The sequence below is a fragment of the Camponotus vicinus genome, unplaced genomic scaffold (genome assembly GCF_025532165.1).
Source record: "Camponotus vicinus isolate PSW18456_S1 unplaced genomic scaffold, iyCamVici1.0 SCAF_10, whole genome shotgun sequence".
NCBI lineage: Eukaryota > Metazoa > Arthropoda > Insecta > Hymenoptera > Formicidae > Camponotus > Camponotus vicinus.
In genome coordinates this window covers 12,981,535-13,053,623 of record NW_028141946.1, presented here as the reverse complement: position 1 = coordinate 13,053,623, position 72,089 = coordinate 12,981,535, and the positions used below count along the sequence as shown (strand labels likewise).

The window sequence follows — 72,089 nt, the reverse complement described above, 5'->3', positions numbered from 1 at the left end:
AGCGCCTGTGGTACGGCAGCCCGTGCGTGCTGTACACGAACGGTAGCGCGAACGTTAGGGGATACCCCCGTGCTGAATCGCGGGACGGCCAACAGATGGCCCAGCAGCAAATCCTTTTCGCGTAAGCAAGAACATGCCAAGACGATATATAAGGCCGGGCGCAGCGACGAAAAGTCGAATCTCGATTCACCTCTGAGCTAGCAATAGCATAGAGAACGAATACGCAGATTTATTTTTGGACGAGCCTTGCTCCGAAAGGATTCCGTTGAGGCGCAGCCGGATTCCACGGCCGCTAATCTCGCCCCGATCACCCGGGCCAGCGAAGCAGCCGTGTGAGGACTACGAGCCTCCGAAGAAGCGAGTCACCTTCCAATTATTGCCGTGGCAGCTGATTCCACTGGAACTGGATCCGCCACGACTTACAAGGCCACCCAGGATATTGTTGGACACCTGGGACATCCAAGTGCGGCGCTACACCTCGCCTACCACCACCGGAAGCTATCCGGCCTTGCTCTCTTCATTGCCTCCATCACCCGTGGGCAAGAGAGAAGTCGGAGTCCAGACGGCACGCATCTCCGTGCATCGAGGGATCCAGGTCCAATCAGCGACCCGAGAGCAAGGCAGCCAATCAGACAGCGATTGGGAACCGAACCATACGTCCACCGCAACACAGACGGAGGATACGACGGCTGACCCGAACAATAATCACCTAGGATCTCTGCGGGTCACTAAGACCCTGCCGCCAATCACGTACCGGAAAAGAATAAGCTCCTAGGTTTATTCACAAACGGTCCTTTTCAGGACCACACAAAATTGACACCAACATACTTTACTGTACATAGACACATAGAATAAATTATTATTTTTGTACGAAGAAAAATCTATCTACGTCGTACCTACACTCAGCCTTATCCTCGGCGAACGAAACTGCGAACACATTACGAACACACGCGCATAATTACATAGAGCGGAAACTTAGCCGCCATATATATATATATATATATATATACATATATATATATATATATATATATTGTAACGTTGCCGTCCTGACGCGCGTCCATCCGCCCCGAAAATCTTGACGGGGCGCGAGCCGAGCGGCCGCGCCAGAAAAAGATTGCGAGAGACGTATCGAGATCTCCGGAGAGACGAGCTATTGTTGTATTTCGCGTCTTTAATTATTTTTTTTACATATATTATTTTATACATGGTGCAATCCGCCGGAGAATATCAGGAAGAGGATGAAGAGGAATCTCTCACGACAACCGGCACGGCGCTTTCCTATGTCCGAAATTACGGGGCCCGGGACGACACTAATCTCCGCGGACGGTAGCAAGAGGTCGGCTAAAGAAGACTGCCGATAAAAGGGTCGTCATAAATTAGGAGATTTAAATTATCGGGGCCACTATGACCCCCGATACGGCGTTGTCGCGGGGCGCAATAAATTCTCGTGTGTCGCGGCGCTATTGGCTGCGGATCCGCGCACCTCTGCGCGCAGGATTGACGCCGTTATCAACCCTGGATCGTGAGATCCAGGCAGACACTGTGCGGGCGCTCGTAGCGTGTGGTAGCTATTTGTTTTAGTCGTTGTCGTTGTCGAGAAAATGTTTTCGCTGCTGACGACCAGACCACACACTGCTTGCGCTCACCGATTGGAACCAAATTTCGAATTAGATAGGTTATAACTAGACATGATTCCTGGTAAAGCCGTTTTGATGCATAGGTCTTGGTTATCCCTAGCCAAAATCTCAATGTTGCGCTTTTAATATTGCTTGAATAGCTACGAAATTTTCTAAATACGTTACTGTACATTTTATTTCGACGCGAACATATTGATATGTAATTTTAACGTTAACATATTGAAAAAAACACAAATAATAATTTTTTATTTATTTATTTTTTTTTGTCTAAAATTTTTTTCTTTTTTTCCTTTAACAAAATTTTATTCATCAAACAAGTAATAATCTTTTTATTAAACAAAATTACAATAATTCACTAACACAAAATAATAAATTGTTTATTCAACAAAATTCTTGCAAGTAGCAAAATGAAATGTCATAAAAATAATGTTTGAAACAACTAATTCTTTTGCACCAACTACACCGAGTGAAGAAAACATTATTACAAGCAATTGTGTCACATTTTACATATTCTCTAAAATCAAATGAAAATTTTTGTGGGTTAATACAAATTTGTGGCTCATCAATGTCAAAACCGCACAAATACCATGCTCGGCGTAACCAAGATGAATAACGTGGCGAAGAAAACTGGTTATAAACAATCGAATGCAATTGAATGATTGTTTCGCGATGGTGAAGCTTATCTTTAAAATCTTCATCTCGGAGAGAATAATCCGAAACATATTTCACCATTGCTTTGTATATCCAGAAAAACTGTCTGTCTAGTGGTCGCCTTTCGTATGCAGTCTTGGGAGGAATATTTATTTTCGTAACAGTCTTGTGTGTTCCTTGTGGCGATGTAAAATTTTCATCTTTAGTGAACGGCGTCCAGCTGTCAATGTTGAGCAAGTTGTCCTCTTTGTCGGAAGCGTACGGCCAGAAACACTCGTTTAGATACTGGTGCAGCTCTTTGTTGCCCATCTTGCCCGAGGTGGTGCAGATCACCACCACGTTTCCCAGCGAAGTAATCAAATCATTAATCTTTCTGGCATAAGTTGGTGGGAACTGTCCTTTGAGTTCTTGGATAACGATGTATAACTTGGGTCCCAGTTCGCCAGAAAGTTTGATCAGCGGCATGATTGTATATGAGTGGGTCAAGGCGTTCAGATTGTGTACTTTTCCGTAAACTTTTTTGCTTCCTTTTATTTCCAACGTAATGTTGCGATGTGTCTCACTTTGAAAACCAGACTGATCGCAATTGAACACAAACTCGGGTTTGTAGCATGGTAATATCGAGTTCACTTGGTTGACGTAATCGATGCCTGCCTTCTGAATCTCATCAAGGCACATCAACTGACGATGTGTGTAAAAGTGCGTTATCTTTCTCTTCTTGATTCGATGTCGATTCTTAAACTTCACTAACCAGGACGGAGACGCTACAAACTTTTCTATAGGAATGGCCAACTCTTGTGCTATTTCGAGGCTTAACTAACGCAAATCGTGATCCCTAAGAAGAGCTCCGGCTTCACGCAGATCGCAGAATCGAGCAAATAGTCTTTCGTCCAAAATGCGATAGAGCTCGATGATAGATGATTTGGCATGTAGATGATTTTTATAATTTGAAATAGTCCTTTTGCTGACCTTAAGACGTTTTGCGAGCCATTCGAGATTACTGTTTGGGTATTGCTTGATGGTTTGAATGATTCGTTTCACTTTTTCCTCATTAAATTTTTCTGGCTTTGATTTTTTCTCTGGTGGGTGATAAGTTAGATCTGCTTCCTCATTGTCGACATTTTCCGCAATACACTCAATTTTGCAGTCAAAATAAACCGTATAATAATATTCTTTATCTTCTGATTTCTCGTTATAATCAGCAGGATCCTCTGGATCAAGTTCGAGGCAATCGATTTCATCGTTATCAAAGACATGATTCAAAAAAACATTGATTCGATCAAGAACTTGCTTTTCTTCAGGCGAGAGTTGACTACAGACATTCATGTCGAAAGACGATTGCAATGAATTGACTAGATCGCGCATAATCCGGTCCTTGCTGATTAGCATGGTGATTTTTGATGTTTGGAATTGATAAAGAAAGGAATAAAGAACTAGTACATCAATAAAAAAGAAATGATGATCAAGATAACAAATAATCAACACAATAAGATAGATTCTTACGTATTTCACACGTAACACGATTTGATTAAACCATGCCAAGTATCGAGATTGAAATAAAAAAAGAAATAAATGAAGTACCATCTAAAACAAGTGAATGTACCACCAAAAGAAAAGCGCTGTTTGTAAAACGTTTAATCAAATCGTGTTACGTGTGAAATACGTAAGAATCTATCTTATTGTGTTGATTATTTGTTATCTTGATCATCATTTCTTTTTTACTGATGTACTAGTTCTTTATTCCTTTCTTTATCAATTCCAAATATCAAAAATCAACATGTTAATCAGCAAGGACCGGATTATGCGCGATCTAGTCAATTCATTGCAATCGTCTTTCGACATGAATGTCTGTGATCAACTCTCGCCTGAAGAAAAGCAAGCTTTTGATCGAATCAATGTATTTTGAATCATGTCTTTGATAACGATGAAATCGATTGCCTCGAACTTGATCCAAAGGATCCTGCTGATTATAACGAGAAATCAGAAGATGAGGAATATTATTATCCGGTTTATTTTGACTGCAAAATTGAGTGTATTGCGGAAAATGTCGACAATGAGGAAGCAGATCTAACTTATCACCCACCAGAGAAAAAATCAAAGCCAGAAAAATTTAATGAGGAAAAAGTGAAACGAATCATTCAAACCATCAAGCAATACCCAAACAGTAATCTCGAATGGCTCGCAAAACGTCTTAAGGTCAGCAAAAGGACTACTTCAAATTATAAAAATCATCTACATGCCAAATCATCTATCATCGAGCTCTATCGCATTTTGGACGAAAGACTATTTGCTCGATTCTGCGATCTGCGTGAAGCCGGAGCTCTTCTTAGGGATCACGATTTGCGTCAGTTAAGCCTCGAAATAGCACAAGAGTTGGCTATTCCTATAGAAAAGTTTGTAGCGTCTCCGTCCTGGTTAGTGAAGTTTAAGAATCGACATCGAATCAAGAAGAGAAAGATAACGCACTTTTACACACATCGCCAGTTGATGTGCCTTGATGAGATTCAGAAGGCAGGCACCGATTACGTCAACCAAGTGAACTCGATATTACCATGCTACAAACCCGAGTTTGTGTTCAATTGCGATCAGTCTGGTTTTCAAAGTGAGACACATCGCAACATTACGTTGGAAATAAAAGGAAGCAAAAAAGTTTACGGAAAAGTACACAATCTGAACGCCTTGACCCACTCATATACAATCATGCCGCTGATCAAACTTTCTGGCGAACTGGGATCCAAGTTATACATCGTTATCCAAGAACTCAAAGGCCAGTTCCCACCAACTTATGCCAGAAAGATTAATGATTTGATTACTTCGCTGGGAAACGTGGTGGTGACCTGCACCACCTCGGGCAAGATGGGCAACAAAGAGCTGCACCAGTATCTAAACGAGTGTTTCTGGCCGTACGCTTCCGACGAAGAGGACAACTTGTTCAACATTGACAGCTGGACGCCGTTCACTAAAGATGAAAATTTTACATCGCCACAAGGAACACACAAGACTGTTACGAAAATAAATATTCCTCCCAAGACTACATACGAAAGGCAACCACTAGACAGACAGTTTTTCCGGTCATACAAAGCAATGGTGAAATATGTTTCGGATTATTCTCTCCGAGATGAAGATTTTAAAGATAAGCTTCACCATCGCGAAACAATCATTCAATTGCATTCGATTGTTTATAACCAGTTTTCTTCGCCACGTTATTCATCTTGGTTACGCCGAGCATAGTATTTGTGCGGTTTTGACATTGATGAGCCACAAATTTGTATTAACCCACAAAAATTTTCATTTGATTTTAGAGAATATGTAAAATGTGACACAATTGCTTGTAATAATGTTTTCTTCACCCGGTGTAGTTGGTGCAAAAGAATTAGTTGTTTCAAACATTATTTTTATGACATTTCATTTTGCTACTTGCAAGAATTTTGTTGAATAAACAATTTATTATTTTGTGTTAGTGAATTATTGTAATTTTGTTTAATAAAAAGATTATTACTTGTTTGATGAATAAAATTTTGTTAAAGGAAAAAAAGAAAAAAATTTTAGACAAAAAAAATAAATAAATAAAAAATTATTATTATTTGTGTTTTTTTCAATATGTTAACGTTAAAATTACATATCAATATGTTCGCGTCGAAATAAAATGTACAGTAACGTATTTAGAAAATTTCGTAGCTATTCAAGCAATATTAAAAGCGCAACATTGAGATTTTGGCTAGGGATAACCAAGACCTATGCATCAAAACGGCTTTACCAGGAATCATGTCTAGTTATAACCTATCTATATTCGAAATTTGGTTCCAATCGGTGAGCGCAAGCAGTGTGTGGTCTAGTCGTGAGATCAGAGGACGGAGTCGGCTCCGAGGATCATCCCCTGCCTACAGGAGCGAGTATCGGTGAGGTTGCCCATTTCTAAGTTGTGAGCCACGTACGCGATCCCGTCCGCTACCCGGCCGTTCTGTCGCCATCGCCATTTTCGTGTTTCGTTGTCACTCGGGCTTTGCCCTGAGCTTTCGATTTTCGTGCATTTCGAGCGACTTGAGACAAGCGACCGAGGCGTCGAGGACGAGCGTAACGTCGGCCTTAATTGATAGGGAATCGTTCTTCTCTCTCCGAGATTCGGGGTGTCGCGAAACGCGTAGCGACCGGCTCTCATATATCGACCACGTGCGCGGTAAATCGCGGGGCATGAGTTCGCTATATGTGCTGTCGAAAAGAGTTGTCGAAGCCGCGTAACATCCCCGCAATCGATCTTCGTGCGATTTTCGTGTGTTAATTAGCGTGTGTGTATGAATGTTGCGTGTCGTGAATTTGCGAGTATCGTTCCGTCTTTGTCTTAATTACGTTGTATGATCTGCGCTCATTTCGCGATATTTGTCGTAAGTGTGAGTGTGTAGCGGTGCGTAATAAATTATGACAAATTGGGAGATTGCCGAAATCTGAGAGATTCGCGTGGGTAAAAAGCATTACGCCGAAAAGTAAAGTACAAGCGGCGTAATCGGCGTCCGACGGCTATCGATAATCGATCGTAGGAACCGTGCTCGTCGCAAGCGAGGTCTATCGTTTTCGCAATTTAATTAATTATTCTCGCTTGATCATTAGGCATTCTTTCGAACCGTTTGCTGTCCATGAGAGTATCGAGATTAAAAATTAAAGCGAGTAAAAGTGCGTTTGCGGGAAAAGCCCCTAAAGTAAAGTAAGACGACGATTTGATTGTCGAATTATCGTTACATTTTTCGAAACGCCGTTCGACCGCGCGAGGTCTGGCCATAAAAACGGTCTAGAAGAAATACCAGGAATGTGTTATCGCTTTCTTAGATTCTCGATTTCGCGTGAATATTCGATCCTTCTGATTCACGTTTGGCGAATTTAGATAGATTATTATGTTATGTCCCTGGTTTGAGTCGCGGTCGAGTCTGTCTTGAAAGAGGAAGAAGATCTCGTTGTCAAGGATTTGTTGATGGAGCAGCCGTCATTTGAGTCTGGAGCCAGCTGTCAAACTGAGCGGACGCGTCTCGATTTCCCGTGTGATTATTATCGTTATATCTGTTACATTCTGTGTTCTCTGGTGTTATTAACGTTCCTGTGTTCTTGTTCAAACACGAGTGTTTATTTCCGTGTGCGCGAGCGTGTGCGCGAGTGCCGATCGTTGTGTCCATAGACTTATACTAATAGACTGCGCAACCCAACGGCCGCGCTGTCGTCGGGACCAGAGAGAGAGAGAGCATGAGCGGTCGGGGCTCTGTTCTTGTCTAACGGTGCGAGTGGTGGGGATGACGATATCTCCTCCGAGTGAGGGAAGACCTATGCTTCCCTCACTCGGAGGAGATATCGTCATCCCCACCACTCGCACCGTTAGACAAGGACAGAGCCCCGACCGCACATGCTCTCTCTCTCTCTGGTCCCGACGACAGCGCGGCCGTTGGGTTGCGCAGTCTATTAGTATAAGTCTATGGTTGTGTCACGCGATTCGAGATATATCGCTCCGCGGGCGCAACATTTTGGGGGCTCGTCCGGGATAGAACGGACAGCAGTGATATTGTGCGATGGCCTCTATAGCTGCAAAGAGGAGGAGGCGCGAGCAATCCGAGCCGCCGTCAGAACCGAGAGCGACGGAATCGAGAGCGTCGGAGTCGGCGGCGTCGGAGACGGCAGCGACGGAGTCGACGGCTCTGCAGACCATTCTGCTCGAGATGCGGCGTATGCGCGAGGAGCAGGCGCGTCGGGAAGAAGAAATCGCCGCAACGCTTCGCCGGCAAGATGAGGAGCTGCAGCTTCTGCGCGGGAGCCGGTCTCAGCCGTCGCTACAGCTAAGTCCTCCCAATAACAGAGCGCGAACCGAAAATTTAAATTCCGAGTTAGGCTTTAAATTGAAACACGATAATTATGACGGAAGTGTGCGCGAATTTATTACTCAATTCGATTTGATAGCGCAGGCTAATAATTGGAGCGATTCCTATAAAACGGTAGCTTTGGCAGCTTGCTTGAGGGGGAAGGCGCGTTCAGTTTTAGATGGAATATTCGAAATTGAGAATCTGAAATTTGAAGATTTGAAATCGAAATTAGAGTTGCGTTTCGGGGACGGGCATTTAGCCCAGACTTATTATATATAGTTCACGAATAGGAAACAAAGAAATTGAGAAGATTTAGCTTCATTGGGTGCGGATTTGGAAAGACTTTCGCGCCTAGCTTATCCCGAATGCTCTCATGAAGTGAGAGATAAAATTGGTTGTGCGCAGTTTATAGCCGCGCTATCAGACGGATTTCCTAAAAGAACTTTGCAATTAGAAAATATCACTTCTTTAAAAACCGCTGTAGAAAGAGCGATGGCTGTTAAAGTTATCCAGGAAAATAGTTTCTCGAAAAGTAAATTTGCTCAAAATGACAATAATAATAAATATAATAAATTTAACAAATTTTTAACAAATTTAACAAACAAAAGAATGAGGAAAATATTAAAAAAGAAGATGAAAGAAATTGAAAGAAATTTGCAAATGGTAAAAACAATAAATTTCAAAAGAATAAATTTAGTCAACAAAAGAAAGAATGTTGGCAGAGCGGCGCGGAGGGGCACTTCCGTTCGGAATGTTCGTCTTTGGCGGAAAACAAGGACTAGTCGAGCTTCGTGGGGCAGGTTCGACTATTATGGCCGAAGCCCCAGGAATTGTTAATCAATGTTTTAGAATAAGTAGAATTAAGAAAAGTTTCTTTTGTTACAAGGGTATTATTGACGGGAAAACTTGTTTGTTTAAAATTGATACGGGCTCCGATGTTTCAGTTGTGAATGAGAAATTGATTGGAGGGTCAAAGTCTCGTTTCGAAATAGAAAATTGTTTTCTTAGATATCCGACTGGAGAGACCATTTCAGTCAAATATAGAGTCATGTCGAGATCGAGTTAGGAAAGTATCTTTTGGAAATTCCAATGTTAGTTGCAGATATTTCCGATGATTGTATATTAGGGACTGATTTTCTTGAAAGAGTGAAATTAGACAAGATCTTCGAGTCAGAATTTGGAAAACCTGAAAAGGAAAGTGGAAATGAATTTTCTTGTTCCCGAATTTTAGAAGAAAAGGTACCTTACTTCTTGCAAACGTTTTTCGAAGAAAATTCTAAAAATCTGTCTTCTTCTCAGAGAGATATTTTTGCTGATTTTCTAATAGAATTTCAGGATGTTTTCTCAGAAAATTTAGTTGCAGGAAATTGTGAAGTTGTGAAGCATTCTATCAACGTGAAAGATTCCAAACCAATTAAACAAGCTCCTCGAAGAATCCCGTTACACCTTAGGGAAGAGGTTGAGCACATTATTCAGGAGATGAAGCAACGAGGTGTGATCGAGGAGTCTCGAAGCCCTTGGGTTTCACCTGTAGTTTTGGTGAAAAAGAAGGATGGTTCGCTTAGATTCTGTGTGGATTATAGGAAACTGAATGCAGTCACGGTAAAGGATTCATATCCGTTGCCTCGAATTGAAGATATTCTAGATCAGTTATCAGGGAATTCCTGGTTTACCACTCTGGACTTAAAGAGTGTGTATTGGCAGGTGAAGGTAAGCTCCGAAGACGAGGAAAAGACGGCATTTTCCGTAAGTAATGGATTGTGGCAATTTAAAGTCATGCCATTTGGCCTTTGCAATGCTCCGGCGACTTTTGAACGGTTAATGGAGAAGATTTTACAAGATATTCTATCAAAAGTTTGTTTGGTATATCTTGACGATGTCATTGTTTTCAGCAAGACATTTGAAGAAATGATGGCCAATCTTAGGAAGGTTTTTCTTCGTTTGCGTATAGCAAACTTGAAAATTAATCCCCAAAAATGTTCTCTGTTCGGAAAGGAGGTAAAATATTTGGGACATATTGTCTCCGAACGGGGCATCACTACGGATCCTGAGAAGATCTCCGCTGTGAAGAATTGGCCTGTTACCCAGAATAGAAAGCAGCTTCGAAGTTTCCTTGGATTTTGTTCCTATTACAGGAAGTTTATTAAAGGTTTCTCCTTAATAGCTAAACCTCTGTTTACGCTTACGGAGCATCAGGTAAAATTCGAATGGTTCTTCTTGTCAAAAAGCATTTCAGGAATTAAAACAGAAATTGATTTCTTCACTAATTTTATCCCTCCCCAAGGAACAGGGACAATTTGTTTTGGATACAGATGCTTCGAATCACGGAGTTGGAGCATTTTTGTCGCAGGTTCAGAATGGCACGGAAAAAGTTATCGCTTACTTCAGTCGAGTCTTAAATAAAGCAGAGAGGAATTATTGTATCACACGTCGGGAGTTATTAGCTATTGTGGCTTCATTAAAATCTTTCCACCATTATTTGTATGGAAGAAAATTCAAAATTCGGACGGATCATATTTCTCTTAAATGGTTAATGTCCTTCAAGGATTTGGAGGGGCAATTGGCCCGATGGTTAGAGAGATTACAGCAGTATGAATTTGAGATTATCCATCGAAAGGGACATCTACATCAGAATGCTGATGGAGTCAAGGCGCCCTTGTTCTGAATTAGGCTGTGCTTATTGTGCAAAAGTGGAACTAAAGGAGAGTTCTGTTGCCCGAATAATTTTGAGGGAAGATAATCTTGAAGAATGGCGTAAAAGGCAAATAGAAGATTCCACTATTTCAATGTTTTTGCGAGGAAAGGAGTTAGGAGAACGTCCCTGTTGGCAAGTAGTTAAACAAGATGTTTCTGCAAAGATTTATTGGTCTTATTGGGATGCATTAGTTTTAAAAGAAGGAGTCTTATTTAAGAAATGGGAATCTCCAAATTTTAAATCCGAAGTTTTTCAGATAATCGTTTCTAGGGATTCCATCAATCAAATAATGGAGGAAGCCCATGACTCTGTATCTGGTGGCCATTTTGGAGTGAACAAAACGTTAGAAAAGATTCGGAAACGTTTTTACTGGGCTACTTGTAAAAGCGACGTGGAAGAATGGTGTCGTTCCTGCAGAATCTGTGTGGCAAAGAAAGGTCCGTCAGAAAAGGGAAAATCTCCTTTGCAAATTTATGATTCAAGTTCTCCTTTCGAGAGGGTACAGATGGATATACTTGGTCCTCTTCCAATTACCTCAGCCGGAAATCGATATTTATTAGTAGTCATTGACTGTTTCACTAAATGGGTTGAGGCTTTCCCATTAAAGAATATTAAAGCGAATACGATAGCGGATGTATTTGTGAGACAGGTCATTTCTCGTCATGGAGTTCCATTAGAGATCCACACAGATCAGGGAAAGAATTTTGAATCGAGTATTTTTCAAGGAATAACACGTCTTCTAGGAATTAAGAAAACTAGAACGACTGCCCTACATCCGCAATCAGATGGTCAGGTTGAGCGTCATCATCAAACAATTCTGAATTATTTAGCTAAATTTATTTCGGAGGATCAAAAAGATTGGGATAATTGGGTTCCCATGTATTTATTAGCATATCGTTCTTCAAAACATGAGGCTACGGAGGCCTCTCCTGCGGAACTATATTTTGCTCGAGATTTAAGATTACCATTAGATTTATTGCGAGGAAGCCCTCCAGAGAGAGGGGAGGAGGATTCTTCCGAGAATCATGTTCAAAGATTAAGGAAAAAGTTAAATGATGTTCATAATGATGCTAGGCGGCATTTAAATCTTCAATCTCTTCGTTCTAAAATTCGGTACGATCAGAGAGCTAGAAAAATTAATTTTGATATTGGTCAAAATGTTTGGTTTTATAATCCTCGTAGAGAAAGAGGAAAATCTCCCAAATTACAAAGTAACTGGGAGGGACCCTATAAAATAGTTAAGAAATTTAGTGACGTTGTCTATGGAATTAGAAAATCGAATAAACATAAATGTAAAGTAGTTCATTCTGATAGGTTGGCCACTTTTCATGAGCGGCAAAGATTGTTTTGAGGGAGTTTTTCGGAGCCCGCTATTCATTTAGAATTATTTTTTTAAAAAAGTTTACATTTCTGCTGCATAATTCTTTTCAGGAAAATTTCATTTGAATTTGACGAGGGAAAAAGAAAGTTTAAGGCAGGAGAGAGAGAGACGACGATAACCAGAAGGGATAAAGGCTGCCTCACCCGTGGTTTTCCCGTGGGTCTTCGGGCGAATGCCGAGGCAGGGGCCTGAGGAGTTCTCTTGGGAGAACGGAGGGTCCACGGGAAGATACCCCCCCCCCCTCTGGCCTGAAGATTTTAATCTGTGGAGGAAATTTGTGGAATCACTGGAGTCGTTTGGTCCCAGGAAGGTGTGCAGTTCGGTAACCTGGAACAGCAGTTCAGGGAGAACATGGAAGCACATCGGGAACTATAATTCGACCAGATTCCTAAAGAAACTTGCCATTTTGTGCTTGTCGGGACGACAATCTTTCGAAGAGGAGGGCAAGTGTTACGTCCCTGGTTTGAGTCGCGGTCGAGTCTGTCTTGAAAGAGGAAGAAGATTTCGTTGTCAAGGATTTGTTGATGGAACAGCCGTCGTTTGAGTCTAGAGCCAGCTGTCAAACTGAGCGGACGCGTCTCGATTTCCTGTGTGATTATTATCGTTATATCTGTTACATTCTGTGTTCTCTGGTGTTATTAAAGTTCCTGTGTTCTTGTTCAAACACGAGTGTTTATTTCCGTGTGCGCGAGTGCCGATCGTTGTGTCGCGCGATTCGAGATATATCGCTCCGCGGGCGCAACAACTATTATCACCGCTGTCGAATGAATATCTGTTATATTTCGTTATTTCAAATTTTCTAATTTATGTTATTATTCTTTCTCTCTTTAATTTGTTATTTCTTTTATTTTGTTTTCTACTTTTTTTCTCTTAATAAATGTGTTATATTTTTCTACATTAAGTCCGCGTAATTTATTTGAGTGTTGGCCTTTCGTAAATGTGGATTCTGTCGTGTTTGTCGAACTTCTGAATTTCTAAAGCCTCATATAAAACAATTAACTTTTCCATAGACCTTGCCCCTCTACCGTTAGGCGAGCTAGTCGGCCCGTGGCGAGCGTCTTTCGCGTTATTTTGGCGTTTAGCGAACTGATACGAAAGACTTGGCGCCCAACTTCGAGATCTCGAGATCCCTTCGCTTCGCCGCGGCTCGCGCGAGAACACCCTCCATCTCTGTTCCTCTGAGCGCGAGCACTCTCTATTCGTCTTGTGTTTTTGACGACGTTTTCGCTCCCTTTCACCTCCTCTCTAACATCTGAGGAGGAGTATAAAAATAAACTAACGTCGCAATATATATATAGAGTAAGTTTTATTTCGTGTGCCAATCTTTTTATCATGCGGGATATTACCGACTGCATGATAAATTGATTGGTACATAAATGTCAATTATTTGAATCGACCGTATCAAAGGCCCGAATATAATGTGTAAAATTAAAGCAAATTAAAAGCTGAAATTATGTAGCATGGATTTATTATTATTAAAGCTACGTATTTATTATTATTATTATTATTATTATTATTATTATTATTATTATTATTAATATAATTATTGTACATTATATTCGGACCTTCGACAGGGTCGATCCAAATAATTGACATTTATGTACCGATCAATTTATTATGCAATCGGTATTCTCGCACGATAAAAAGATTGACACACGAAATAAAACTCATTCTGTATATATATATATATATATATATACAGGGTGTTTCATTTTAATCCGACCAGTCGAATATCTCGAAAACCAAGCCCGGGAGAGAAAAATATTTCAGACAAAAGTTGTTTGGTTTCGAGGGGGCCATAAGATGGTGACAATGATTTGACCTTGAACAGTCATTTGAAGGTCACATAAAGGTCACCTTAAATTTCTTAAATGGAATACCCTATATATTTTTGCACATTCTTGTAGCTGACATCGAGAGCTTTCCAAAACACTATAATTAAGTACCTTTTCGTTAAGTACTTTTTGAGTTATGAGGCTTGAAATAATTTCTTAATTCTACATAAACCGTAAAATATCTAGTAAAATATTCATTTTTCGATTATCTTACCTTAATACTTTTACGTACAAAATAATGAGAGGAATCAATTGGTGTAAAGAAAACACATAGTTGTTTTGAAGAAAAAATATGTAATTTGCAATTAACAATTCCATATTTTTTCTTAAAAACAACTATGTGTTTTTTTCACATTTTGAAGAAAAAATATGTAATTTGCAATTAACAATTCCATATTTTTTCTTAAAAACAACTGTGTTTTCTTTACACCAATTGATTCCACTCATTATTTTGTACATAAAAGTATTAAGGTAAGATAATCGAAAAGTGAATATTTTACAAGATATTTTACGGTTTATGTAAAATTAAGAAATTATTTCAACCCTCATAACTCAAAAAGTACTTAACGAAAAGGTACTTAATTATAGTGTTTTGGAAAGCTCTCGAGATAAGCTACAAGAGTGTGCAAAAATATATAGGGTGTTCCATTTAAAAAAATTGAAGTGACCTTCACGTGATCTTCAAAAGACTCTTCAAGGTCAAACCAATGATACCATCTTATGACCCCCTCGAAACCAAACAACTTTTGTCTGAAATATTTTTCTCTCCCGGGCTTGGTTTTCGAGATATTCGACTGGTCGGATTAAAATGAAACACCCTGTATATATATATATATATATGTGTGTGTGTGTGTGTGTGTGTGTGTGTGTGTGTGTGTGTGTGTGTATATGTATACACATATATATACAATATATACAGGGTGTCCCATTTTAACTTGGACAGTAAAATATCTCAAAAACTAAGCCCAGCAAACAAAAATGTTTCAGACAAAAGTTGTATGGTTTCGACGGGGCCATAAGATGGTACCATTGGTTTGACCTTGAAGGTCACATGAAGGTCACCTTCAATTTTTTAAATGGAACCTACTATTTGTCATTGCATATTCTAGTAGCTTATCTCGAGAGCTTTCCAATACACTATAATTAAGTACCTTTTCGTTAAGTACTTTTTGAGTTATGAGGCTTGAAATAATTTCTTAATTTTACATAAACCGTAAAATATCTTGTAAAATATTCATTTTTCGATTATCTTACCTTAATACTTTTACGTACAAAATAATGAGAGGAATCAATTGGTGTAAAGAAAACACATAGTTGTTTTGAAGAAAAAATATGTAATTTGCAATTAACAATTCCATATTTTTTCTTAAAAACAACTGTGTTTTCTTTACACCAATTGATTCCACTCATTATTTTGTACATAAAAGTATTAAGGTAAGATAATCGAAAAATGAATATTTTACGATTTATGTAAAATTAAGGAATTATTTCAAGCCTCATAACTCAAAAAGTACTTAACGAAAAGGTACTTAATTATAGTGTTTTGGAAAGCTCTCGAGATAAGCTATAAGAATGTGCAAAAATATATAGGGTGTTCCATTTAAAAAAATTGAAGTGACCTTCACGTGACCTTCAAATGACTCTTCAAGGTCAAACCAATGGTACCATATTATGGCCCCCTCGAAACCATACAACTTTTGTCTGAAACATTTTTGTTTGCTGGGCTTAGTTTTTGAGATATTTTACTGTCCAAGTTAAAATGGGACACCCTGTATATACAGGGTGTTCGGAAATTCAATCGCCAAATTTTCAGAGATTGTCGGGGGCACCATAAGAATCATTTTTTGCAAATGAACCTGGAGTCGGAAACGTGTCATTACATCGCTACGGCATACGGAGTGTTCGAAAGAGTCGGGACCTCGAAATATCACAAAAAATAGAAGTTTTACAAAAAATTGTTTCAAACAAAAGTTGTAGGGTGTAAAAAGGTCTATTTACTGGCGCCATGTGTTTGACCTTGGATGGCATCGCCAAGGTCACGACAAGGCCACCTTGAATTTTTGAAATGGTACCCTCCACTTTTCATTGCATATTCTTGTAGCCCTTCTCGAAACCTTTTCAAAGCACTAATTTTACCAACTTTAAGTAAGCCGTTTCGAAGTTATTGAAGTTATAAAGTTTTTCCTGATAAGTCGACGACTGTAGCTATCGTATTATTATCCGCGAATGAAAGTAGAAGTGGTAAATGATGGTGGATCTACTTTTATAACTGACCGATGCGTATATTTTGAGCCATTTTTTACTACAGACTTTCGAGCAAATAAAAACCTTCATTTTTTTGTAGACTTGAGTTTGTACTCCAAACAGTACTGTTGTGCACTGTTGTTAAAGCACGTATCCAATTGAAATCATCATCTAGAAAATAAAGTATTTTATTTCTGATTTCCGATATTATTTGGCGACGCCATCCAAGGTCAAACACATGGCGCCAGTAAATAGACCATTTTACACCCTACAACTTTTGTTTGAAACAATTTTTTGTAAAACCTATATTTTGTGATATTTCGAGGTCCCGACTCTTTGGAACACTCCGTATGCCGTAGCGATGTAATGACACGTTTCCGACCCCAGGTTCATTTGCAAAAAATGATTCTTATGGTGCCCCCGACAATCTCTGAAAATTTGTGGATTGAATTTCCGAACACCCTGTATGTATATAGGATATATACAGGGTATCCCATTTTAAATAATACGCTCAAAAATCTCCGAAACGGTACGTTAAATAAAAAAATGTTTCAAACAAAAGTTGTATGGCTTGAAGTGTGCCATCCGATGGTGGTAATGATTTGACCTTGGAGAGTCATTTGAAGATCACGTGAAGGTCACCTTCAATTTTTTAAGCGGAATCCCCTACTTTTCATTGCATATTCTTGTAGGCCACTTCGAGAGCTTCCCAAAACACTATAATTATGTTAGTTTTCATTAAGTACTTTCCGAGTTATGAGGCTTGAAATCATTTTCTTAATTTTACATAAACCGTAAAGTACTTAGTAAAATGTTCATTTTTTGATTACCTTACTTTAATACTTTTATGTACAGAATAGTAAGAGGAATCAATTGGTGTAAAGAAAACACATCATTGTTTCGAAGAAAAAATATGTAATTGTTAATTGCAAATTACATATTTTTTCTTCAAAACAATTATGTGTTTTCTTTACACCAATTGATTCCTCTCATTATTTTGTGTATAAAAATATTAAGATAATCGAAAAATGATTATGTTACTAGATATTTTATGGTTTATATAAAATTTGAAATTATTTCAAGCCTCATAACTCAAAAAGTACTTAATGAAAAATACTTCATTATAGTGTTTTGGAAAGATCTCGAGATGAGCTGCAAAAATATGCGATAAAAAGTAGGCAGTTCCATTTAAGAAATTGACGGTAACCTTCACATGACCTTCAAATGACTCTCCAAGGTCAAATCATTGCCACCATCTGATGGCCCCCTTCAAGCCATACAACTTTTGTTTGAAACATTTTTTTATTTAACGCACCGTTTCAGAGATATTTGAGCGTATTATTTAAAATGGGACACCCTGTATATACATGTATGTATATATACATTTATATACATATATATACATTTTGAAAAACTCGAGATGAGCTGCAAGAATATGCAATAAAAAGTAGGCAGTACCATTTAAAAAATTGAAGGTGACCTTCACGTGACCTTCAAGTAACTATTCAAGGTCAAATTAATGACACCATCTTATGTCCCCCTTGAAACCATACTTTTGTCTGAAACATTTTTGCTGAAAATGCTTCGTTGAAGAATTATCGAGGTGCGTTTTTTAAAATGGGACACCTTGTATAAATATATATATATATGTATATATATTTATACAGGGTGTCCCATTTTAAAAAACGTATATATATATATAGACAGAATAGTAATGGTTGCAGCACTTTTATTATTAAATTTAGGTACAAGTTAGTAATCATATATCGTATATCGATATATCGTCAAACTTGCTTATACAATATATATATATATATATATATATATATATATATATATATATATATATATATATATGCAAGTTTCACGATATATCGATATATGATATATGATTACTAACTTGTACCTAAATTTAATAATAAAAGTACTGCAACCATTACTATTCTGTCTACAAGCTTATATGATTATGCAAAACATACCTTTTTGCCCATCCTTTCTTTCGAGAAAGTCGGAGGCGGGAAGGATATTTGTTTTTTAAGTCTTCTTTCATTTCGTATTTATTGCTGTAAGAGAATAAAATAAATAATAAATTTAAAATAATAAATTTTTCGAAATATGCTTGGGGCGATTAAAATTAAACGCCCTGTACATAATTATAATATTTCGTAATATCACAAATCAAATTAGCAATACTTACGAATAAAATTATACAATTACTGAATTGTCTAATTATACAATGTTGTTCGTTGGCTTCGTTACACGACACATATATGTTACACTTGGCAACGTCGGATCGTGCACGCGATAAGCGAGTGTCCACGCAACAAGCAGTGATGCCAGAATGGATACGCTGGCAACAGCAAATTATTTCGCATAGAGTATAGCTCGGCGTTCCTGTGGAACAGTCGAGGGTCGAGGGGCATCGAGGAACGTCGAGCTATACTCTATGTGAAATAATTTGTTGTTGCCAACGCATCCATTCTGGTATCACTAGTAACAAGTGCGAAACGTGTCTCGAAGATAATCGCAGTGTACTGAGTGCAGTAATATTCCATCCGTCGCACGATGAACACACGTAAGTACTGCGCTCGTATATACATAAAATATTACTTTTTATTAGTAGTACTACTTTTATTAGTAGGTACTTTTTATTAGTAGAAATTTATTAGATGTGATATTACAATAGTATTATTAGAAACTATATAAATAACCATGTAAATTGTAATAATATTTGTTGGTTAGGTACAGTAATAGTAATAAGACATAGTAATTAAAGACTATTTTATAAAATAAATCTATTCGATAGACACATATACGTAAATATTAATTAATGTATATTTATTTAAGGAAGAAGTGAATCAATAGAGAGAGTGAAAAATGTTCTCTCTCCGCTGCTATCAAAAGGGCGGGAAGCGAAATCTGAGGTAAATCGTCGCAAATCAACATCCACGACGGTGCCAACAAAGTGTACAGCAACGGCGACGATGCGAAGGGCTACAACGCAAAAGTCAACGGAGTCTAAGACACCATCAACTAAATACGACGGCGACAATACGACGGTGACAATGCAAAGAACTACCATGACAGAGCCGATGTCACCAGGAGCGACGACGGCGACGACGTATATTAAAGATTACGAAAATATTAAAGAAAATGTGCATACAAATATAAAAGTAAGTAACTGCATATTTAATTATTGCATACTTTTCTTTTTACTGTATGCAGATCATAGACATATTAACATAGACTGCTCATAAGGTAGCGAAGAGTGTCCTCCTGAGAGAAAAGGATAGCATGAATTTATTTGTTTCTATCTTTTTTTGGTACACGCGTGATGCAATTTCAAGTTAAAAGTCAATAACTTGAAATTGCATCACGCATGTGTCAGAAAAAGACAGATACACAAGTTAATTCATGCTATCCTTTTCTCTCAGGAGGCTACTCTTCGCTACCTTATGAGCAGTCTATGTTAATATGTCTATGATGCAGATATAAATAATACTTGAATTTTTTAAAATTTGTGAAGAAAGTATATTATATTAGAGATGTCCAAAATTTTAAAATATTGATAGGTATGGTCTCTCAGTTGTAAATATTTAAAAATATAATTAGAATATATTTATAATAATAATATTTATCTCTTATTGCTTGTAATCTGAAAACCTATTATAATCGTAACATTTTTCATTTATTCCTTTAATTCGCATTTATTTTTAATTACTAATTTGATATATTACGATAAGACACTTTATGTTTTAAGACTATAAAAACGTATTTTCTTATTGTCTTATTTCATGTATTTCAGAGAATTAATCAAGTCGTGCGTCGGGAAGTCGCCAAAGAAAGGAAAAAAATAAAAAGAGAAGAATTTCAAAGACGAAAAGTGAAATACGCGACACCTATTCCACCGATACCTGCACCACCTGTTTATGTGCCACCTTTTGTATCATCGCCAATTCCAACATCGTTTTATGTACCGACTTACGCACCATCGACTTACGCAGCACCGGCTCACCAACAACCACCGCCTTACGCAGCACCGACTCACCTACAACCACCGCCTTACGGAACTCCGAATGTAATATTTTCACCTTACGCGCATATGTATCGATCTCATTTTTGAAATTGATTTTTTGCGGCGCGTTTGCATTTTCAATGATATATAAAATGAAGAAAATTTTATTTTTTTTTAGCGATAAACTTTTATTGCTAACATATTTCGATAAAAAAAATAATTATTTTTCAATTGCATTTTCTTCTAAAATTTACAATTTCGGCTGGTCTGAATTTACTTAGCACGTAGGTCGTTTTGACGAATATAAATATGAAATAAATCACAATAACAATTTCAAGTACGCACAAGTAGGTGAAACACATAGAAAAATGTAGGTCCTCTTCGATTTTAAAGTATGATTTTCTTCGAAATAATCTTTCTGACATTTTGCTGTTCTTTAAACACATATTTAAAATGCGCGATTGTTTCATAATATCGAGATATACAGGGTTTGTCAAAAGTGTGGAAACTTCTAAATATCTCACAAACGGTGCATTTTAGAAAAAAATGTTTCAGGCAAAAGTTGTATGGTTTCAAGGGGGACATAAGGTGGTACCATTGGTTTGACCTTGAAGAGTCAATTGAAGGTCACGTGAAGGTCACTTCAATTTTTTTAAATGGAACATCCTATATACACTCACCCGCAAAAAAAGCGGTACACCTAAAATTTGAGAAAATTTCATCAAATTTTAAATGATCATAACTTGGTAAATAATGATGATAAAAATATGTTTAAAAAAACAAAATGAAGGCTGTAATGTCCACTTTAAGAATATTTAAGTGGCAATTATGCTCAGCCATTGTTTTCAAAATGGCGGATAAGGAAGTGAAAGGATGTAAAATTGATTATTAAAGGATCGAGTTTGGGACGGTGCACGGCGTAAATCAGGTAACGCAGCCCAATGAGACCAAATGCTCGTGAAAGTGTGGAGTGTTATCTTTAAAATGTTTTTTTACCGAGCTCGATACGATGATTTTTCGCTGAGTTATTCCGAATTTAATTAAAAACGCTCTTTTTTCTTCTTCAATTTGCAGCTCAGCGAATAATTATCGTATCGAGCTCGGTAAAAAAGCATTGTAAAGGTGATACTCCACACTTTCACATGCATTTCGTCCCATTGGGCTGCGATACCTGATTCACGCCACGCACTGGAGCAAAGCGGGAACCTTTATTTATCGGTTTTGTATGCTTTCATTTATCCGCTATTTTGAAAAAAAATGGTTGCACATAATTTCAATTTAATTTAGGTGTGTGTGTGTGTGTGCTCGTTTGTATACCACAAGGATAAGGACCCCGTGGTTCGTCAGCTCCACAGTATTTAAAGACTCCAAACCCTCCTTGTGGCGTGTGTGTGTGTGTGTGTGTGTGTGTGTGTGTGTGTGTGTGTGTGCTCGTTTGTATACCACAAGGATAAGGACCCCGTGGTTCGTCAGCTCCACAGTATTTAAAGACTCCAAACCCTCCTTGTGGCGTGTGTGTGTGTGTGTGTGTGTGTGTGTACGGGCGCACGCATGTGTGTATTAATAGTGGGTATGACCTCCTCGTGCGCGTATTACCTCATTCATACGATCAGGCATACTCTGTATTAGTCTTTTTATTTCATCCTGCGTAATTGCATCCCATGCATTTTGAAGAACTCTTTGAAGTTTTTGCAGTGACTGAGGTGCAGGTACGTGATTTCGTACTTTCTTGCCGAGATTGTCCCACAAATGCTCAATGGGATTTAAATCCGGACTACTTGCTGGCCAAACAAGTCGATTTATGCCAACTTCATCGAGGAAATCAAACACTCTTCTCGCAGTGTGTGGTCGAGCATTGTCTTGCATAAACAAGAAGTTCTCTCCGATAAAGGGTGCATACGGAACAACATACGGAAGGAGTATGTCTTCCACGTATACATCTGCGTTCATGTTCCTGTCAAAAAAGTGCAAATCTGTATGAGCGTCCGCTGAAATACCTGCCCAAACCATCACAGAGCCTCCATTGTAGCTGTACCTTTCACTTACAGTACAATCTGCAAATCGTTCTCCACGACGACGATAAACTCGTTCTCGTCCATCTGGAGAATAGAGACAAAAACGAGATTCATCGCTAAAGAGTACTTTGCCCCAGTCTGCGTAATTCCAGTCTCTATGCGCAACTGCAAAATTGAGTCGAGCTACGCGATGACGACCTGTAAGAAAAGATACAGCCGCTGGCCTGCGCGAAAACAGATTTTGTTCCGCTAATCTTCTCCGAACGGTGTCAACGGATACATTGCAATTGTGGACATCCCTTAAATTGTTTCGAATTTGAACAGCTGTTCGATGTCTGTCTCTTAATGAATTTAAAACAATAAATCGGTCATCGTTTTCATTGGTACGTCGAGGGCGCCCAGAACCAGGCCTCCTCTTGAAAGAATTGGTGTCTAAGTACCTGGCATAAGCACGTTGCACAGTTGACACTGACAGATCAAGTGCCTCAGCAACGTATCTTCGACTTCTGCCATCTTCAATTAAAGCAACAACTTGAGCAGCTTTTTCTGGAGTTATCGTTGCCATAATCGAGAAGTAATTTCGAGAAGAAGTAATTAATTATGGTTTCAATAGATGAAGTCGCAAGGAGCAACGCGTCTAGAGAGCTAGCAAATCAATCGCATAACTTGTACTATAGTCTTTCAATGTTTTTTCCGTTTGAGACGTGCTTATACCAGGTACATTGAAAGACTATAGTACAAGTTATGCGATTGATTTGCTAGCTCTCTAGACGCGTTGCTCCTTGCGACTTCATCTATTGAAACCATAATTAATTACTTCTTCTCGAAATTACTTCTCGATTATGGCAACGATAACTCCAGAAAAAGCTGCTCAAGTTGTTGCTTTAATTGAAGATGGCAGAAGTCGAAGATACGTTGCTGAGGCACTTGATCTGTCAGTGTCAACTGTGCAACGTGCTTATGCCAGGTACTTAGACACCAATTCTTTCAAGAGGAGGCCTGGTTCTGGGCGCCCTCGACGTACCAATGAAAACGATGACCGATTTATTGTTTTAAATTCATTAAGAGACAGACATCGAACAGCTGTTCAAATTCGAAACAATTTAAGGGATGTCCACAATTGCAATGTATCCGTTGACACCGTTCGGAGAAGATTAGCGGAACAAAATCTGTTTTCGCGCAGGCCAGCGGCTGTACCTTTTCTTACAGGTCGTCATCGCGTAGCTCGACTCAATTTTGCAGTTGCGCATAGAGACTGGAATTACGCAGACTGGGGCAAAGTACTCTTTAGCGATGAATCTCGTTTTTGTCTCTATTCTCCAGATGGACGAGAACGAGTTTATCGTCGTCGTGGAGAACGATTTGCAGATTGTACTGTAAGTGAAAGGTACAGCTACAATGGAGGCTCTGTGATGGTTTGGGCAGGTATTTCAGCGGACGCTCATACAGATTTGCACTTTTTTGACAGGAACATGAACGCAGATGTATACGTGGAAGACATACTCCTTCCGTATGTTGTTCCGTATGCACCCTTTATCGGAGAGAACTTCTTGTTTATGCAAGACAATGCTCGACCACACACTGCGAGAAGAGTGTTTGATTTCCTCGATGAAGTTGGCATAAATCGACTTGTTTGGCCAGCAAGTAGTCCGGATTTAAATCCCATTGAGCATTTGTGGGACAATCTCGGCAAGAAAGTACGAAATCACGTACCTGCACCTCAGTCACTGCAAGAACTTCAAAGAGTTCTTCAAAATGCATGGGATGCAATTACGCAGGATGAAATAAAAAGACTAATACAGAGTATGCCTGATCGTATGAATGAGGTAATACGCGCACGAGGAGGTCATACCCACTATTAATACACACATGCGTGCGCCCGTACACACACACACACACACACACACACACACACACACACACGCCACAAGGAGGGTTTGGAGTCTTTAAATACTGTGGAGCTGACGAACCACGGGGTCCTTATCCTTGTGGTATACAAACGAGCACACACACACACACACACACACACACACACGCCACAAGGAGGGTTTGGAGTCTTTAAATACTGTGGAGCTGACGAACCACGGGGTCCTTATCCTTGTGGTATACAAACGAGCTCACACACACACACACACACACACACACACACACACACACACACGCCACAAGGAGGGTTTGGAGTCTTTAAATACTGTGGAGCTGACGAACCACGGGGTCCTTATCCTTGTGGTATACAAACGAGCACACACACACACACACACACACACACACACACACACGCCACAAGGAGGGTTTGGAGTCTTTAAATACTGTGGAGCTGACGAACCACGGGGTCCTTATCCTTGTGGTATACAAACGAGCACACACACACACACACACACACACACACACGCCACAAGGAGGGTTTGGAGTCTTTAAATACTGTGGAGCTGACGAACCACGGGGTCCTTATCCTTGTGGTATACAAACGAGCACACACACACACACACACACACACACACGCCACAAGGAGGGTTTGGAGTCTTTAAATACTGTGGAGCTGACGAACCACGGGGTCCTTATCCTTGTGGTATACAAACGAGCACACACACACACACACCTAAATTAAATTGAAATTATGTGCAACCATTTTTTTTCAAAATAGCGGATAAATGAAAGCATACAAAACCGATAAATAAAGGTTCCCGCTTTGCTCCAGTGCGTGGCGTGAATCAGGTATCGCAGCCCAATGGGACGAAATGCATGTGAAAGTGTGGAGTATCACCTTTACAATGCTTTTTTACCGAGCTCGATACGATAATTATTCGCTGAGCTGCAAATTGAAGAAGAAAAAAGAGCGTTTTTAATTAAATTCGGAATAACTCAGCGAAAAATCATCGTATCGAGCTCGGTAAAAAAACATTTTAAAGATAACACTCCACACTTTCACGAGCATTTGGTCTCATTGGGCTGCGTTACCTGATTTACGCCGTGCACCGTCCCAAACTCGATCCTTTAATAATCAATTTTACATCCTTTCACTTCCTTATCCGCCATTTTGAAAACAATGGCTGAGCATAATTGCCACTTAAATATTCTTAAAGTGGACATTACAGCCTTCATTTTGTTTTTTTAAACATATTTTTATCATCATTATTTACCAAGTTATGATCATTTAAAATTTGATGAAATTTTCTCAAATTTTAGGTGTACCGCTTTTTTTGCGGGTGAGTGTATTTTTGCACACTCTTGTAGCTTATCTCCAGAGCTTTCCAAAACACTATAATTAAGTACCTTTTCGTTAAGTACTTTTTGAGTTATGAGGCTTGAAATAATTTCTTAATTTTACATAAACCGTAAAATATCTTGTAAAATATTCATTTTTCGATTATCTTACCTTAATACTTTTATGTACAGAATAATGAGAGGAATCAATTGGTGTAAAGAAAACACATAGTTGTTTTTAAGAAAAAATATGGAATTGTTAATTGCAAATTACATATTTCTTCTTCAAAACAACTGTGTGTTTTCTTTCTAATTATATATCTCGATATTATGAAACAATCGCGCATTTTAAATATGTGTTTAAAGAACAGCAAAATGTCAGAAAGATTATTTCAAAGAAAATTATACTTTAAAATCGAAGAGGACCTACATTTTTCTATGTGTTTCACCTACTTGTGCGTACTTGAAATTGTTATTGTGATTTATTTCATATTTTTGTTGAGTTATTCAAGGGAGAAGAGAATCAGAAAGAAACCTACAATCTGTGCAACAAGCATTGTATATTGTTCGGATGGAGCGTTGTAGACGGCAATTGCAAGGAAGAAACGTAGAAAAAAATTGTTCACTGGCGCAGATGGTATGACATTGTGATCTATGCAAATTACAAATGACAAAGCAGCCACAAATAGTAGATATTTAAGATATAAATACACGTAAAGAAATCAGATAAATGTTTTGTTATTCTATTACAAATTCTTTGAATATTGCAATCCAATAGCGAAGACTGACATTTCGATTCTTGTAAAATATAATCTCTATGTGATTATATTTTACAAGAATCGAAATGTCAGTTTTCGCTATTGGATTGCAATATTCAAAGAATTTGTAATAGAATAACAAAACATTTATCTGATTTCTTTACGTGTATTTATATCTTAAATATCTACTATTTGTGGCTGCTTTGTGATTTGTAATTTGCATAGATCACAATGTCATACCATCTGCGCCATTTCTATATCTATGTTATAGAAATGCAAGATATCCAAAAGCTTATTAGCACATAAGAGATGAGAACGTGCGAATTTTTATTTTTGTTTCATTTTTTATTTTTTTAAAATTTTTATTTTTATGTTTGTCACTTCTTCGTTATCTGTATGATTTAAATGATTGATATAATTTTTACTGTACCTTTACAGAATAACGCACCGTACATTAAACACTAGCCATATATAAAATGTTTATTTTTTCATAATAAAGATAATTTTTAAAGAAAACTAAAAGACTGCAAAATATTTTATTATAAGTAATGATTATATAATATAATACTGATATAATGTTTGTTTACTAAATATTGAAACATATGAATATATGAATAAATATATTTTGTATAAATAATTGTAAAGATAGACAAAGCATATTCTTTTCTCCCTATCCCTTGTCTCCATATCTCCTAAATATAAAAACACTCCTGAATATAAAAACACTCAATATTATTATTAATAATAATTAAAATATTTCGAACAAAAATAAAAATTGTATAATTATTATTATTATTATAATTATTCTTTCATGTTTATGCAATTAAAATATACTCATTTTTCAAATTTAGAACTACGTTCAATTATATGTGCATACGTATATACAAGATCTATGTATGTGATTTATGTCGATTGTTGTGAACAAATAATCTAGTTGTTTATTGTTCAATATAACTTATACAAATAGAGAGAGAGAGAGGAAGGAAGGATGGAAGGGAGAGAGAGAGAGAGAGAGAGAGAGAGAGAGAGAGAGAGAGAGAGATGGAACATCTTCTATCGTAATATCCTGGAACTAATTTGTTGCTATTTTTCACTCCACTTTACCTACACTCACGCATACATACACACGAATCGCTCTACATACTATACTTTTATATTAAACTTCTAATTTCGATTTCGAAGGTTCAACAATGTTTTTTCGTATAATTCGACCCAAGCAAACTTGTTTTTACGTTCATACAAACTATATAGCTTTTATATGAAGTACATATTATGACGAGTTGACAGTTCGTCTACAATTCGAGACGCCATATTGAGATAAAAATGGATAAGGAAAACTGTAATTTCATAATTATTTCTCGTTTTTCATATAAAATCGAAGTTTGCTAGGATTATTTATGTATGTATTGCAATCCTACATAAATATTTTCAATTCTGTCAAATTAGTGCGACGAAAGACCAGAAGTACGAAAATGGTAATTTTGTCGCTAATACAGTCGAGTACAGCATCCCCTTAAGCGTCGCTCGTCGTTTATCAAAAAGTTATTAACAAAAAAGTTTACTAAGTAAAACGTAATATTTGTGACACTATATACATTTAATATAGTGTATCCTACCACATTTATTTGTTATATGTAGTAAATTTAATGCGTGGGCGGGGGGATGGAGCCCCTCCCCCTGATATCTTCAAAGAAAAGTTAACATATTTTTCTATAGATAACTTTCTTCCTGTTTACCGTATTCCTACTATAACTTACTGTTTATTTATGGGTACTTTCCGATTCACGCATGATGCGCATGAAGTGACAGAAAATGTAAAATATGCGTGACATGAACTATACATTTTCTGTCACTTCATGCGCATCATGCGTGAATCGGAAAGTACCCTATGTCTTTGCTAATGTAAACAAAACGATAGAGACTATGTCCTTTCAGATATAATTTGTCACAACAAATCCCTCTCAGTTGATCTTCATCATTCTTAGTGGCTAAATAGAAATTAAACGCAAAATACTGCTTTACGAATTTATAAATCTAACCTGTAATAAACAGCAACTTATTGAATATCTGAGTGAGAAAAAAGTTATCCGCCATGAAATAATGTGTCCGCAGTGCAATACAATTACAAATATATAATATGAATCGGATGTACATATTCTACACTGCACAAATAAATATTATAAGCAAGTTCGAGGACGAAAAAGACAGCGAAAAACTTGCAATTTCAAAATCAGCATATTTCATGGAACCTGGTTCGCAAAAGAACATTTGAATTTAACAAATATATGTCGAGTTATTGCTTATTTTTTATATATGCATCCTCCACGCCAAAATTTTTTAAAACAAAAACTACAGATTACTGATCATACGGTAGTTGACTGGACCTACTTTTGTCGTGAAGTAAATATGAAACATCATTGATTAATATGCGTCTATTATACACTTGATAAATATATCTTTTCATTCTTCTATCTCTTTATTTATCTCTTTATTTATTACTATGAACAGCTATTAATGCAATGGGTTATTGATCATCAACAACAAATCGGCGGACCAGACATTGTTAAAATAGACGAAGCAAAATTAGCAAAAAGAAAAAATAATAAAGCCCGCGTTGTTAAAGGCCAATGGATTTTCGGAGGAATAGAACGAGACAGTAGAAAATTTTTCATCCTTCCTGTCTATGATAGCTCAAGTGATAGCCTAATTCCCATTATAACTCGGTACATAGCGGCAGGATTGATTATTTATTCGGATTGCTGGAGAGTGTATAGACAGTTACGTAATTTGCCTTATCAACATAAAACTGTAAACCACAAACAAAATTTCGTTGATCTCAATAGAGGCGCTCCCACACAAAATATAGAGCGTTCGTGGCGCGAAATGAGAGCAGCATTACCGCGCTATGATACACGTACCTACCACTATCAGGCATATCTTGCAGAATTTATATTTAAGAGACATTATAAATTCAACGAACGTTTTGATGCTTTTTTTGATATAATGAGCAAAGCATATCCATTGTAATCACATTATAATAACATTGTAATAAATTCTTTTCCATTATATATATAACAATGTATTATTAATTTCTGAATACATTTCTCGCTCGTTTAGAAGTAAAAATACGCTTTTTAATACAAAGTGAGATTTCATATGAGTTTACAGTGTAACCCGCATCACAAACACGGGTTGGGTTAGGTTATGCCGGCAGTTCGGTGAGTTGCCCGCATAACCCTCGTCTCTCCCCCGGGAGCGAAGGTATGCATAAAGCATTTCCCCTACGTTACCAAAAAGAAAAAAAAAAGGTTATATCTTCTGAAAGTGGAGCCCCCCGCAGGGGGGCGAAACATACTGTACCTACGCATGTACTTCCTAAGATGAAGCAAAATACTTTTAATGGAGGTCAAGATTAAGTGAACTTTGCTTCATCTGGAAAATACATATGTGGACGGGATCGTCCCAATTGCGCACATTCCCGATCGGACACGACGACATTTCCCGATCAGACACAGACCCGATCGGACACATGCTTTCGCCCTGTGCTTTTAATGCGAAACGAAATCTATTATTGTACGGTTCCACATGGGTTTACAACTTTACACGCGAAATGAGAATAATTCACACCGCCCCACAGTGGATCGAAAGATAGGGAATAGCGGACATGGCATGTATAGCTGTCATAGAAACAAATTTTTGGAATAAATATGTTTACCATATGTTCATATATATATATATATATATATATATATATATATATATATATATGTTCACCATCAATATTATTGATAAATAATTATGATTTAATTATAATTTGTTAATGATTTAATTAGTTTTTATTCGAAATTAGATTACAAAGAATTTATAATGAATTAATGTATTTTTGTAACTGGGGCTTTGACAGATAAAAAATAAAATAAATAAATAAAAATAATAAATAGAAAAATAAATAATAATAATAATAATAATAATAATAATAATAGATAAAAAATTAAATTAGAAGTTTTAAAGTTTCGGGGAACATTTCTTGTTTCTTCCCTTCATTCATTTTTGGCCGCAAACTTGAAATTAAGGGATCAGAAGTAATTAAAAGATGGTTTAAAAGATCTTCGTTTGTAGCGATTCTATTAATTTTGCGTGTGTGATCTCTTCTATATTGCCTGAATTCTTTATTCCGTGTTTCGCTTGCTTCTTCTGATAAATGGCCGATAGGAATAGAAAAATGTGAAATAATTGCTTCCCCATAGATTAATAATTTATGAACAGAAGAAGACATATAATACCATCCGTAGTCTTGTATGAACATTTTTGCTGTCTCCATCGCATATTGACCGAATCGCTTGGTGTCTATCATTTCTCCACAAGAAATCGCTTGTAAAATGATAGCAAATCTTTTAATAAGTATTTCGTTTAATCCGGTAATTATTATTTTTTTTTTTTACTTCCCGTAATTACATTTGACGCGTTTTTATTCCACATTTTTTTATCCTCTATTTGAACGGGCACCTACGGGCAGCTGAAACCAAAAAATCCATGAAGTGGAAGATCTATTTAAAGATATAAAATCAAGAGAACCTCAATACTTCTCAATACATTTTTTGTATAACAATTTGAATCACGCTTATAGGATTCAATTTTTTGAATATAGAAGAATAGCTATATTGTTAATATTATTGTTGTTACGTATTCAAGATAAACATTTTTCTTCATTCAAAAGGGATATTATAACGTAAAAAAAAATTTAGATCAAAAAGTTTAGATATGTAAGAGCTGTGCTGTTTTGAAGATTCTTGGGAAAAATGATAGGAAGAAAATCTATCTGAATTATAAAGTTTCAAATAATATTTGGCATTAATATTATAAAATTTTTTCGAAAAATCGATTATTTCTAGTTGCTCACAATTATTTACAAGCTAAATTTATTAATTAAAATTGAATATTAAAAAAAAAATTTTTTGGTAAATGTCCGCACTTTAGCATTGTTCGATCCACTGTGCGCTCTGTGCTTTCAGTGCGAAACGAGGTCTATTATTGTACGATTTCACATAGGTTTGTGACCGATCGGGACTGTGTCCGATCGGGTCTGTGTCCGATCGGGAAATATCATCGTGTCCGATCGGGAATGTGCGCAATCGGGACTCACTTGCGTGGACAGTGTGTTCCGCCCCCATGCGGGGGTTCCACTTTCAGAAAATATAACCTAACCCCGTGTTTGTGATGTGGGATACACTTCACTTTGCATAGAAAGTTACAAATCTATGAGAAATTATGTAACAATTGACCTTTCTTTCGATAAATGTATTAATGAACTTATGAAACTTTTTTTGTTTATATCTTTTTAATAAACAATGACCGCCGACTGTCGCTGATTCAGGTATGGTAAAGGGTGGACCTCGTTTTGTATAGAAAGTTAAAATAACCTTGACCTCCTTAGAAGTCAAATCAACATTGCTTAGGAATTCGTATCAAAATTAACATGGTGACTAAAAATCTTTTAAAATTCGTAAAACTTATTTTCTTAATAACTTTTTAATAAAGGACGAGTGACGGTTGAAACCTTTCGAATGTTACTGAGGACAGTGACCTTAACAATATATGTCAAGGTCATTGGGGCTGGGTCCGTTATTATGCATATTTACCGTACAATAAAATCGAGGACGAAGATTAAAATCAATGTTCCGCGAATTTAGCGCATCTGACAATTATTGCGAATTCAACACTTAAATACAGAAGAGAGGCAGACACTTTTAAAAATCTGCGAAGAATTCAGCGATACATTCCATTTAGAAGGGGAACCACTGACTTGCACCGCGACGGTAGAGCATGAGATAAACATGCGTGCCGACACCGCGCCAGTGAACGTTAAACCGTATCGTTTACCCGAGAAACATAAGATAGAGGTAAATCGACAAATTCAAGAAATGTTAAAGGACGAAATTATTCGAACTAGCACAAGTCAATGGAACGCACCGTTATTAGTAATGAAGAAAAAAATAGACGCATCTGGAAAATCGAAGCTCCGAGTAGTAATAGGTTTTCGGAAGCTAAATGAATTAACAATAGGCGATTCATTTCCATTGCCTAATATAACCGATATTCTGGATCAACTAGGAAATGCGAAATATTTCACTACGTTAGATTTAGCATCAGGATATCACCAAATCCCAATGGCTGAGAGGAATAAAAATGAAATAGCTTTTTCACCTCCCTACGGACATTACGAATTTAATCGAATGCCGTTCAGATTAAAAAATGCACCAGCTACATTCCAACGACTGATGAATTCGGTCTTAACAGGAATACAAGGACTTACGAGGGGAGGGCGCGATCTTCGGAACACCGATTTGAAAAAAATTTTAACTGTGTATAGTACTCGACTAAAGAAGTATTTGAGGAAAGCGAGAGGACGCAACGCTCAGCCATTTTTGAAAAAAAACCAACTTAAAAATATGCCGTATCTTGTATACCGGTGAATTGTTAACCAAAAAAATAAATTAAATAATTACGCCACTTATTAAATAATTATAATTTAATAGGAAAAATATTTTTCGCAATTTTACATTAAATTATAATTATATTTAAATAGTGGCGTAATTATTTAATTTATTTTTTTGGTTAATATCGAGTAGAATATATAAAATTGTAAGGTTTTATGAATTGAATATAAATTACTTTACTTTAATTGAAGAAAATTTATTTACGATACAAACGATGTATCGTAAATAAATTAAATTGCCTTTCGTAATGCAAAATAAAAACAAAAAAATAAAATTATTTATTAAATTAACTTTATTTTATAAAAATATTGCAGGTTTCGCGTTAAGAAAAAATGAAAAAAGAAATTACCACAGGCCGGAATCAAACTTGTAACCAGCAGCATAGTAGTCTCGGACTTTAGCGCCCGAGCTACGCCGCTTAGGGGAAAGGGGGGGAATGCGGGCCACTTAAGGAAAAATGAAAATATTTTAAGAAGTATTGCAATTATTTATTCGACAATTTTTTTGTTGCTTTGTACAACTAAAAAGCAATCAAGTTACATAGCGTTCTTCTTCCTATCATTAACACAAATTATATTATATTAATTTGAAGAAAAAGTAGATTTGGCCCTTATTACCCACAGGTTGGGGTAATGAGATCCATCAAAAGGGGCAATGCGAGCCAAACTAACTAACAGTCTCTCTATACAAAATAAACTTTTGTTTAAACAAATAAACGCTAAAATTATAAAATAAAAACAAAACAAATAAAAAGTCTCTTCTTTTAACAAAATAATAAAATCAATTATTGAGAAAAATGAAAAATCACATTAATAAAAGTATCTAAACCTATTAATTGAATTGTTTGGTACAAAAATCACATATGTAATTGTTTGGTTTGTCACAACCAGTGCATTCTTTGTGCGCCCATTTACCACAGGCACGACAGCGATACCATATTTCGTTGTTTTTGCCCTCTTCTAAGCAAATCATGCACTCAGTCTGGTCGGATGTTTTGGAAGGATCTGACAAATAAACTTCAGCTTCATCATATTCGCTCTCACGTTCATCGATCGAGGAATCTGAGAAATTACTGCTAAATAAGCTTTTCTTCACTTGGTTTCGTCTATTATTTGTCTTTTTTTTCTTATTTTCTTTGCCCTTTAGAATCTTCTCGTTGCGTTTTCTAGCTTTCTCCTCAAAAATTACTTTTAACGGTGTTGCTGTAAGTATTTCTGAATGCTGCTTTTGTGGTCCTTTTCTACCCTTACCTATACCTTTATTCTTTTGTATTGAGGGCAAAGGTGATAGATTGTTTAGCAGAGAACTAAATGATTCCACATTTTCTTGATTTTCAAACCTGCTTATTGGATTCTCGTGGACGACAACATTAGAGCTTTCAGCATCAGCGTTCATGACCATGCTTGTAGTTGTAGGCGATGCGAAACTTGTAGATGGAATTGCTTCTTCGATATCCTGTCTTTCTACCACTTGATTGATAGGTATGGCCGATTCCTCAACAAGCGTTTCATCAAAATCTATAAAATCTTCATCGGTGAATTTTCCAGGATTCATTGGAAAAATCCCGGTCGCTTGAAATCCAGATATTCCTTTTTCGACTGAAGCTACTCTAATATAGGCTTTGTTAAAAAGTCCCGCTATCTCATAAGGCGTTATTTTCTGAAGATTGTGTGACTTAATAAATAAATCGCATTCTTTGTGATAAGCTCCTTTAAGTGGTCCAAAGAATGTCACATCTAAGAGCTGCATTCTGTGGGAAGAATGTGGTGGTAACGATAGCATGATTATATTATTTTTTTTACAAAAATTATATGCTTCCAGAGTCGCGTGGCTGTTGTGGTTATCTAATATTAATAATACTGGTTTCTCCGGGCTTGGCTTAACAAAATCTTTGAAATGGTTCAGCCATTTAAGAAAAATTTGTTCAGTCATTCATCCATTTGGCGTGCATTCGTAAACAGCTGCTAGAGGGCCGCCTTTCTCCAATTGAGGCGAATGATGCTTTCTTGGAAAAATAAAAAGAGGTGGAACATAAGTTCCAGCAGCACTCATAGCGCATATGACCGTAATGTTCTTTCCTCGTTCCCATGAAGTAATTGATCCAACTCTTTTTTGACCCTTTGGAGCCAGCACCATGCTGGGGTCCTGTACAGTTGTAATCCCTGTTTCGTCAACATTGAATATCTCATGACATTCAAATTTGAATTTAGTCATCACCATATGAAGGTTAGCAAAAAATCGATCTACTTGATTCTTATTGAACCCAGTAATTCTGTTTATACTAGTTGCTTCAGGTTTTCGGACGCTAATTTGCGGATTTCTTTTCAAAAATGTATTTATCCAATCACGCCCTGCTATTTCTTTTTCGCGATTGAAAGTGTATGGTATTCCTAGGCTCTCAGCACATGTGTAAGCTATCTTTCGTAATTGTTGGCTAGTTAAACCATGAAACATGTTGCTCATTGTAAGCAAATGATCTACAAGAATGCTTTCTTGTTCTTTACTGAACACAGCGTGTCTACCTAATCTTGGTGATTCAAAGGTCTGTCGTCCTCCAGCTTTTTTCAATTTCCTTTGCAAAGTACTGTATGGAATATTAGTTTTTTTGGCTACCTTATGTATTGATTGACCTGGTTGAACTAGGTCAGCAGCTGCCTTTAGACTTTCAGCTGTCCAACTAGCCTTCTCTGTTGTTCTTTTACGTGTTCTCGGCATCTTAAACAATACAAAATACTTCTATGATACCAGGGGTAATAGGAGCCACCTGTGAGGGCCACTTGGCCCTCATTACCCCTAGAACCGTTAATTTCTTTAGGTTATAAAAATCAGAAAAATTTGCAAATAAACAGAAAATCAAATATTATTATCATAAAATACATTAACGACATAACATTATGAAACCTAAATAATGTGCAAAAGAAAGTGGCTGAATACTTACTTTTTCGATGAAAAAATACGAAAAATAACAACAGAAGACGTGATTTACAACGTGCGCTCGCTGTAGCTTACGTGCATGGACTGGTGCGACGAACCATTGTTTGTTGGAACGGCGGCAGGGAGGGGTTTCCTCTCCGCCGAATCTCAACTGTTTATGACTGTTAGATATACCTAAACAACGCTGGCTCTTATTGCCAACAGGCTCCCATTACCCTCCGCTCCCCTACTCGATGATCGGTCTAAATTCACTGGTATACAAGATACGGTATATTTTTAAGTTGGTTTTTTTCAAAAACGGCTGAGCGTTGCGTCCTCTCGCTTTCCTCAAATACTTCTTTAGTGGATTACTATACACAGTTAAAATTTTTTTCAAATCGGTGTTCCGAAGGTCGCGCCCTCCCCTTGTTAGATGCCTCGTCTATCTCGACGATATCGTAATATACGGATCGAGTTTAGAAGATCATAATAAGCGTCTAAAGGAAGTACTACAAAGACTGCGAAAAACTAATTTAAAATTGCAGTCGGACAAATGCGAATTTTTACACAAAGAAGTAATTTATTTAGGGCATATTATTTCTGAAAACGGTATATCGCCAGACCAATCAAAATTAACTGCGATAAAAGAATTTTCAACGCCGAAAAAGGTAAAGGATATTCAATCCTTCATAGGACTCGCAGGATATTACAGGAAATTTATTGAAAACTTTTCAAGAATTGCTAAACCGTTCACAAAATTAACGAAAAAAATCAGAAAAGTTCGAATGGACAACGGAGCAACAAGCAGCATTTGAACTGCTAAAGAAAAAGTTAATGACTGCACCAGTATTAAAGTACCCTGACTCTACGCAAAAATTTATAGTGACCACCGATGCGATCGGAGCAGTGTTATTACAAGGAAAGATAGGCAACGACCGACCGATTGTATGGGCTGTAAAACACTTTAAACCATACGTATATGAAACGAAATTTAAAATTGTGATTGATCATAAACCTCTAATATGGTTGTTTAACGTAAACGACCCCGGATCAAGACTAATCCGATGGAGATTGAAATTAGAAGAATACGACTATGAAATAATACATAAGACCGGACGAGCAAATGCGAATCCCGACGCATTAAGTCGCAATGCGATACCGGGATCCTCAAATGAAAAGAATAACCACGAAGTCTTAATAATAGAAGAAGAAGAAGAAGACGAAGAAGAAGAACAAGAAGACGAAGCAAGCAGCGAACATGCAACAGAAACATATACAGAAGAGGAGAAAAAACAAATACTCTCCGAATATCATGATGCACCTATAGGAGGGTATCAAGGAATAGAACGGACAATAAGAAAAATCCAACTTCAACATAATTGGAAAGGCTTAACAAAAGACGTCGAACGATATATTGCAAAATGCGAATCTTGTCAAAAAAATAAATTATCGCGAAAAAATAAAGTACCGTTAAAAAGTACGGATACGCCTAGTAAACCGTTCGAAAAATGCGCGTTAGACATTGTCGAACCGTTAACGATTACTACTATATATACAGGGTGTTTCAGACCACCTGTACCACCCATTTAAAAACTAGAGAAGTGGTTATTTCAAAAAAGTAAAAACATTTTCTTTATAAATCGAGTGCGCTCTATCGAATGGTGATATTTTCAACTTATGGTTCCGGCCGGAAATAGGAGATTCAGACTGGAAGTGCATTTTTTTAAGTGGAACCTAATATTTTTTATTACATATTCTTGTAGCTCATCTCGAGAGCTTTCCAAAACATTATAATTAAGTTAGTTTTCATTAAGTACTTTCCGAGTTATGAGGCTTAAAATCATTTCTTAATTTTACATAAACCATAAAATATCTTGTAAAATATTTATTTTTCGATTATCTTACCTTAATACTTTTACGTACAAAATAATGAGAGGAATCAATTGGTGTAAAGAAAACACAGTTATTTTTAAGAAGTAGTTATTTTTAAGAAAAAAATATGTAATTGTTAATTGTAAATTAAATATTTTTTCTTTACACCAATTGATTCCTCTCATTATTTTGTACGTAAAAGTATTAGGTAAGATAATCGAAAAATTAATATTTTACAAGATATTTTACGGTTTATATAAAATTAAGAAATGATTTCAAGCCTCATAACTCGGAAAGTACTTAATGAAAATTAACTTAATTATAGTGTTTTGGAAAGCTCTCGAGATGAGCTACAAGAATATGTAACAAAAAATAGGGGGTTCCACTTAAAAAAATGCACTTCCGGTCTGAATCGTCTATTTCCGGTCGGAACCAGAAGTTGAAAATATCACCATTCGATAGAGCGCACCCGATTTATAAAGAAAATGTTTTTACTTCTTTTGAATAACCACCTCTAGTTTTTAAATGGATGGTCTGAAACACCCTGTATATACAGGGTGTTTCATTTTAATCCGACCAGTTGAATATCTCGAAAACCAAGCCCGGGAGAGAAAAATATTTAAGACAAAAGTTGTTTGGTTTCGAGGGGGCCATAAGATGGTATCATTGGTTTGACCTTGAAGAGTCATTTGAAGGTCACGTGAAGGTCACTTCAATTTTTTTAAATGGAACACCCTATATATTTTTGCACACTCTTGTAGCTTATCTCGAGAGCTTTCCAAAACACTATAATTAAGTACCTTTTCGTTAAGTACTTTTTGAGTTATGAGGGTTGAAATAATTTCTTAATTTTACATAAACCGTAAAATATCTTGTAAAATATTCACTTTTCGATTATCTTACCTTAATACTTTTATGTACAAAATAATGAGAGGAATCAATTGGTGTAAAAAAAACACATAGTTGTTTTTAAGAAAAAATATGGAATTGTTAATTGCAAATTACATATTTTTTCTTAAAAACAACTATGTGTTTTCTTTACACCAATTAATTCCTCTCATTAATTTGTACATAAAAGTATTAAGGTAAGATAATCGAAAAATGAATATTTTACAAGATATTTTACGGTTTATGTAAAATTAAGAAATTATTTCAAGCCTCATAACTTGGAAAGTACTTAACGAAAAGGTACTTAATTATAGTGTTTTGGAAAGCTCTCGAGATAAGCTACAGAATATGCAATGACAAATAGTAGGTTCCATTTAAGAAATTGAAGGTGACCTTCATGTGACCTTCAAATGACTGTTCAACGTCAAATCATTGTCACCATCTTATGGCCCCCTCGAAACCAAACAACTTTTGTCTGAAATATTTTTCTCTCCCGGGCTTGGTTTTCGAGATATTCGACTGGTCGGATTAAAATGAAACACCCTGTATATATATACAGGGTGTCCCATTTTAACTTGGACAGTAAAATATCTCAAAAACTAAGCCCAGCAAACAAAAATGTTTCAGACAAAAGTTATATGGTTTCGAGTGGGCCATAAGATGGTACCATTGGTTTGACCTTGAAGAGTCATTTGAAGGTCACGTGAAGGTCAACTTTAAAATCTTAAATGGAACACCCTATATATTTTTGCACATTCTTATAGCTTATCTCGAGAACTTTCCAAAACACTATAATTAAGTACCTTTTCGTTAAGTACTTTTTGAGTTATGAGTCTTGAAATAATTCCTTAATTTTACATAAATCGTAAAATATTCATTTTTCGATTATCTTATCTTAATACTTTTATGTACAAAATAATGAGTGGAATCAATTGGTGTAAAGAAAACACATAATTGTTTCGAAAAAAAAAATGTAATTTGCAATTAACAATTATATTTTTTTTTTCGAAACAACTATGTGTTTTCTTTACACCAATTGATTCCTCTCATTATTTTGTACGTAAAAGTATTAAGGTAAGATAATCGAAAAATGAATATTTTACAAGATATTTTACGGTTTATGTAAAATTAAGAAATTATTTCAAGCCTCATAACTCAAAAAGTACTTAACGAAAAGGTACTTAATTATAGTGTTTTGGAAAGCTCTCGAGATAAGCTACAAGAATATGCAATGACAAATAGTAGGTTCCATTTAAGAAATTGAAGGTGACCTTCATGTGACCTTCAAATGACTGTTCAACGTCAAATCATTGTCACCATCTTATGGCCCCCTCGAAACCAAACAACTTTTGTCTGAAATATTTTTCTCTCCCGGGCTTGGTTTTCGAGATATTCGACTGGTCGGATTAAAATGAAACACCCTGTATATATATACAGGGTGTCCCATTTTAACTTGGACAGTAAAATATCTCAAAAACTAAGCCCAGCAAACAAAAATGTTTCAGACAAAAGTTATATGGTTTCGAGTGGGCCATAAGATGATACCATTGGTTTGACCTTGAAGAGTCATTTGAAGGTCACGTGAAGGTCAACTTTAAAATCTTAAATGGAACACCCTATATATTTTTGCACATTCTTATAGCTTATCTCGAGAACTTTCCAAAACACTATAATTAAGTACCTTTTCGTTAAGTACTTTTTGAGTTATGAGTCTTGAAATAATTCCTTAATTTTACATAAATCGTAAAATATTCATTTTTCGATTATCTTATCTTAATACTTTTATGTACAAAATAATGAGTGGAATCAATTGGTGTAAAGAAAACACATAATTGTTTCGAAAAAAAAAATGTAATTTGCAATTAACAATTATATTTTTTTTTTCGAAACAACTATGTGTTTTCTTTACACCAATTGATTCCTCTCATTATTTTGTACGTAAAAGTATTAAGGTAAGATAATCGAAAAATGAATATTTTACAAGATATTTTACGGTTTATGTAAAATTAAGAAATTATTTCAAGCCTCATAACTCAAAAAGTACTTAACGAAAAGGTACTTAATTATAGTGTTTTGGAAAGCTCTCGGGATAATCTACAAAAATATGTAATGACAAATAGTAGGTTCCATTTAAGAAATTGAAGGTGACCTTCATGTGACCTTCAAATAACTCTTCAAGGTCAATCCAATGGTACCATCTTATGGCCCCCTCGAAACCATACAACTTTTGTCTGAAACATTTTTGTTTGCTGGGCTTAGTTTTTGAGATATTTTACTGTCCAAGTTAAAATGGGACACCCTGTGTATATATATATATGTATATATATACATATATATATATATATATATATATATTATATATTATACATTATATATATATATATATATAATGAAAATAAATATTTACTAACTTTCCAAGATAATCTAATTAAATTTAGCAAAGTAATACTGATACCGAATCAAGAAGCGAATACCATTAGTAAAGAATTTGTTACAAAAATAATACTTGAACATGGAATACCGGAAAAAATTCTAACAGATTAAGGAACTAATTTTATGAGCGAGATATTTAAAAATACTTGCAAATTATTAAAAGTAAACAAAATTCAAACAACCGCGTATCACCCGGAAAGCAACGGCGCGTTAGAAAGATCGCATCGCACATTAGCCGAATATCTACGACATTATATAAACGAAGATCATACGGACTAGGATGAATAGATCCGTTCGCGATGTTTACCTATAACACAACGCCGCATACCGCTACAGGATATACACCCTTTGAATTGGTGTACGAACATCAAGCCGAAATCCCGACAGCGTTAACAAAACTGACGTATATTAAACGACGATTACGCACAGGAATTGAAAGAAAGATTAAGAGCAACTAATCAACTCGCGAAAGAACATATAAAAGAAGAAAAATTTAAAGCTAAAAAACAATACGACAAAAATACAAAAGAAACACAATTTAAAATAGCAGACAAAGTGTTAGTCTATGACGAAACCTTACGACATGGAAGGTCAAAGAAACTAGAATCGCTATGGACAGGACCGTATACAATTTTAGAGAAAAACTCCGACGTTAACTATACTATAAAAAGAAGAAGAAAAGCGATACGCATGCACATAAACAAATTAAAGTTATTCATCGAGCATTAAGAATAAAATAAAAAACTCACCCAGGCGAGCGACCACGTCCAATCAGAGGCATCCTTTCTCGTAGCCGAGGAAGAGGCCGTTGAGGAGTATCCACGGCAATCGCGTTTAATTCCAAAAGTCGCTGGAAGCGACGATGCCCACGTAAGTTGATGAAATCTTGAGCCTCCAGGTCACGAACCACCTCCAGGCCGTCCCATAACCATGGCAAACCAGCCACAGGTACAGGCATCACCTCCCGCATGACGCGTACACCAGTATTTGTATTCACGGAAATACGTAAAGATAATGGACTGTTAAGGAAGACACGCATACATGCCCGCGCGAAACGGTCGCGCGGCAGAAGCGAACCACATAAAACGTCACTAACACCAATAAACGAAATAATTTCTCATTTAAAAGAAGCCGTCTTACAATTACCACGAGGTTCATATTTTCCGTTCGAAATATAATATGACGAATGATTAACAATAGAAAATTACATGAAAGTAAGCGCGTATTGCGACAAAACAAATATATATAAAATATATAAAATTCAATAACAATAGTTGCGCAACCAATGTATAATATTTTGAATGTAATACCGTTACCAACGTATAATTATGTAAAAAAATTTGCATATACGAAAATAGATAATAGATTAATTGCAGTAAATAAAAATATGCGTATATATGTAATCCTAACAAAACAAAACCTAAACCTAAACGATTGTAATGAATGTTGTAAACGGGAAATGTATTGTAATTAAAACAAGGATAGATAGATACATGTGTATTTAGGAGATAGAAAAACTCCGTTTAGAACCTTCGTTTTTCTTTTCCAACGGGGGAAGGGTGTTATAGTCTGAAGGACTATAACTTTATTTTACCGTTAATATAAATTTTATAATTAGAACGCGATAGAATGTTCGCGAATCGCGTAAAACCGTCACCTCAGCGAACCACGCGCGAGTTCGCCGGAAACGCGAAAATGCCAACGAAGGGTTACGACTTTGAACCTCCTTCGCTTGCACTTAGACTTGACCGCCACGAAAAATCTTCCATGACCGTGTATAGTCATGTCGCTAAACGATCTCTTTCAAAATACCCCCAAAAACGAGATGTTAAAAACCGTCCATCGCGAGTCCGCGGCGGACTGTCGTTAATAAAAGATCAATAAAATAAGAACACGTAGAAGGGCTAGTCGCTACTTAGCGTATCAAATTATAAAAGAAAAGTTAATGACAAAATTTTATAGAATTGAAAACGAGACTGTGGATATCAAGGATAGAGGCTCGTATTAAATAAAGAAGATATATATATATATATATATATATATATATATATACATACAGGGCGATCCTGAAAAACGATCCGTCTATAAAATGACATATTCCTGACACCATTCTAAGACAATTTTTCCTTTACCAAAATTTGATTTGAAGCGTAGTTTTTGAATTATGAGCAAAAATAGTTAGTAAATCACGCGTCGGGTACAGAAGGCAGGCAGGAGCGGCGCGGCGTGCCGCGAGCGCGGGCGCAGCTGACCGCCCGACGGGTGATTATCACCGCATGAGTCGCTAACTATTTTATCTTATAACATAAAATTATGCTTTAAATAAAATTTTGGTAAAGAAGAAAATGTCTTAGAATTACGTCAGAAATACGTGTTGCTTAAAATAACGTTATTTTAATAATGAAAAGTTGTTCCGGATCGCCGGCCGTCCGACGTTGCAATCAGCTGATTGCTACACGCGATGTGTGTATGGCGGAGTGTGTGCGTAAGAGAGAGAGAGAAAGAGAGAGAAAGAGGGAGAGAGGGAGGGTAGGAGGGACAGACATTCATACACACGCACGCACTTTTTTTCTCACTCTCTTTCTCTCTTTTACGCAACACTCATACACTCTCTCATTCAGTCTCTCACTCACACTCTCTCGATCACTCACTCACTCACTCACCTGCTTACTCACTTGCTCATTCACCTTGTAGCAGCGTAGCGAATCTTCATGCTATGTATTGTTGTATCTGCTGCACGGTTATGATTGCTAGAGATGCGCGACACATTGAAATTTTTTCGATTATTAGTCTCACACTCGATTGACACAATACAGATTACGCGATAACGAGTTTACTGTTTATTCACTCACTATTGATTTATCGATACCAAAAATTACTTTCAAAGAAACGCGAATGCAAACAGCACATGACTCGACGCGAAGCGACGGACCGCGGAGACTGCGCGACCACAAGAGTTATGTTGCCAGAAACGCGACACGCGACATCTAACAAACGACTTGCGCGTGGCGCGTGATTGACGCGAGATAAGACGAACGATCGGCTAAAACCTTCGCATTGCGAATGCGGTAGAAAACATGAAACGTATAATGACATACTTAAAAAATTAATTATTTATAATAAATAATTATTATAATAAATAATTAATTTTTTAAGTATGTCATTATACGTTTCATGTTTTCTACCGCATTCGCAATGCGAAGGTTTTAGCCGATCGTTCGTCTTATCTCGCGTCAATCACGCGCCACGCGCAAGTCGTTTGTTAGATGTCGCGTGTCGCGTTTCTGGCAACATAACTCTTGTGGTCGCGCAGTCTCCGCGGTCCGTCGCTTCGCGTCGAGTCATGTGCTGTTTGCATTCGCGTTTCTTTGAAAGTAATTTTTGGTATCGATAAATCAATAGTGAGTGAATAAACAGTAAACTCGTTATCGCGTAATCTGTATTGTGTCAATCGAGTGTGAGACTAATAATCGAAAAAATTTCAATGTGTCGCGCATCTCTAGCAATCATAACCGTGCAGCAGATACAACAATACATAGCATGAAGATTCGCTACGCTGCTACAAGGTGAATGAGCAAGTGAGTAAGCAGGTGAGTGAGTGAGTGAGTGATCGAGAGAGTGTGAGTGAGAGACTGAATGAGAGAGTGTATGAGTGTTGCGTAAAAGAGAGAAAGAGAGTGAGAAAAAAAGTGCGTGCGTGTGTATGAATGTCTGTCCCTCCTACCCTCCCTCTCTCCCTCTTTCTCTCTCTTTCTCTCTCTCTCTTACGCACACACTCCGCCATACACACATCGCGTGTAGCAATCAGCTGATTGCAACGTCGGACGGCCGGCGATCCGGAACAACTTTTCATTATTAAAATAACGTTATTTTAAGCAACACGTATTTCTGACGTAATTCTAAGACATTTTCTTCTTTACCAAAATTTTATTTAAAGCATAATTTTATGTTATAAGATAAAATAGTTAGCGACTCATGCGGTGATAATCACCCGTCGGGCGGTCAGCTGCGCCCGCGCTCGCGGCACGCCGCGCCGCTCCTGCCTGCCTTCTGTACCCGACGCGTGATTTACTAACTATTTTTGCTCATAATTCAAAAACTACGCTTCAAATCAAATTTTGGTAAAGGAAAAATTGTCTTAGAATGGTGTCAGGAATATGTCATTTTATAGACGGATCGTTTTTCAGGATCGCCCTGTATATATATGTTTATAAGTATAGAAATATATACGTATTAACCATAAAACATTTGAATAAAAGTACTATAAAATATAAAAGCTTGACGGCACCGAGGATTTACATTGGGTTTCCCCGGCTACCCCACACCCCGTGCTAATCCCGACACAACAGACTCAATACGAGGCGAAAAATCGATTGAACCACTTAGAGGCATTATGGGAAAGATGCCAATGGCTACACGTTCGGCTTCTTTAGGTGACTACGACCGAGGAGCAACGTACCGTTGGATACTTTACCGCGGAGGAGTTCTATGATGCTGAGGATGCCTACCATGAAGCTGCGGATTATCTCGCCGATCTTATTGGTAAACTCTCCCACGGCAATCAAAACGTAGCTGCTTCGGTAAGCGGTATCTCATTACGAGAATCTTCCAATATGATGTCTTTACAATTACCTCGCATCTCGTTACCGAAATTCTCCGGGAAGTTCGTCAAGTGGGAGAACTTTCGCGGACTATTCGAATCACTTGTCGGATCGAAAGAATCGTCAAATACGCAAAAATTGCATTATTTAAAAGCCAGTATCACGGGCGATGCCGTGTTACTAATAAATCACATTCAGATTGCGGATACGAATTACGAGACTGCGTGGAATCTACTTGTAGAAGAATATAATAATCAGCGCGCTATTATTCACGCTTTTGCAGAATTGCCGATTATGAAAACCGAATCTGCGGTCGAGCTGAAAAATCTGCGTGATACGATTGCCGCGTCATTAGTCGTGTTAATTAATATTGGAAGACCAGTTGATAAATAGGATGATTTACTCGTTTATATCTCTAAAAAATTTATACCACGCACTCGTAACGAGTGGAATTTGCAACGCGATAAATCAAGCGCTTATCCGACATACGAAGAAATTCGTGATTTTATGACTATGCGTATTCGAGGTCTTACGGATCTTTCTAAATCAAAGGAAGATGTAACGGCTAATCAAAATAAAAGTTCAAATCGCGCCTCTGTAAATAATGTAATCGCCGATAAATGTTTAAATTATTCTGGCAATCCACCTGTTCGAAAATCATAAAAATCATCCCGAATTAAATTTCTCATAATATTCTATAATTCGAGAATTCGAATATAACGGGCGTCAAGAATCTTCTCGAGTTTTCGATTCTTCAGAAAAACTCGACCGTTCCCGTTATCTCGCATTTTTTTCATCGATCGAGAAACGCTGATCATAAACATTCGCAATAACATTGTCAACCGTCGACAAAATCAGCGTAGCGTACGGGCATGCGCGCCCATACGTCACGATTAGCTGATTGCCAATCAGCTGATCGAAAAAGGTTGCGCGCATGACAATTAAAGAATTGTCTACGTCGGATTTCATCGGCGGCCAATTGTACGCCGCTCCATGAGGTCACCGCTAAAGTACAAAATTTATTGGGCCACGTCGCAACGGGCCCAAAATTCCGCTCGCTTTATAACGGGCACCGCACGCGAGCAAGTCGAAGTCTCGCACTTTTCGCCAAATCGCTTTTGTTAAACCGCTTCGCTTTAGAAAACCGCTGATTAACCGCTTATAACGACCGCTTATTCATCTGGACAACCGCTTTATCTTCGTTTTGATAATACGCTAATTGAACTGCTTTATACGACCGCTTACGAATTCGGAAAACGCTCTTGTTTCGCTACACTGCTCGAGATACCGCTCGCGAAAACCGCGCTCACTTTGTTACACCGCTGTTTCGCGAACACAATCGCTGCACTAAACACTTGTTTTACTCTTGACTCCAATAAACGTCAGTCTTTTTGTGTGAACGAGGCACACTTTTTTTCGCTGAAAGACCTTCCGTTCCTAACGTCGCACTGTCGGATTCCGCTCGCGAACATTTTTGGTCCTTCGAGCCGGATTTATCATCCTCATCCGCAGTTTCGTGGGTGACATCCACAGTGCCGATCAGTTTTGTGCAGTGCAGTTTCCTGTAAAGACAAAAAACAGTGAAAATGAGTGCTGATATAAAGGTGCTACTGGAAGCTCAGTACGACATCCACGGACGAATGTCTCGTTCCGTGGACAACCTCCGGAAGATGGGCGTCTCCAACATCACCCGCGACGCCATCCAAGCTCGTATCACCATACTGGACAACCTCTGGAGCAAGTTGGAGGCCCAGCACGAACTCGTCAGGTCGACTCTAAAGGATAGATACCATGAGAGTGAATACGCCAAAACAAAATTTATTGATACCGCCGAAAACACTTACGTGACGCAACGCAGCACGCTAACCGGCTACGCCGAGAGACTCAAGGGCGAGGCGCCCACCGCGTCCAAAAGTGCCAAATCCGGAGCAGGCTCCAAGAACCTCGTTGCCGCGCATCAAACTCCAGACGTTCTCGGGCGCGTACGAGGATTGGCCCGCGACTTGTTCTTGTCGATAATCGGCGACAACTCGTCCATATCAGCTGTCGAAAAGCTCCATTATCTCCGCTCCTGCCTCCAAGGACCTGCGGAGAGATTGGTTAGCCTATTATCTGTCACGGGAAACAATTATGAGCGAGCTTGGACACTCTTGAGCAAACATTACGAAAATAAGCGAGAACTCATCCGCTCCAACTTCGCCGCGTTCACCGCCATGCCGAGGATGAAGTCCGAGACCGCCGAGGAGTTGAACCGCGTCTACAACGCCGTCACCACCGCTGTGAATGCACAGGAGAGCATTGATAGGCCCATCGCCTCCCACGGAATGGACCTGTTCAACTACCTCGTGGTCGAGCTCTTCGATCCGCGAACTCGACTTGAGTGGGAATCCTCCACATGTAATTCCTTCGATCCGCCGGACCACGACGTCCTGTCAAATTTCATCGCAAAGAGGATTCTTACCTTGAATGCCGCCAAGCCAAGGTCCGACGCAAAGTCCGAAGATGCCGCACGGACAGCGAAGTCGCACTTCGCAAAGCAAACTTCCGACGCCTCTAAGAGCGTCGTGTGCAAAGGAGAGCACTCGATCATGCAGTGCTCAAAATTCATGGCGAAGTCCGCGAGCGACAGGAAGTCCTTCGTGGAAGCAAACAGATTGTGCTACAACTGCCTCGGCAACCACTTCATGGTGCAATGCCAGTCAGTCAAGACGTGCGCCTTGTGTCAATCTCGGCACCACACTCTGCTGCATGATGAGTACCACGCAACGTCTTCTGATGAAGTCAGCTCACTCTCCGCTGTGTTTCCAAAATCCGACCGCAAGGCGATCCTTCTCGCCACCGCACGCGTGACCATCGCCGACCACAGGGGGAAGCCTCAAGCTGTCCGCGTCTTGGTCGACCAGGGATCCGAAGTCTCTATCGTCTCGGAAGCCCTGGCACAACGCCTCCGCTTGCCGCGAGCCCGCTCCTCGATTCCGATCACTGGGATCGGGGGAGCGCCATCAAGAGCCACCCGCGGAAGGATTGCCGTGAGCCTCTCTTCGGCGACAACCGGAGCGAATCTCTCCGTCGTCGCGCACGTTCTGCCACGCCTCTCTTCATATTCCGGGCCGACGGTACAAAACGAGTCCACTTGGCCGCATATCCGCGGACTCCCGCTGGCAGATCCACGGCACTTCAGCCAGGATCCGATCGATCTATTGCTCGGCGCCGAAGTCTACTCAGCCATCCTACAGGATGGACTCCGCAAGGGCCGGGCAGACGAGCCAATCGCCCAGAAAACTGCTCTGGGTTGGATCCTGTCAGGAGGCAGCAGGACCACGCTCCGCTACAACAACAGCTCCAACAACCGCAAGCTGAACGAGCAAGTTCAGCGACTCCTAGAGCAGGGGAAGGAACCGTCCGCTCCTGTCGCTCTCCCGCAAGAACTCCGCAGCCCGTGCACGGCGGGCGGGTTCCCTCTCACCAAGCGGGCCACCAACGATGACAGCATCCTGGCTGGAGTCCCGCAGGAGGAGCGACCAACAAAATGGTCAAACCACACTTCACTGGTTGGCTGCCAAGGGCAAGGTCGCCCCGGCGAAGCCAATATCGTTGCCGCGGCTCGAGCTGTGCGAGATCTCTCTTCTGACAAATCACATTTTTCTAATCCGCACTTTTCTAGATCTATCCGCAGTGCTCAACGACTGGGTTAGCCATCCACTGCGGTGGACAAGACCAGCCTGGCTCCTGCAGGACGAAGCATTCTGGCCACACGACAGCCGCGACATGCCCGACGGAGAGCTACCCGAGCATCGAGCCGTCGGATCGCTCAACGCTGTCGGCCAAGCGGTCACCGAGCCCGAGAAGACCCTCCGCTCCTCTTCGTTGCATCGGCTCCTGCGAGACACTGCAGGATGTCACCGACGGCGACACAACGTCACACCGGCCCGCTTCCTAAGGCGTACAACATGTCGCAGCCGTCACCTCCGGACACGCGAGACCGCTGCAACTTTTAAAGTTTTTTGTCTCGCGTTACTGTTCATTCGTACATATTATAATATATTGTATATATCGCACCTATCCGTCACATCCATTCCGCGTTTCGTTTATCTTGTATGGGGCTGCGTTATCCGCAACACATTTTCGCCGCGTGATTTCACTATCACTCACTCACTGTTCACCGCGCATCTTTAAGTGATGCAAAAATTAATCGTCGAATTCTCGATACACTGCACGCGATTAATTTCTAGAATCACTTGTTACAGCACTTCTTGATGTTCACGATCATTCTCAAGTTTCACTGCACTCGCGAGATTATTCACCACTGTATAAATCTCATTACTGTATAAATCTCATTACATTCACACGTTACTATTCTCGCGAAAGACTCGAATAAACTGAACAACACGTGTCTTTGTATTACGTCACTATCGCATTCCATTCATTAATCGCGATCAATAACTCATCGATGGACCCGTTCGCGACACCTGTCCGTACACGAACACACTTGCAAATTTCGTCATGTACTGACGAGGCGGGCGGGATGTTCGAAAATCATAAAAATCATCCCGGATTAAATTTCTCATAATATTCGAGAATTCGAATATAACGGGCGTCAAGAATCTTCTCGAGCTTTCGATTCTTCAGAAAAACTCGACCGTTCCCGTTATCTCGCATTTTTTTCATCGATCGAGAAATGCTGATCATAAACATTCGCAATAACATTGTCAACCGTTGACAAAATCAGCGTAGCGTACGGACATGCGCGCCCATACGTCACGATCAGCTGATTGCCAATCAGCTAAAAATAATAATGTTTTAACTTAACGACTCCATGGATCCTAATTATTCACATTAATGTGCATTTTGAATAAATTTACATAAAAAAAAAATTGGAAAAGTAGGATTCGAACCTGCAACGTACAGTATTCTCGTCCGCTCCTTATCTGCTACGCTACGTTCACTACCTGAAAATCTCTCGAATCTGTTCAGTATACAAGGCGCACGGAAAACTTTCGATGCAAATTTCTCGCGAATACTTGAATATTGCATCGTGCCACTTGCTTATAAAGTAGTGGGGGGTTACCTCTCAAACATATTTAAAATTCAGCCAAATCCGTGATCTCACTACTTGGCACTCCCCTTGTTAGCTCTGTTTCAGGTGTACGAGTATATTGCGCTAAGACCAAAGAGACTCAAAAGACACAAAAGAGAAAAAAGAAAAATGAGTGCCCCAAAAAAATTATATTGTGCAGTATCCGACTGCAATTTAAGAGAAAATGTGGAAAAAAGACATTTTTTTAAATTTCCAAAGGAGCATAACAGGTATGATATCACTTTAATTATTTTTTATTTATTATTCAATTATATTTTATATAAACTATATTACCTCAACTATTCCTTCATATAATATTTTTTATATTTTTAATTATATAATATATATTGTAATTATATATTTATTTTTAAATATAATATATACTTATTTTCTTATATTGAGATATTTATAATATATATAGATGGTTGCAATGGGTACAAGCATATGGAAGATCAGATTTGGAATCAAAAGGCCCAAAATATGCAAATCAAAACTGTTGTTTGTGCCATTTACATTTCGAAGAAAAATGGTACAACATCAACAAAATCAGAGCTCGTCTTTACCCAGATGCTGTACCCACAAAATTTTCTGGGTCAACTTTTGACAAAAAGTAAGTTTATACTTTTAAAAATCAGATTATTTATATATGCTTGAAATAGAGTCTGTTTTTCATAAGAATATACAACATTTAATATGTAAACAATAAATATTATTTTGCAGCAATGAAGCTATTTCAAATATGGAGGAGGAAGAAAATGTGTGTTATAATTACATTTATTATAATACAATATACACAGAGAATAATACAAAAAAATAATTAAAATTTTTTTACAGAAATACAACTCAAGTCCCTTCTGAAGAAATGCAACACGACGAAGAAACACAAATTCTGCACAAAATTGCACAACAGAAGGATGAAATACAAAAAATTGAGACAGATATTCAACTAGAGGAAAGAAATAGGTAAGCTTTGTATATTTGTATAAAATCTTTTATATATCTTATATGGTTTTTTTCTAATAATAACTAAGTACAAGCTAACAGCAAAACGTAACATCAATGTTATAATTTCCCATTAATATTATATCTGCTATCATTTCTTGTACTGATATAGATTGAAACATTTTTACATCTACATATATATTTTTTTTAAACTTTATATAATAGCTTTATATTTTATTTAAAGTAAATTTTAAATTAAATTTTACTTTTTATTATTTTATTTGAAATTATATAAATGTAATAATTATTTTTTTTATTTATAATGTGTTTAATTATGTGCAATTATAACTTCCTTCAAATTAATGTACAGATTTTATACATCTGTTCTTTTCATATATTTTATTGTTATTTTTAATTTTATAACTATAATTATTAGTTGATTTTCTATTTCTTTTTATTCTTCTTGATATCTAATATATTTGGGAATATTATAGGAGTAGTCCAGCAGGATCCAATATCCCCACAGCCATCCAATAAAAAAAAACAGTTGAAGAAAATAGTCCTCGAAAAAGAAAATTGTGCATGAAGATTAAGAAATTAAAAGCGCAAAACAAATCGTTGCGGGAAAGTTAGAAGACTTCGAATGGAGAAAAAGAAGCAGACAAGAAAAGCAACGGTTAAAGAAGAGGCCGAATATGAAACTTTAAGGAATTTAGGCTGTAAGTTATTATCTAAAAATTTTGCCAAATTATTATCTGCGCAAATTGATAAACAAATCAAAAGCAAACGTGGTATAAGATATGATCCTGACTTCAAAAAATTTGCTCTATCTTTATATTTTTCAAGTCCGCAAAATTATAGAAAATTAAAAGAATCAATTGCCTTGCCTTCCGTACGTTCACTACAATTATTTACAAACTCGTGGAATATTGTACCCGACATAAATAATACAATTTTTGACGCTCTTGCTATAAAATTAAATTCATTGCCATTAATAGAGCGCCATTGCATATTGTGTGCAGATGAAATGAGTTTAAAAGCTCATTTATTTTATAATATATCACGTGATGAGATTATAGATTTCGAAGATATGGGTCACGATAAATCTTCCGTCCCTGCAAAAAGTGCTTTAGTTATAATGGCACGTAGTACTGCAGGTAACTGGAAAATTCCCGTTTGCTATTGTTTTGTAGAAAATGCATGTAATAGTAAAATTTTAAAAAATTTAATTTTTAATATTATAATTAAGTTAAAAAATTGCGGTGCTAGAGTGCATGCATTGGTGACAGATATGGGATTCAATTTTATATTATTATCTCGCGAGTTAGACATTTCTACAAAAAATTCTACGTTTTTAGTTGAAGAAGAAAAAGTAATTTATATTTTTGATACTCCGCATTTAATTAAAGCTACACGTAATAACTTATTACAACATAATTTTCAATTTAATAATAAAATAGATTCGTGGGCACATATTGTAGAATTTTATAAAAGAGACAACAAACAATGGATAAAAACTGCTCCTAAATTATCCAATTATCACATTCAACCTAATAATTTCTTAAGAATGAAAGTAAAATATGCTGTCCAAATATTTAGTAATCATGTAGCTGCAGGTATGTGCACACAAATGTCTTCCGGTTTGCTTGCAACTGAAGCAGTTGGCACTATAGATTTGATTGATCATTTTGATAAGTTATTTGATATGTTAAATTCTTCATCTTTAGTTACACCTAAAGAATACGGAAAAGTTTTCACGGGAACCAAAAAACAAATAGAATTTTTAGAAGAAATGTTATATTTCTTAAAATCTATAAAAGTTGTAAAAGAAAATGGTTTTAATGTAAAAGTTAAATGCTTTGAATGCTGGCAGATCACAATTAAAGGTGTAATAGAACTTTGGGAAATATTAAAGAATTATAATTTCTCTTATCTCCGAACGCGTCGATTAAACCAAGATTGTATTGAAAATTTTTTTGGCTCTGTTCGACAACAAGGTGGAAATTGTTCTAATCCAACACCAATACAATTTTCTCGCGCTTTTAAAAAACTTTTTAGTTTAAAATTTTTATAACATTCAGACACGCAAAATTGTGCACAAGATGAAGACGAAATGCTCAATTTATTTAAAACATATAATAATGATGTACAATCTGTATCGAAAGTTGTTCCATCACTGACGCAAAATATTTTAGATATTCATGATTATTATTCAATGGATCTGCCAGAAGAAAATGCATTCAATATGTATGTGGATATTTAATTAAAAAATGTAGAGAAATACATTCGTGCGATGCATGTGTAAATTATATAAATGAAAATAAGGCTGTTTTGGATGATTCAACTTTATATTGTTCTTTTAGAGTTTACAAAAATGAAGGAGCAAATCTTTTTGGTAATTTAAACATACCTAGTAATAATTTTTGTGTATATATTCATAAATTAGAGGAAATATTTGTGAAAAATTTTGAAAATAATTGTTTCCAAAAGGGTATCGGTAATTATTTATTTGAACTTGCGCAAAACGTAATTTTTGAAACCATGTCCAAATTTCCCTACAATTTTTCTGATAAAACTGTTTTTACGCATGCGTATTTATTATACACTATCGCAGCATAATAAAGCATATAAAGGAATTTCAAGAAAAAATAGGAAACTTCTTAATATTTTACATCTATAAATTTTCTATGCTTGTGTGCTTATTTTCATATTTACAGCCTTCTTTTTATAACACGCATTTATATATGTATAATAATTTATGCGCTTTTTATAATTGGAGTGTTTTATAACCATTTTATAACCATCAGTGTTTTATAACAATATAATTTTATCTCTTTTCTTATGCGATGAATTGAAATGTATTAATGTTTTCTGTTAACTAAATGTGATTCTCTTTTTAACTTTTTTTATTGCATGTTTTGTTCTTTTATTTGCATTGTTTTATACAGCGATATATAATATATATTTTCTAATTTCTCTCGTGCGTCTATATAGGGTGATCCAGAACAAACGTTTGTCTTTAAAAAAATAAATTGTCGAGTCTATTCTAAGACGATTTTCTCTTTACCAAAATTGTCTACGAGGCTTAGTTTTTAAATTATTAAATAAAATAGTTTGCGAATTACGGAACGAGTACAAGAGGTAGACAGGGACGGCGCAACTCACCGTCCGATACAGGCGATCATGTGGGGCGCTCGATCGTTAATTTGCAATTAACAATTACATTTTTCTTTTCGAAACAACTATGTGTTTTCTTTACACCAATTAATTCCTCTCATTAATTTGTACATAAAAGTATTAAGGTAAGATAATCGAAAAATGAATATTTTACAAGATATTTTACGGTTTATGTAAAATTAAGAAATTATTTCAAGCCTCATAACTTGGAAAGTACTTAACGAAAAGGTACTTAATTATAGTGTTTTGGAAAGCTCTCGAGATAAGCTACAAGAGTGTGCAAAAATATATAGGGTGTTCCATTTAAAAAAATTGAAGTGACCTTCACGTGACCTTCAAATGACTCTTCAGTGTCAAACCAATGATACCATCTTATGGCCCCCTCGAAACCATAAAACTTTTGTCTGAAACATTTTTCTCTAAAATGCTTTCTTTCCGAAATAATTGCGTGCGTTAATTAAAATGGCTCACCCTGTATATATACAGGGCGATCCTGAAAAACGTTATGTCTTTAAAATGACGTATTCCTGACACCATTCTAAGACAATTTTTCCTTTACCAAAATTTGATTTGAAGCGTAGTTTTTGAATTATGAGCAAAAATAGTTAGTAAATCACGCGTCGGGTACAGAAGGCAGGCAGGAGCGGCGCGGCGTGCCGCGAGCGCGGGCGCAGCTGACCGCCCGACGGGTGATTATCACCGCATGAGTCGCTAACTATTTTATCTTATAACATAAAATTATGCTTTAAATAAAATTTTGGTAAAGAAGAAAATGTCTTAGAATTACGTCAGAAATACGTGTTCCTTAAAATAACGTTATTTTAATAATGAAAAGTTCCGGATCGCCGGCCGTCCGACGTTGCAATCAGCTGATTGCTACACGCGATGTGTGTATGGCGGAGTGTGTGCGTAAGAGAGAGAGAGAGAAAGAGAGAGAGAGGGAGGGTAGGAGGGACAGACATTCATACACACGCACGCACTTTTTTTCTCGCTCTCTTTCTTTCTTTTACGCAACACTCATACACTCTCTCATTCAGTCTCTCACTCACACTCTCTCGGTCACTCACTCACTCACTCACCTGCTTACTCACTTGCTCACTCACCTTGTAGCAGCGTAGCGAATCTTCATGCTATGTATTGTTGTTATCTGCTGCACGGTTATAATTGCTAGAGATGCGCGACACATCGAAATTTTTTCGATTATTAGTCTCACACTCGATTGACACAATACAGATTACACGATAACGAGTTTACTGTTTATTCACTCACTATTGATTTATCGATACCAAAAATTACTTTCAAAGAAACGCGAATGCAAACAGCACATGACTCGACGCGAAGCGACGGACCGCGGAGACTGCGCGACCACAAGAGTTATGTTGCCAGAAACGCGACACGCGACATCTAACAAACGACTTGCGCGTGGCGCGTGATTGACGCGAGATAAGACGAACGATCGGCTAAGAATTAAAATTACATTATTCTTGCGATTGACTTAAATCTTCGCATCGTGAATGCAATAATTTCGAAAACGTAATAACGTACAACACATGCTTTTTAAAATAATAATTATTTATTATAATTAGAAATAGTTATTATTTATAATAAATAATTAATTTTTTAAGTATGTCATTATACGTGTCATGTTTTCTACCGCATTCGCAATGCGAAGGTTTTAGCCGATCGTTCGTCTTATCTCGCGTCAATCACGCGCCACGCGCAAGTCGTTTGTTAGATGTCGCGTGTCGTGTTTCTGGCAACATAACTCTTGTGGTCGCGCAGTCTCCGCGGTCCGTCGCTTCGCATCGAGTCATGTGCTGTTTGCATTCGCGTTTCTGTGAAAGTAATTTTTAGTATCGATAAATCAATAGTGAGTGAATAAACAGTAAACTCGTTATCGTGTAATCTGTATTGTGTCAATCGAGTGTGAGACTAATAATCGAAAAAATTTCGATGTGTCGCGCATCTCTAGCAATCATAACCGTGCAGCAGATAACAACAATACATAGCATGAAGATTCGCTACGCTGCTACAAGGTGAGTGAGCAAGTGAGTAAGCAGGTGAGTGAGTGAGTGAGTGACCGAGAGAGTGTGAGTGAGAGACTGAATGAGAGAGTGTATGAGTGTTGCGTAAAAGAGAGAAAGAGAGCGAGAAAAAAAGTGCGTGCGTGTGTATGAATGTCTGTCCCTCCTACCCTCCCTCTCTCTCTCTTTCTCTCTCTCTCTTACGCACACACTCCGCCATACACACATCGCGTGTAGCAATCAGCTGATTGCAACGTCGGACGGCCGGCGATCCGGAACTTTTCATTATTAAAATAACGTTATTTTAAGGAACACGTATTTCTGACGTAATTCTAAGACATTTTCTTCTTTACCAAAATTTTATTTAAAGCATAATTTTATGTTATAAGATAAAATAGTTAGCGACTCATGCGGTGATAATCACCCGTCGGGCGGTCAGCTGCGCCCGCGCTCGCGGCACGCCGCGCCGCTCCTGCCTGCCTTCTGTACCCGACGCGTGATTTACTAACTATTTTTGCTCATAATTCAAAAACTACGCTTCAAATCAAATTTTGGTAAAGGAAAAATTGTCTTAGAATGGTGTCAGGAATACGTCATTTTAAAGACATAACGTTTTTCAGGATCGCCCTGTATATATATATATATATATATATATATATATATATATATACTGTATATATATATATATATATATATATATATATACAGGGTGATTCTGAACAAACATTTGTCTTTAAAATATCAAATTCTTGAATGAATTCTAAGACGATTTTTCCTCTTGCAAAATTTTGCCCGAAGCTTAGTTTTTAAACTATAAAGGAAAATAGTTAACTAATTACGGAACGAGTACGAGATGTAGGTAGGGACGGCGCGATATAGGCGATTACGTGGGGCGCTCGCCGCGATCAGGCGATTGCTATACGCGATGAGTGTAGCAATCAGTGTGTGTGTGAGAATGTGTACGTACGCACGCATACACACACACACACACACACACACACACACACACTGATTGTTACACTCATCGCGTATAGCAATCAGCTGATCGCGGCGAGCGCCCCACGTAATCGCCTACATCGCGCCATCCCTGCCTACCTCTTGTATCTCAGCTATTCGATCCACTTCAGTACAAACGAAAAGAAGTAAGAGAATAGAAGAAAATTTTCATATAATAATAAAATATACAGGGTTTTCGAAAAGTCCGGAAACGATCGAATATCTAAAAAATAAGGCATTTTAGAGAAAAATGTTTCAAATAAAAGTTGTTTGGTTTAAAGAGAGCTATAAAATGGTGGCAATGGTTTGACCTTGAATAGTCCCTGGAAGGTCACATGAAGGTCACCTTGAATTTTTTAAATGGAACACCCTGTATATTTTTGCACATTCTTGTAGCTTATCTCAGGAGATTTCCAAAACACTATAATAAAATATTTTTTTATTGAGTACTTTTCGAGTTATGAGGCTTAAAATAATATCTTAATTTTACATAAACCATAAAATATCTAGTAAAATATTCATTTTTCGATTATCTTACCTTAATACTTTTATGTACAAAATAATGAGAGGAATCAATTGGTGTAAAGAAAACACATAGTTGTTTCGAAGAAAAAATATGTAATTGTTAATTGCAAATTACATATTTTTTCTTCGAAACAACTATGTGTTTTCTTTACACCAATTGATTCCTCTCATTATTTTGTACATAAAAGTATTAAGGTAAGATAATCGAAAAATGAATATTTTACAAGATATTTTACGGTTTATGTAAAATTAAGAAATGATTTCAAGCCTTATAACTCAAAAAGTACTTGAGGGAAAAATATTTTATTATAGTGTTTTGGAAAGTACTCGAGATAAGCTACAAGAATATGTAATAAAAAATAGAGGTTTCCATTTAAGAAATTGACGGTGACCATCACGTGACCTTCAAATGACTCTCCAAGGTCAAATCATTGCCATCATCTTATGGCCCCCTTCAAGCTACACAACTTTTGTCTGAAACATTTCTTTCTGAAGTGCATAGTTTATGAAATATTCGACCGTATCGGGACTTTTGGGACACTCTGTATATATATATATATATATATATATATATATATATGTTGAATATATATACCTGTATATATATATACCCTGTATGTATATATATATATACCCTGTATATACATATATATATATATATATATATATATATATATATAAAATTTCTCTTTCGTCAGATAATTTCGATGCAACCCATGCGTATTTCAACATATATATATATATATATATATATATATATATATAAACAAACTTCATTTACATTGAAGAAAATTTCTCTTTCGTCAGATAATTTCGATGCAACCCATGCGTATTTCAACATATATATATATATATATATATTTGTTTGTTTCCCTGTGGAAGAATTGAAAACCCCGTGTGCGTGTGAGAAGGCTGCATTTATTCCAAATTTTCATTCTGACTTATTTTGTCGATACCTCGACAACGGTTGAATTTTCGAAAAAAACTGATACAAAAGTTATTAAGCTCATTGAGTACTATGGATAGAGTGACTACAAAGTACCCCTTTCCATTTAAAAAAAACTTTTTTAATTCTTGATGTGAAAAACGGACTTTCAAGGTTATTCAAGGTCATCAAAGTATGTGCCCTTACTTATCCTACAATTTTCATAATGGATGTCTTCTACCTATCTTTTACCGTTTTCGAGAAAAACACAGTGGACGTTTTATCATACTCACCCTGTATATGATTAAATTAGGTCAAAATCCATACATAATTATATCTACACAATTATATATAATTAAATATAAACTTTTTTCTGGATTTATGAATTTTTGATGTTAATTTCAACAATAACTTGGAAGAGTAGAGCACTGAAAATGACGTCCATTTTAGGTCCTTTTTGGAGTATTATTTTGAACGTCCGAAGTTGTGAAAAATCGACGCCTTATGGACATTCAATGGATGTCCGTCGAACTTAATTCACACGTCTTTTGGATGTCCCAATGTCCGAACTCGTACATCCACTGTACGTCAATGGGACATTTGTAACGAGCGGTCTTTTTCCTTATACCGCGTAATGGTAATTCACGGATAGCCGTTGGATCCAGGTGGCGTAGAAAATAACAAGTTGTGTGTATGTGTGTGAGATATGTATTTATTATAACTTTGTGTTGTGATGTACAAGTGTGAGTGTGCGTGAGTGTGTATATGCGTATGTGAATATGTGTATTTACTACATAGGTGTGTGTGTGTGTGTGTGTGTGTGTGTGTATGCGTGCGTGTGTGTGTGTCGTGATCGATAAGTTCGATCGACGCGTCTACGGAATCTCGGCGCGAAGTAATCGCCGTGGTTTATAATTGGCGGAAGTCGCGCTTTATTAATACAATTCGTACTATGTAATGCGGCCGTGGACGGGTCACGGATCGTGTGAAGATAATCGTTTGCACAAGGCGCGGCGCGAAATAAAACAAATTATAATGCGTGCGAGATGCGTTTGCACGATTCTCGGTACGACGCGCTATCGCGTTTTTGCGATCCGTCGGGCGCGTTCTTGCCCGCGTTTCTTGCCCGATGTTTTTCGTCCCAGCTGGTCGGAGATTTAGTCCGCGCGGTGGTGCGGTTATTTAATTATAATTATTTTCCCTGATGGATGTAGGGTTTACGGAAGGCGTCGCGACGCTAGCGTCGGAGGTGGCTCGAGTTCCACCTCGGGATAGGCGCGACGCCCGATTTTCGGATCTTGGCTCGGAGGCGATCTCTAAAGCACCGATATCAATCGGTAGAGGCAGCGTTCTCACTACCTTCTGGCTTTTTTGGATTTCGCAAGGATTTCTCGATTCGCTTTGCTGGCCTTCTGACTAGCTCGGCTGTTGAGAAGGATCGGAAGGATCTGGTCGTCTGTGCCGCCGAGAGCCCGTTTTATACCCGGTTAATTACCCGGCGTATTTGGTAATTACTCCCACCGAGCGGCGGTAAAAATATCGGAGCGGTTCGGGTCCGCCCGGGGGAGTTCGGGGTTCCGAGCGCGGGTTCTCAACTGTCGGCTCCCGACGGCAGTGTCGCGATAATCGATTATCGCGTTTCCTACCCGGATGTTTCCTAAATTTAAAAAATGGGCGCATCGCGCCTCTGCCTATGCCCGACCGATGTTCATCGGGCGGGCGCTTCCGGCCAGTGTTCGCCGGGAACGATGCATTGCGGGGTGCATCGTTACATGTTCATGTGCTATCTGGGTATTTAAAAATTCAATTTTCAAATTTAACACTAACTTTTTATGTAAAACTTTATTTCAAAATCCGCATTTATTTTTATGATAAATTTTTATTATTGATTTATACGTTAAAAGTATGCAAAATTTTCTTCCTTCTTAAAATAAAATTACACAATTGTTCCATAAGAAATACATTCTTCGTCAATCGAATTGTTTTTAAACCGAACTATGATTAAGTTCGCTCAAAATGATCGCAATTGAAGCAAAGGATGGACGAGAATTTCCTCCGATTATGTTTATTTAAATCGAAGAGATTTGCATTAAATTTGCTAAGTGTAATCGTCAAGAAAATTCTTTCTTATTTTATTTGCTCAAATTAATTGTCAATCAAATAGCTTTTGATTAAATTTGCTCGATTCAATCATCCATCGAATGATTTTTAATTGAATTCGCTCATACCAATCGTCAATCGAAGGACATTCAATTAAATTCATTCATACGTTAATCGGAAGACTTTCAATTGAATTTGCCCATATCAATCGTTAAACAGAGGTCTTTCAATTGACTTCGCCCATATAATCGTTAATCAAATGCTCTGCGATTAATTTTACTTATATCAATTGTCATTTCGACGACCTTTAATTGATTTCGCTCATATTAATCGTTAATTAAACAATCTTCGATTAATTTCACTTACATCAATCGTCATCGATAGATCCGCGATTAACTTTTTTCCACTTAATCGTTAATCGTTAATCAAAAAGACTTTAATTAAATTTGTGAACATCAATTGTTCAATTTAAAAATATGTAATTGATATTTTTCCAATTCTGGTATGTACCGGAGTAATCCGTGTGTGTGTGTCATGCGCTGATATGATCGACTGCGTGAATCCTATTAATTAAAGGTGACCTTCATGTGACTTTCAAATAATTATCCAAAGTCAAACCAATAGCATCATTTTTTGTCCCCCTTCGAGTGAAACAACTTTTGTCTAAAACATTTTTTCCAATCTTTTTTACTTTAAGAGATATTCAGCTGCATCACTTAAAATGAAACACTGTATATATACAGGGTGTAACTGAAAAAATGGGCGCATCGCGCCTCTGCCTATGCCCGACCGATGTTCATCGGGCAAATAGCGTTATTCCTTAACAATTGTTCGAAAACCGTAAAATTCATTCCGATTTGAAAATTCACATAGAAAAATCAGCTTTCGAGAATTCGAATATAACGGGCGTCGAGAGACTTCTCGAAATCTCTATTTGTTAAGAAAAACTCGATCGTTCCCGTTATCTCTCATTTTTTCAACTCATAAGAAACGCGTGTCATGAACGTTCACAACAACGAAGCAACCGTCGACAAAATCAGCGTAGCGTATGGGCATGCGCGCCCATACGTCACGATCAGCTGATTGCCAATCAGCTGATAGAAAAAGGTTGCGCGCATGACAATTAAAGCATTGTCTACCTTAGACCTCATCGGCGGCCAATTACGCGCGGCGCCATGAGGTCACCGCTAAAGCACAAAAATTATTGGGCCACGTCGCTACGGGCCCAAAATTCCGCTCGCCTTATAACGGGCACCGCACGCGAGCAAGGGGAAGTCTCGCACTTTTCTTCAAATCGCTTTGTTAAACCGCTTAGTAAAACCGCATAGTAAAACCGCTTATAACAACCGCTTACTCTCTTGGACTTTCTCTTTGATAAAACCACTGATCAACCGCATTATACGACCGCTTACGAATTCGGAAAACGCTTTTATCTCGCTGCACTAAACTCTTGGTTTTAATTTTGACTTTAATAAACGTCAGTCTGTTTTTGTGTGAACGAGGCGCACTTTTCTTTTTCGCTGAAAACCTTCCGTTCCTATCATCGCACTGTCGGATCCGCTCGCGAACAATTCTGGTCCTTCGAGCCGGATTTTCTCATCCGCATCCGCAGTTCGTGGGTGAAATTCACGTGTGTTGTCCAGTGCGCGAACCTGAACAGAAAGACAATTAGTGAAGATGAGTGCCGATTTGAAGGCGTTGCTAGAGGCGCAGAACGATATCCACGGGCGAATGTCTCGCTCCGTGGACAATCTGCGCAAGATGGGCGTCTCGAGCATCACCGCCGAAGCAATTCAAGCTCGCCTCCGCATCCTCGAGACGCTGTGGACTAAGTTCGAAGCGCATCACGATCTCATCAGGACGGCGCTGAAAGACAAATATCTCGAGAGTGAGTACGCTAAGGCAGATTTCATTGACATCGCGGAATCTACGTACGTGACACAACGGAGCACGCTAGTCGAGTACGCGAACAAGCTCAAGGGCGAGTCGTCCGTCGCGTCTAAAGCCGAGGCTCACCAGGAGCACTCGCTCAAGACCTCGCTACCGCGGATAAAGCTCCAGACGTTCTCTGGCGCATACGGTGACTGGCCATCGTTTCGGGATCTCTTCCTGTCTCTAATAGGCAACAATCAGGCCATTTCCGAGGTCGAAAAGCTCCATTACCTCCGTACAAGCTTGCAGGGTCCTGCGGAACAATTAATCCGATCATTGCCAATCGTCGGGGGCAATTATGAGCGAGCGTGGGCGATTCTTAGCGCTCATTACGAGAACAAGCGGGAACTTATTGTCGCCAACTTCGCCGCTTACACCGCCGTGCCCAAGATGAAGGCCGCAACCGTCGACGAGCTAAGCCGCATCTACCACGCCGCCACAACTGCCATCAATGCTCAAGAGAGCATCAACAGGCCCATTGACACGCACGGGATGGACCTGTTTAATCACTTGCTCGTCGAGCGATTCGACTCACAAACCCGGAGGGATTGGGAAACCTCCATACGCGACTCCGTAAATCCACCGAGCAATGACATCCTGATGGACTTCATTGCAAAGCAGATCCTAACGCTAAACGCCGTGCAGCCGAACTCCGTTGCAAAACACGGAAATTTCCGCGAAATCGCACTTCGTGAAGCGCATATCCGACTCCTCAACTTGCGCCGCATGTAAGGGAAAGCACTCCCTCATGCAATGCACGGAGTTCAAAGCGAAAACCGCCAGCGACCGGAAAAACTTCGTGGAAGCTAACAAGCTATGCTTTAATTGTCTCAGCAATCACTTTCTGGCCAAATGTCAGTCAGTTAAAACATGCTTCACGTGCAAGTCACGACACCACACACTACTCCACGACGCATACGCATCATCCGACGGAGCGAGCTCATTATCAGCCACTCGAGCCGCGTCGGATCGCAAGGCGATCCTCCTCGCTACCGCACGCGTCACCATCACGGATCACCTGGGGAGGCCTCAAGACGTTCGCGCGCTGATCGACCAGGGATCGGAAGTCTCGCTGGTCTCCGAGACCTTGGCGCAACGCTTGCGTCTGCCGCGGATCCACTCCTCGATGGTCATCGCCGGGATTGGGGGAGCATCCGGAGCAACTCGCGGAAGGCTATCCCTGAACCTCGTCTCTGGAGTAACGGGAGCCACGCTTCCAGTCATGGCGTACGTCCTTCCGCGTCTCTCGACTTACCAGGGCCCCATCGTGCGCAGTACCATCACCTGGCCACACATTCGCGGTCTCTCTCTGGCGGATCCGCAGTACCTCGACCGAGATCCCATCGAATTACTGCTCGGCGCGGACGTGTATTCCGCCATTCTACAAGATGGTCTTCGCAAGGGGCGCAGGGACGAACCCATTGCGCAGCGAACCTCACTCGGCTGGATCCTGTCAGGAGGTAACAGGGCCACGACCCAGAGCAGCCAAAATACCCACCAATGTTCGGTCGATCACCAGCTGAACGACCTGGTGCAGCTGTTTTGGGAGCAAGAAAGAGAGCCCGCCGCTCCCGTCGCGCTCACCGCCGAAGAGAAGAGGTGCGAAGACCTCTTCATCCGCGAGCACACGCGCACCAGCACCGGACGGTACGTTGTAAGGCTGCCGTTCATTGGAGCACCACCCTCTCTCACCGACACCCGAAGGCCGGCCGAACGTCTGCTCCACGCCGTGGAGCGCCGCTGCTCAAAGGACGCTCGATTCGGCGATCTTTACCGCGGCTTCATGCAGGAGTATGAAGACCTGCAACATATGGAGATCGTAAACACCGCATCCGAACAAGAAGACACCGCTAAGTGCTACTTACCGCATCACGGAGTGCTGCGGGAAACGAACACAACAACGAAACTCAGGGTCGTCTTCAACGGCTCGCAGCTCTCAATCTCGGGCGCGTCCCTAAACGCCAATTTGTTAACGGGCGCCAACCTCTTGCCAGTCCTCGCCGACGTGCTCCTTCGTTGGCGTTGGCACCGCTATGTCTTTGTGACGGACATCGAAAAGATGTACCGCCAAATCCTCATCCATCAGGAGGACCGCGACCACCAGCGGATACTCTGGCGGCATCGAGTTGCCGACAACATCCGCGAATACCGCCTACGAACGGTCACGTATGGCTTGGCGTGCGCGCCATTTCTCGTCATACGGACCCTACACCAGCTCGCTGACGACGAGGGTTCGCAATTTCCGCGTGGAGCGATAGCACTACGCCGCGATACTTACGTGGACGACGTCGTCACCGGAGCAAGCACCATCTCGGAGGCCACCACGTTGCAGCGGGAGCTACGCGGTCTTTGCACGGCGGGCGGGTTTCCGCTCAGGAAGTGGGGGGCCAACAACCTCGGCATCCTGTCTGGAGTCCCACCAGAACATTGGATCACCAGCTCACCGCACTCGTGGTCCCACGAAAGCCACGCGACACTGGGCCTTCACTGGCACCCGGCCAGTGATCACTTCACTTTCTCGGTACAAGCACGTCACTTCACGGAGTTCATAAAAAGACGCGTTCTGTCCGAAACCGCACGACTGTTCGATCCTCTAGGGTGGCTCACTCCAGTCACAATGCGAGCCAAAATTTTAATCCAGTCCGCCTGGTTGAAGAAGCTGGACTGGAACGCTCCTCTTCCGTCGGCAGACGCCCTGTCCTGGAGGAACCTCCTCTCTGATCTTCCGCGCCTGAACGAGATCAGGGTATCTCGCTGGTTAGGCAGCGACGGACCACAAACACAAACCGAACTCCATGGGTTCGCCGACGCCTCGGAGCGAGGATACGCCGCGGTGGTGTACCTCCGCTCCGCCACCGAATGTAACACCGCAGTTCACCTGCTGGCTGCCAAAGGCAAAGTCGCCCCTGTGAAGCCGGTGTCTTTGCCTCGACTCGAGTTGTGCGCGGCCACCCTCCTGACGAATTTCACTGTTCACACGCGCACTCTCCTAGGTTTGCCCACGGCGCCAGTCTTCCTGTGGTCTGACTCCAGGGTAACGCTGAGCTGGATCCAGGGACATGCCTCCCGCTGGAAGACCTACGTGGCCAACAGGGTGTCACAGATCCAGGGCCAACTGCCCAACGCTCGATGGCGGCATGTGCCGGGAACGGACAATCCGGCCGACTGCGCCTCCCGAGGAATCCAACCGGGTGACTTGATCAGCCACCCGCTCCGTGGACCGGACCATCCTGGCTGCAGAGTGACAAGGCGCTCTGGCCAAGTGACGACTGCGTCTTGCCAAACTTGGAAGTGCCGGAGCAACGAGCCGCCGGCTCGCTCAATACCGTCGTCAAGGCCATCACCGAGCCAGAACTCATTCTTCGTTTTTCGTCTTTACAGCGGCTACTCAGGGTGACGGCCTGGTGTCTTCGTTGGCGACGCGAAATCACACGCAAAACGCACAACGTCACAGACACCGCACAAACTCTAGAGCCACACGAAATCGAAGACGCACTTTTACGATGGGCTCGGACTTCGCAGGCACTGCACTACACAACCGAGGTCTCGTCACTGAGCAGAGGACGTGCTTTGCCATCACGGAGTCCGCTCACCAAGCTGAGTCCTTATCTTGACGACAGCGGCACAATGCGAGTCGGAGGCCGTCTCAAACACGCCATTCTGTCTCACGACGAGCGTCACCCGATCATCATTCCACCGGATTCCAGGATGGCAGGGCTCCTGGTGGACTCCTGCCATCGTAGAACTCTGCACGGAGGAGTGCAGCTCACCCTCGGGCTACTGCGCCAACGGTTTTGGATCCCGCGGGGTCGAGCCATCGTCAAGAGATCCATCCATCGATGCGTCACGTGCACGCGATGGCGAGCCGCCGCACCGCAGCCACTCATGGGCAACCTCCCTCACCAGCGAGTAACCCCTGCACGTCCATTTTTGCGTACCGGAGCCGACTACGCCGGTCCGATTCTCATCCGGACAAGCAAAGGGCGCCGAGCAAGCAAAGGCTTTATTTCGGTATTTGTTTGTCTTAATTCCAAGGCTGTTCACCTCGAGGTCGTCTCCGACTACACGGCTGAGGCGTTCCTGGCTGCCTTCCGTCGCTTCGTTTCCAGACGGGGACTCTGCCACGAGGTGTTCTCGGACTGCGGCACCAACTTCATCGGAGCAAGCCGAGAACTCCGAGAGATGTTTCGCGCCTCAACTGCCGACGGCCGTCGCATCGCAAAGGCAGCAGCTTCAGACGGCATAAGGTGGCGGTTTAACCCGCCCGCAGCTCCTCACTTTGGCGGACTTTGGGAGGCAGCCGTCAAGTCGACGAAGCACCACCTTCGAAGGGTCATCGGCGAGGCAACGCTCACCTTTGAGGAGATGACGACTCTTCTCACACAGGTGGAGGCGTGCCTCAATTCGCGCCCGCTTCAACCGCTGACCGACGATCCGGACGACTTGACGGCTCTTACACCGGTCACTTTCTGATCGGAGCTCCTCTTCTGGCCGTCCCCGAGCCGTCGCTTGCCACCGAGAGAGAAAACACGCTGTCACGATGGCAGCTTCTCCAAAAAATGCGCGACCACTTCTGGGAACGGTGGTCGCGCGAATATCTCCAGACGCTAACCTCCAGACCAAAATGGCAGAAAAACGAGACCGGCCCAAGCGTCGGCGACCTGTGCCTCCTGCGGTCGGAGACAGCACCTCCAACCCGGTGGCCACTCGCCCGAATCACGGCACTGCACCCGGGAGACGACGGCGTAACACGCGTGGTCACCGTGCGCACAATATCCTCGGAGTTCGTCCGGCCACTCGCGAAGATCATCCTCTTCCCAGAAGCCGACACCGCCGCATCTCCAACGCACTCGGATTCGTGAGCTCTTATAAACTCCGAATTTTTTTTAATGTCTCATCCGCATTGTATAATATTCACTCACATTATGTTTCACGGTATCATATTTCCGGGAATCGTACCGCGCTTAATCACATGTAATTATATTCAGGCACATTCAATATTATGTGCGATCCGCGAGCCGCGTTATCAGTCTCTTTTTTCTTTTCTGTTCACTCTCTCGCGTCAGAATTTCACTTTCACATTTCACTGCACTCGCGAGATTATTCACAAATTCACTCTGTACATTTTCTCATTATTCATCACTGTATAAACCTCATTACATTCACACGATACTATTCTCGCGAAAGACTCGAATGAACTAAACTACACGTGTCTTTGTACTACGTCACGCATTCCATTCATTGATCGCGATCAATAACTCACCGATGGAACCGTTCGCGACACCTGTCCGTACACAAACACACTCGCAAATTTCGTCATGTACTGACGAGGCGGGCGGGATGTTCGAAAACCGTAAAATTCATTCCGATTTGAAAATTCACATAGAAAAATCAGCTTTCGAGAATTCGAATATAACGGGCGTCGAGAGACTTCTCGAAATCTCTATTTGTTAAGAAAAACTCGATCGTTCCCGTTATCTCTCATTTTTTCAACTCATAAGAAACGCGTGTCATGAACGTTCACAACAACGAAGCAACCGTCGACAAAATCAGCGTAGCGTATGGGCATGCGCGCCCATACGTCACGATCAGCTGATTGCCAATCAGCTGATAGAAAAAGGTTGCGCGCATGACAATTAAAGCATTGTCTACCTTAGACCTCATCGGCGGCCAATTACGCGCGGCGCCATGAGGTCACCGCTAAAGCACAAAAATTATTGGGCCACGTCGCTACGGGCCCAAAATTCCGCTCGCCTTATAACGGGCACCGCACGCGAGCAAGGGGAAGTCTCGCACTTTTCTTCAAATCGCTTTGTTAAACCGCTTAGTAAAACCGCATAGTAAAACCGCTTATAACGACCGCTTACTCTCTTGGACTTTCTCTTTGATAAAACCACTGATCAACCGCATTATACGACCGCTTACGAATTCGGAAAACGCTTTTATCTCGCTGCACTAAACTCTTGGTTTTAATTTTGACTTTAATAAACGTCAGTCTGTTTTTGTGTGAACGAGGCGCACTTTTCTTTTTCGCTGAAAACCTTCCGTTTCTATCATCGCACTGTCAGATCCGCTCGCGAACAACAATCGAGTTGAAAAGTCCTGAACCATTTTTTTCTATAATGCTTAATAAAGCGGTAATTATTGAGTAAAAAGTTATAAAGTTGCACTAATAAGCACCGACCTTTAACCAGGCGCACGTCAGTTAGGCGTGCCTGATAGTGTGCGTGAGCGCTCCGCCGCTACGGCGCTATGTCATGCCGCTATCGTGCAATATTTTTTGCGTCGTAATAATGCGAAAAACTTTATTTTGTTATTAAAAATCATATTTCTTCCGTCAAAAGCGTTTCCTGAAAAAAAATTTCGACAAGGATATATGGATTATACCATATAGCCAAATAATTACACAATTCACATTATTGGTCGCCTATAAATCCTCATTGGACTCGCATGGTTGACAATCAACATAGGTGGACTCTTCATGTATGGAATAATTAATGGTTACTTGTAGGACCTTACTTTTTTTAAGACAATTTAAACAGTGCAAAATAACTCGGAACATTTTCTAAAATATGGCTTATTACACTTCCAACGAAGTTGTAGAGATTTTACTCTCACTTGGCGAGTCTCGTCAAAATTATCGTCAAGCAGCTGCATTGTATTGTCAAAAATTTCCCAACAGAGGTTATCCTACTGGTCAACAAATAAGACGCATCGAATTGCGAAAACGAGTGGCTCGAAAAAGAGTCAGAAGACGTCGAACTGCTGATAACGATCATGACGTTCCCCGAGTTCAACGTGTGCTCACTGCAGTTGGATTAAACCCTCATATTTCTACTCGCCAAATTGAAAAATTGACAGGGTTGCCACATAAAACTGTATGGAGAATTTTAAAGAGGCATAGGTTTCATCCGTATCATATTAGCCTTACTCAACAGTTAAGTGAAAATGATATGGTGTTGAGAATTCAATTTTGTGAGTGGGCTTTGAAAAAGATAAGGTTAAACCCAAATTCTTTTTACTTTGTAATGTTTACCGATGAAGCTATGTTCCATCATAACGGTCAATTAAATAGGCACAATTCACATTATTGGTCGCCTATAAATCCTCATTGGACTCGCATGATTGACAATCAACACAGGTGGACTCTTCATGTATGGTGTGGAATAATTAATGGTTACTTGATAGGACCTTACTTTTTTTAAGACAATTTAAACAGTGTAAGATACCTTGCATTTTTGCAAAATGAATTACCAGGTCTTTTAGAAGAGGTTGATATCGATCGTCGTCAAAGAATGTGGTGGCAACAAGATGGAGCACCACATCACTCGGCTGGAATAGTCACCGTTTATTTTAATCAAGTGTACCATGAAAAATGGATAGGCAGATTTGGTCCTACAAAGTGGCCTCCACGTTCTCCAGATTTAACCACCAGATTTTTACTTGTGGGGTTATTTGAAAAATGTAGTGTACAAAGAAGCTCCGACTACTCGAGAGGATATGAAAAACAGAATAAAAAGAGCCTGCAATAATATTCTTCGGCGAGTTTTGTTATCTACCGTTACAAACTTTCAGAAACAGCTCCGTTTATGTTTACAACAGAACGGTAGTGTATTCGAACATTTATTAAATGGATAAATTTAAAAGTTAGCGCTTCTAAGCCTGGTATCCGTCACACACGTGCGCACGCGCGCACACACACACACACACGTAAATCAAGCACCCCGAATCGTGAGAGACAAGGGGACTCACGTAAATCAAGCACCCCGAATCGTGAGAGGCAAGGGGACTCACGTAAATCAAGCACCCCACAGGGATGAAAACCCCGCCACATCCACGTCGTTCATCCTGGGTAATGCTAAGCACGGGAAAATGCGGGTCAAGTAGTCTGGAGCTGGTTGACCATCAAACAGAATCAGTCCAAATAACGGATAGAAACAACATGCACACAGAGAGAGAGAGAGAGAGAGAAAGAGGTGAAGGGCGGTTTGGAGTCACGAAATACGCACACTGTATGGGGGTGGAAGCTTTTTACTTTAATTATTAACTTTGGAACACTGTGACTCAGTGAAAAATAATCCAATTACAAAAAATAAAAAACCGTTGTATTCGTCTCAATGCCAGCTACAACATTCACTAGAACAAAAAAATCGATTGCCATTTAAAAAAATGGCCGCCATGCAGAAATCTCGAAAGTGGCGCCACCTACAATTAAATTGATATGACCAACTTCTGCTCCCCTCGGAACCATAAAACTATTGTCTGAAACATTTTTCCTAATCTCTTTTACTTTAAAAGATATTCACGCATCACTTAAAATGACACACCCTGTATATATTTTGACGTGACGTTTTTGGACCGTCCGTCACAGGGACGAAAAGCCCGACCGCGGTCGTCTTTTTCGGGTCCTGCGTCCTCCCTATAGCGGAGTAGTGGCGGTCTTGCGTTTGCACTTCGCGCACTTACGAATTTTTGCGCGATTTTCTTAACTTAGCGGCGAAAATCGGTGTCTTGAACGTCGGCGAATCTCACCTCATTAGGAGGAAAACTGCGGATCGGCGTGGGAAAATGGAGAAAAGTGAGCGGAGGCCCAGCTGGAAGCCGCGGGAACACATCAGGTCAGGCTATTATTCTGATAAAATGAGCTTTCGCTTATTTCGCTACCACCGAAAAACTGTCTCGGCCGTTAATCTTAGTCATTATTTCCGACAGCAAAAAGGGGCTTCAGATAAGAGGACAAAGTACCGAGCGGTAGAGTCGAAGAGGTGATGGCCACCCCGCACTAAAGGATATGTGAGAGACCCCGACATTGAGCTGCATCAACGGCCCGGACTCTACAATGGGCCAGGACTACGTAATCAACCGAAAGGATGCCGGTAGACGGATGTCTTGGTCCCAAGAGGGATCCCGGC

At 39.2% G+C, this 72,089-nt stretch overlaps 3 protein-coding genes across 3 annotated transcripts; 2 read left to right on the top strand and 1 right to left on the bottom strand.

The window, feature by feature from the left end:
- Nucleotides 1-34,704: 34,704 nt before the first annotated feature.
- Nucleotides 34,705-35,487, bottom strand: LOC145960086 (uncharacterized). The gene has a single exon (XM_083079356.1). The coding sequence runs from the start codon at nucleotides 35,485-35,487 to the stop codon at nucleotides 34,705-34,707; it is 783 nt and encodes a 260-aa protein (XP_082935482.1).
- Nucleotides 35,488-41,808: 6,321 nt separating this feature from the next.
- LOC145960085 (uncharacterized) lies at nucleotides 41,809-45,872 on the top strand. The gene is made up of 2 exons (XM_083079355.1): nucleotides 41,809-41,826; nucleotides 45,312-45,872. Exons 1-2 carry the CDS (start codon nucleotides 41,809-41,811, stop codon nucleotides 45,870-45,872), a joined length of 579 nt encoding a protein of 192 aa, XP_082935481.1.
- An 18,053-nt stretch (nucleotides 45,873-63,925) lies between these two features.
- LOC145960084 (uncharacterized) lies at nucleotides 63,926-67,650 on the top strand. The gene is made up of 2 exons (XM_083079353.1): nucleotides 63,926-66,271; nucleotides 66,382-67,650. Exons 1-2 carry the CDS (start codon nucleotides 63,926-63,928, stop codon nucleotides 67,648-67,650), a joined length of 3,615 nt encoding a protein of 1,204 aa, XP_082935479.1.
- Nucleotides 67,651-72,089: the final 4,439 nt, after the last annotated feature.

Excerpts from the sequence above, each read along its gene's own strand:
- LOC145960086 (XM_083079356.1), bottom strand. The coding sequence starts at position 35,487 with ATGCCGAGAACACGTAAAAGAACAACAGAGAAGGCTAGTTGGACAGCT.
- LOC145960084 (XM_083079353.1), top strand. The coding sequence starts at position 63,926 with ATGCAATGCACGGAGTTCAAAGCGAAAACCGCCAGCGACCGGAAAAAC. Across the intron at positions 66,272-66,381 it reads AGACCTACGTGGCCAACAGG|CCACCCGCTCCGTGGACCGG; the intron begins GTGTCACAGATC and ends TGACTTGATCAG.